The sequence below is a fragment of the Nelumbo lutea genome, chromosome 3, assembly GCF_056320005.1.
Source record: "Nelumbo lutea isolate HS-2025 chromosome 3, American lotus-T2T, whole genome shotgun sequence".
Classification (NCBI taxonomy): domain Eukaryota; kingdom Viridiplantae; phylum Streptophyta; class Magnoliopsida; order Proteales; family Nelumbonaceae; genus Nelumbo; species Nelumbo lutea.
Window position 1 is genome coordinate 59,147,914 of NC_142686.1, and position 72,089 is coordinate 59,220,002.

The following is a 72,089-nucleotide window of genomic DNA, read 5'->3' on the forward strand; positions in this document are numbered from 1 at the left end:
AATTCGACCAATGTGTCGGGACGAGCTATGCTTCGTAGGGTTTAAACCCAAGCTGCTTATGCTTTTGATATTTCATACCTTGCCTTCGCCACTGAAGTGTCTGTCGAGGTCTTTGTTAGCTTGGTGTTTTGGCCTTTGGGCTGAAGGAGTGGCTCGTGGCCCACTCACGGAGTTTGCCCATGCCATAGAGTCGATTGGGTCCTGTTGTGCCGAGGCCATATTAGTCCGGTGTTCTGGCCCTTAGGCTTTGGGAGGGACCTATAGTCCACTCCTGGATTTCTCCCAGGCCTAGGTGGAAGCTGGGGTCTTGTTGTGCCGAGGTCATGTTAGCTCGGTCTTCTGGCCCATAGGCGCTCCTGGATTTCTCCCAGGCCGAAGTGGCAGCTAGGGTCTTCTTGTGCCGAGGTCATGTTAGCTCGGTCTTCTGGCCCTTAGGCTTTGAAGGGACCCGTAGTCCGCTTGATTTTTACAAATAATATTGCCTCAGGTTGACAATATTCCATGCTCGAGGTGCATGTTTCCCTTCGAGGGTCTCGAGCTCATATGTTCCTTCCTCGAGCACTTGTTTCACTCGGTAAGGACCTTCCCAGTTGGACCCGAGCTTGCCAGCACTGGGCTCAGGCACCATAACTTTATGAAGGGCCAGGTTGCCAATGCGGAGGTTTCGCCTCTTGAACCTGGCGTTATAGTACCGAGCTACTCTCTATTGGTAGGCTGCGGTCCTAATGTACGCGAGGTCCCTTACTTCGCCGAGTAGGTCGAGGTTGGTATGCAGCTCATCTTCGTTTGTTTGATCGATGTTTGCTTCTAGGCGCAACGTAGGTACTTCGATATCTGCGGGAATCACTGCTTCAGTGCCGTAGGTGAGATTGAAGGGTGTTTCTCTCGTGGTGGTCTTCTCCGTGGTTCGGTAGGCCCATAGGACAATGGGTAGTTCATCTGCCCACAATCCTTTAGATCGGTCCAGCCGTGCCTTTAGTCCGTAGAGGATGGCTCTGTTTGTGACTTCTTCCTGACCGTTTGCTTGAGGGTGCGCGATTGAAGTAAAGTTCTGTTGGATCCCCATGTCTCAGCACCAATCTTGAAATTTGATGTCCTCGAACTGTTTGCTATTGTCGGAAATCAATACCCGAGGTAGTCCAAAGCGGCATGCGATGTTCTTCCAAAAGAAGTTTTGGACATTTCGGGTTGTGATCGTCCTGAGGGGCTCGATTTCTACCCACTTGGTAAAATTGTCCACTGCCACTACTAAGAACTTGCTTCCACCCATTGCTAGCGGGAATGGCCCGAGTAGATCGATGCCCACTATGCAAAGGGCCATGGGCTGGTGAGATACTTGAGGTCGACAGCGGGTTGGTGGTAAATATTGGCATGTCTCTAACAAGTTCAATGGCGTCTGCCTTCATTGTTGGCCAATAATACCCTTGCCGAAGCGCTTTCTAGGCAAGGGCTCTGCCCCCCAAGTGTCCACCGCACAGACCCTCATGAGTGTCGTGGAGTACGAGCTTGGCCTCGGTAGGTCGCAAGCAATGCAGGTAGGGAAGCATGTAGGATCTCCTATATAGCCGCTCGTCTATCATAACGTATTTAGCTGCCTAGCGCTGCACCATTCTAGCTGCATTGCGGTATGTAGGGAGGGTCCCGTGTAACAAGAAGCTCATGAGTGGGTCAATCCAGCTTGGCTCTACTCGAACGACAAGAGCGACCTCCTCTGCCCCCCCCCCCCCTGAGAATGCTAGGCCGAGACAGGTCCTCTATGTACACAGTTCTCATGGTGATGTCGCTAGTGCTGGCTAACTTGGACAGGGCATCAGCCTCGGCGTTCTCTGACCTAGGGATCCGTCTGATGAAGTGTGATTGGAAGTTGAGCAGGGCCTCTCTAACTTTGGCTAAGTAGGTGACCATGGTCGGCTCGCGAGCTTCATATTCGCCCGTGACCTGGTTGACCACGAGCTGGGAGTCGCTGCAGATAATGATGTGCTTGGCTTTTACTTCTCTGGCTAAGGCTAGTCCGGCTATCAACACCTCGTATTCTGCTTCATTGTTGGATGCCTCGAACTCAAAGCGTAGCGGGTACTCCAGTTTCATGCCGCTTGGACCGTGCAGAACTATTTCGGCACTGCTGCCCTACTGGTTCGAGGAGCCATCTACATGAAGGATCCAGGGCTCCTCATCCCAGCTCACGGTTGGCCGAGCTAGGAGAGGTGCCACACTGGCTACTACTTCACGGGGTTCAGACTCGACCAATCCAAGAGCTTCAGGCTCACCCGAGGTGGGAGCCTCACGCTCAACCAGACTGGGAACTTCGGAGTTGAATGTGCATTTGGCTATGAAATCTGCTAAGGCTTGGGCCTTAATGGCAGTTCGCAGCTTGTACTGGAGGTCGTACTGGCTGAGCACAATGGCCCACTTCGTCAACCGACCGGAGACCTCGGAATTAAGTAATACTTGCCTTAGAGGTTTTTCGATAAGGACGATAACAATATGAGCTTGGAAGTACAGGCGGAGCTTCCAAGCTGCAATTATCAATGCGTATGCTAGCTTTTCCATCTCCGGGTATCTCATTTCTGCTCCATGCAATACTTTACTAACATAATAGATGGGTCGTTGGACTCGATCTACTTCCTTAATTAGTACCAAACTGACCACATCGTCGCTCGCCGAGAGGTAGAGTTCTAAAGCATCGCCCTCGTCGGGCCGGGTTAAGGTCAGCACGCTAGTAAGGTATTCTTTGAGCTCGTCGAATGCGAGCTAGCAATCTTGGGTCCATTCAAACCCTTTGCTCTTTATTGCCTTAAAGAATGACAAATAGCGGTCCACCGATTTAGACATGAAACGGCTTAGGGCGGCTATGTGGCCATTCAACCTCTGAACTTCCTTCAGCTTTTGGAGTGGTTTCATGTCCAATATGGCCTTAACCTTATTTGGGTTGGCTTCAATGCCGCGCCGGTTAACGATGTATCCTAGGAACTTACCCGAGGTTACACCGAACACACACTTGTTTGGATTCAATCTCATATTAAACTTACGCAAAATTTCAAAAACAGAACACAAGTCTTGTATTAATTCATGTGAAAATTGAGTTTTGACGACCATGTCGTCCACATAGCATTCTACTTTTCTGCTGATTAACGGTGCAAATATTTTATTTACAAGCCTCTGAAAGGTTGCCCCTGCATTTTTCAACCCGAAGGGCATAACTTTGTAACAGTATAGGCCAAACTCCGTCATGAAGGCAATCTTTTCTTCGTCTACCGGGTCCATCTTAATCTGGTTATAGCCCGAATAGGCGTCCAAGAAACTTAACAACTCATGCCCTGAGGTTGCGTCCACCAGATAGTCGATTCGGGGGAGAGGGAAGCAGTCTTTCGGGCAAGCCCGGTTTAGGTTGGTGTAGTTGACGCACATGCGCCACTTGCCGTTGGCCTTCTTTACCAGGACGGGGTTGGATACCCAACTCGGGTGTTGGACTTCTCTTATGAAGTCCACTGCGAGGAGCTTCTCGACTTCCTCATCGACTGTTTTCCACCGTTCCGGGGCTAGGTTGAGTTTCTACTGTCTAATGGGCCTAACTACAGGATCAGTGTTCAGCTTGTGAGTTATGAGTTTGGGGTCTATACCGGGCATTTCTGCCGCGGACCATGCAAAAATATCTAAATTTTGAAGTAGAAAACTCACCGGTTCGGATCGTAGGGGCTCCTGGACGGAAGCACCGATCTAGAGCGTCCAAGCTGGGTCTGCTGTCAAGGTCGGTACCGCGACCGTTTCTTCCGTGGGTGCGGCTCGCTCTTCGCCTTGCTCCGTGGGTCGCTCCAGTTCAAGGTCATCGGCTACCTTGGTTTTCCCCTTTAGGGTAGCAATATAGCACTTGCGGGACTCAAGTTGGTTGCCCTGCGCTACTCCCACCCTGAAGTCTGTTGGGAACTTCATAGCCAAATGGTAAGTGGAGACCACTGTCCGTAGGACATGGTTAATCGGTCGACCTACTATGGCATTGTAGGGCGAGGGGGTCGCTACCACCAGGAAATTGTGCTCAAATCTGACCACACAAGGCCATGCACCGACCTCTACAGGTACTGTTATTTTCCCAAGGGGCCGGACTTCTTCTCCGTTGAATCCTACAAAAGGAGTGTCTGCGGACTTCAGGTTGCTTCTCTGCAACTGGAGCTAGTCAAACGCAACTTTGAAAAGTATGTCGGCCGAGCTGCCTGAGTCGACGAGTACGCGCCTGACCTTGAAGTCGTTGATTATTAGCTTTATCACGAGCGCGTCGTCATGGGCGTAATGGACCCCTCGCGCATCGTCTTCTATGAAGAAAATCGACTCTTCTGTTCTTGGCTGCTTTGGGGGGTTCTGCTCGTCCAGGGTGACCTCATGAACCGACTTTCGAGCTGCCGCTGAAGTGCAACCTGCAACGATTGAACCTCTCACTATCATGTGGATGGTCCCCCGAACTGGCCTCTCCTCTGGAGGCTGCCTCTGCGATTGTTCGACCAGCCTGTTGCTGGACTCGAAAGCATCTTTTTCGTGCTCCCCTTGCCAATCTGTTCTATTACTATTATTATTATTATTATTATTATTATTATTATTATTATTATTATTATTATTATTTTGTACAAAGTTTCTCAAATATCCGCGATGGATGAGCTCCTCTATCTCGTCGTGGAGGTTTTTACAACTCTCGGTGCTGTGACTGTGGTCTTTGTGAAAGCTGCAATACAAATCCTTATTTCTATCATTGGGATTCCCCCTCAGACGGGGTGGCCACTTCACATATAGGGCATCCTTGATCGCCATCAAAATTTCGGCCCGCTTCGCATTCAGTGGAGTGTAATCAGCTCAGTCCAGAGTAGGAGCTCGGAACAGCTGACCCGGCTTTGCACCCTGAGCTGTTTTCTTTTCTCTTCGGGTGTCCTCTTGACTGGAAGGTTCTCCTTCTCTCTTTCTTTTTTTGGGTGCACCCTCACCCTTCTAGTTGATCTCCTCTTCGGTGGCTATGAACTTATCCACAAGTTTCAGAAACTCGGTTATGGTCACGGGTTGGTTGACGATCATGTGCCACTTGAACTCCTTGTGCTTCACGCCCTTCTTGGCTGTTGCAAGGCATACGGCGGGATCCAGGCAAGGTATCTGCATACAAGCGTTGTTGAACCGCTTGATATAGCTCCTGATGGACTCTTCCTCCCTTTGTGCTACGTTGAAGATGTTTTCTTCAGTTCGCGGGCACCGCTTGGTGGTGACAAAGTGGGACGTGAAGGCTTGTGCGAACTGCGCCCAACTTCTTATTGACCCGGGCGCCAAGTTCCGGTACCATGTGTGGGCTACTCCCCTAAACATAGTGGAGAAGGCCATGCACATGCACAACTCACTGGCTCGCGCCAGGTGCATCTGTGACTGAAAGTTATCTACATGATCACATACTTATCAAGAGGGGGGAGCTTGAAATCCTTGGGCATCAGGACCGCCAGGAGTTCGAAAGACAGGGGGACAGAACTGAGAGGAGGGGAGCTTTGGCTCCGGTCGAGCCTACCTCTTCTTTGCTCATGAGCTCGGCATCGGTGACAGATCGGCGGGTGACAGATCGGCAAGCTCGGCATCGGTGCCTCTGCTTCTTGACGGGCTCGGCGTTCGTGTTGCTCACCTCCGCGCTATCCATAACGGTTTGCATCAGGGGTAGCCCGGTCTGCTGGTGATGGCTACGGATAGAAGGGGCTTGCTTGGAGTCTGTTGCCAAGATCTTGAACCGGTTCTCGAGAATCAGGGTTCCAAACTTCAATTGTCGAGGCGACGCTGACCTGCCGAGCCGGGGTCCTCCCGACATGTCCGCCCGCGGCAAGATCGGGGTAGCCGGTCTCTCCCGTCTGCCATGGGGGGAGGCTTGGTTTTTTGGGAGATTTTGGGGGACCTCTCCCCAGCCAGAGTGTTCGCTCTAGTGGCGGGACTTGGCTTGCTGCGAGGCCAGGTGCTGAGGTTGGAGCTGAGGCTGTTGAAGCTGAGGTTGGGGCAGCTAGGGGAACTGCTGCTGATACTGGTACTGGGAGACCTGGTGCAGCACATGCTGTTGATAGAGCTGAAGTTGTTAGAACTGTTGCAGTTGGGCCTGTATGGCTCTCATGCACTGCATCAGGTCCTCTAGCTGGTTCGGGCTATTCACTAGGGGCACGACCGAAGGTTCGGTGAACGTCGTTCCGACTGTAGTAGGGAATGAGGCCATGACAGGTGCCATTGTGAGAGGCACATTCAAGCTGGGGATTCCGTCTGCTGAGAGGAGGACGGTGAACTGTCCGATACAAACAGTAGGAATCTGGGGTTGTTCCCTGGAGTTATCCATTTCCGTGCTTCGTCCGACGTTGCTAGGGGAAGCCATGAATGTTGGATTGTTTCAAGGAAGAAGAAGGAATTGAAAGAGTTTAGAAAGAAATGCCTTTTGAAGTGTTTCCCACAGACGGCACCAAATGATGTAGCACGATCCGGGCACTCCTAGCTAACTGCTGACTGGCTCCTTGTTGGCAACAAACGACACCTGAGAAGATGAAATGAAAGATTCTCGGGGATTTACCCAGTGGGAATACTCCGATGCTTAAGTTAGTACTATGTATAGGAAGTAAAGGGAAAAACAAAGGCTAAGAGTGGAGGTCGCGCTTTTTTCCTATACTCGAGAGATCGGGGGTTTCAAGAAGAAGTTTCTCCTCTGCCCTGAGGGCTTTTATAGGGGCGCTCCTTGTGAGACCGGGCATAACCGTCACTGAGCCCCCTGCCACAGCCATTACCTGCCAGGGCTGCATAGGTGGCCTTTGTGACGTACTCCTTGCCCGGGCGAGTGACACGTCCCCAAAGTGATAGGCATGCCTCGGCCTACAGAGAGACGTGGGCACAGACTGATGAAAGGACAAGGACTGCGCCGTCAGTAAGGGATATGGCATAGCCTGATTGGTACGGGCTATCAGATAGAAGCTTCCTATGGAATGCTCGTGCGACTCACTTGCGAGCTACTTTGCAGCGAGCTTGGAATACTTTAGGAGTACCCTTAGTAGAATTAGTCCTCAGGATGACTTGTCTGCTTGGGAGCTTGGGCGAGTTGGTTTTCTTAGCTTGCGAGATGAAGTTGCCTCGGAATATCCCTTTGGGGGTAGCTCGGGGAACCCGGAGCTTGCGTCATGGCGAGCTCCTCCTTTTGCGCGATATGATGTGGCGAGCTGCTTTATGGGCCCGTTACCTAGCTGTATTGGGCCACAATGCTGAGTTGTCGCTTACGTCGGGTTAGTGTCCACGTGTCGTCGTTTCATAGATCGAGTCAAATCATCCTTCATCAAAAACCAAAACTGAACAGAACCGAACTGAGTTAGTTTTTTATTTTATAGTCTTTCCCTAACTAGGTAATCCTTATCCTAGTTTATTCTTTCTAGTTTGTTACTTATTTTTAACATTAAAGAACAATAAAACATTAGTTAAATAGGAATTACTTTTGCCTTGAGAATTGTTTTTGAGTGGGAAATTTTACACCAAATATAGGGCTGCTCACAAACAATGCCAAACTAACCAAACTGACCCTCCATGTTTGGGTCGATTTTGCTTAATGACAGGTTGGATTTTATTTGCTCTTTAAATAACCCAACCAGGTCGGGTCGTTGAAAAAAATCTATTAAACCGACCCAACCCAACCCATGAACAGCCCTACTCAAAACCTTGTTGAATTTTCTATTTCTTTTTTTAATGTTGGGTTTGTTGTAAAAACTTTTCTACTTTTTTTTAATCCCTAAGGTTGTATTTGGTTTGAAGGATAGAGTAGGGAAAGAAAAGGAAAGGTAGGAAACCCTTACAAACCTTGTATAGTTTTCCCTACGTTTCCCTTTCTTTCCCTATCTTTTCCTTCAAACCAAACATGGCCTAAATATTTACAATTCTCAAAGATTTGACCCAAAACCCCAAATGATTCTCATCTAACTACATCATTTAGGTAACAAAATATTCAATCCTATAATATAATTTTAGTATCAAAGCATTTAATTCTATGCCAATTGGTATCAACAGCAGTAACAATCAGTCCTATAAAAATATCTGAAGGGTTAAGCAGTAAGATAAGTAATATGGATTCAAAGGCCAAATCCAAAAATTCACCCCCAAAATGCTCACCCATCTGGACAGGTAGACCTGACAAACCAAACCGATACAATTATAAGGACTGGTATGTATTTGCAGGTTCAACTGAACCCAGTCCGAAATTTTATATAAACTGGGCTTGAATTTTTGTCTCAAGTAAGACTCGGGTAAGACTTCTATTTTTGGATTGAGTCTAGGCATATCCTTTTGATAGTTCAAACCTGATTACAGTGCGGACTGGACTGGACTGGACTCAGATCGAAAAGATCAACCTTGACCTCAGGCCTTAGGCCCAAAACTTGGGGTTGGGCCTGAATTGACCATAAACCCGGCCCAGCCCGACCGGCTAGAACAGTTGGTGTATTTTGTGTCCTGATTACAATTGGGCCGAGGGATTAAGACCCAAATTGATGCAGGACTGACTGTTGAGCTATCGATTTTAATGGGGTCTTATTTGGTCAGACCATATTGTCCGGATTGCAGACCATATAGGTCAGATTCGAAACTGGTTCTGCTCATACTTATCGGGTGGGATCCATGCCTATCCATTGACAACACCACTTTAAAACAAACTTTTGTTCAAATTGACCACATACAGAGGAATCAAAGCCACATCAGTGCAAATCCTGACATGTTTGCCCAGGCCCGTGACTGTGAATGATGATTCAATTAAGTCCCTGAATACTCTTCTACCACACAAGATCCAAAAAAATGAAGTTGGGTTTTTGGCAGATCAGAGCAGGGATACCGGGATGAAATTTGCCAAATGGAGGAGAAACCAGCTGAAACATTTTTTTTTTTTTTTTTTATCAATAAACCAGCTGAAACATCAAATACCCATTTTGTGTAAACAATTGTAATGTCCTCAACGCCCACAGAATCTCCGAAGCACCTCCTTTGGCTGGAGTTTTGGTGTATAGTTGTAGTCAGTTTCCATAAAAATTGAGTTCTGGCATAGGCTACTTGTCAAGATTTCATATTCATGTTCATGCTCGAAGGGTATTAGACGATTACAACTTTCACATTGTACAAAAAAGACGCTAAGTAAAACAAGGAGGAAGAAAGTTCAAGTACATTGACAGCAATTGAGAAAGGCCCAAATACCATGGTTCCTTTCAGTCTCTACTCTTCCATATTGATGATACAGCGCAGACCCTCACCCCTAACCATATACTCAAAGGCCTTGTTGATCTCGGAGAAAGGAACATGATGGGTGATGAATTTGTCCAATTCAAATTCCTGCAGAGAAAAAGTTTTGCAATCCTCCTAAGATTTTTGGCACTTGAAACTCAAGACAAGAAATTTGAGACTGGTAAAAGGAAATATGCAAACATCTCTTCAGTGATTGCATGAACTTACCTTGTTCATGTACTTATTGACAACAGAAGGAAGATCTGTGCGAGGTTTATAATTCCCAAAGAAGGTTCCTTTGAGTGTCCTTTCATTCAAAACATTAATGGGTTTGGTCATAAAAACTGCATCCTTGTTTGGAACTCCAACAAGTACGGCTACACCCCATCCCTACATTGTTTAGTGGGCAAAGTAAATGGCTACTGAATTGATCATAAGAAACAAAATAAACTGAAGAATCAACAGAAAATGAAGTATGAAATTTGCTATTTGATATATAATGATGCATACGTCGTGAACGCATTCGAAAGCAGACATCATGGCATTAATGTTTCCTGTGCACTCGAGACTCCTATCAACCCCACCGTTCGTCATCTCTCGAAGAACCTGTGTGGATCAAGAGAATTGGATATGTAAGAAAAAGAAAACCATATTTAGAGTAGAAAACAGAGCTGTAAACAGGAAATTAGATTGATACCTCATGCACAGGTTTGTTGTGGTCCTTAGGATTCACAAATTCTGTGACACCAAATTTCTTGGCTGGAAAAAAGAAGAAAGAAAAAAATATAGGGCAATGAAGATATTAGAAAAGATAAAACATGTTAAACTAATAAGAACAGGTTTCGCCATTAATAACAGCTTACTAAATATTGCAAGGACTTTGATAAAAAGAATTTGATGAGCTTACCTTCCACATATCTCTTGGGGTTCAAATCAACTCCAATAATTCTTGAGGCTCCAGCAATTCTTGCCCCTTCAGCAGCCTAGACATGAAGGAAAGAAACACAAAATTGAATAAAACTAGAGTAAAAGCTGTGCAAAAGAAATTAGATATTAAGTAATTGAATTGCAGAATTCTTACGGCTAGGCCTACAGCTCCCAAGCCAAATATGGCAACAGAAGATCCCTTCTTTGGTTTAGCCACGTTTAAAGTAGCACCCAAACCTGAAATTTGAGAGAAAAGATATAAATATATACAGACAACTTATGGGCAACATTCTTATAGGCACAAGATCAAGTTTGACTAACCTGTTGAGATGCCACAACTGAGGATACAAACTTTATCCAAAGGTGCCAATGGATTGATCTTTGCAAGACAGCCTGAATGAACAACAGTGTATTCGCTGAAGGTGGATGTTCCAACAAAGTGATTGATTGGGTTTCCATTAATTGAAAACCTTGATTTCCCATCATTAATCATGACTCCTCTGTCTGTGTTTATTCTCAGAAGGTCACACATATTGCTCTCCTCAGATTTGCAGTGACTGCAGTCCCCACACTCCCCTGTGAACACTGGAAGTACATGGTCTCCCTCCTTAAGGTCTGTTACTCCTTCACCAACACTCTCCACAATTCTGCCAACAAGTTTTGTTTATGAGGATTCCCCTATATGTCTCCTAGAAACTCTACTTCATATACTTCACCATCAGACAAATCCAACAACTGTGAAAAATTGAAAATATAAGCAACTTAAGTAACTACTAATCATCGTTAGCTGCACAAATGACTTCAATTCTGACCTTATCCTTTCCAGTTTTTCACTCTATCCTTTCCTAGTATTTCTGTCACACTTAAAACAGTTGTTTGTGAATGCCAAGCAATCTGCTCCATACAGCAATAATGCTGCTGGCCTTACAACTGTTTTATATAAAATTTTTCTTTCAATATAAGTAGTACTTGCCTATCACATGAGATTCTCTATGCACCTCTCCACTTTGCTATCCTGCTCTAATACTAGGGGCAACACCCTCTCCTCAGTCTATAAGGTAAAACTAAGTTGAAGGGAATAAAGGACAAAAAGTAGACGTACAGAATAGCTTACCCAGCTGCTTCATGGCCAAATATGCGAGGAAACAATGGCGTTTGGCCCTGAAAATCCAAAACCCAAATTTCTTAAGGTTAAAAATATAAATGCTTGCAGATGGACAGCCCAGGAAGTAACAAGTATGGTGAAAGCCCCAAAAATTAAAAACCTTGTCAAGCAAATTAAGCTGCCAAGTTTTGTCCTTTTAGCAGGAAAATTTTACCTAAACCAGTGAATAGGGAAAATGTAGATCGATTTACATTGGAGGAAATCTAATATTCATATTAATATAAATTAAAAAAAAAATCAGGTCGAAAGAGATAGAAGCCATAAACTACAATAAATTGCTCGTTCATATTTGATGTGAATAAAAAAAAATATAAAAGAAAGCAACCGATTATTATTAAATCAAAGAAAAATGGTGTCTAACCCTGTTCCCAACTAAATGTTGAAAATAAAGTCGTAACCATTTACTAACCTTAGCTTCCCAGAAGTAAAGATCAGTATGGCAGAGTGAAGTATATTTGATCTTGATCCTGACTTCCATGACCTGTGGTGGAGCCACCTCCACCTGCTCGATCACCAGCGGCTTCCCGGCTTCCCATGCAACCGCAGCTGCACAATCAGAGCAGACATTTATCAGAAAGTTACAAGAAAAAAAAAAAAAAGTATGCAAACATTTTAAAATGATTCGAGAGAAAAGAAAGACCCAGAACAGAAAACAAGGAAAAGAAAGAAACGCAGAAAGAGGAAACGGCAATCGAATCCATATACCCTTGCAGGGGATTACGAGGCCTGCAGTGCTCGACATGGAAACCAACATTGTTCTTGCACAAGATCTAGCAAGCTTTCCTCCGAACGCTTCCACTGAAACAAGTGCCGTGTCTGCGGACGAATAAACTGAACGTGGGGTGGCAAGTTGAGCAGGGGCTGCATTTAAACTCGAGTCTGCTCATAAAGGAGAGAGAAACAGCTGGAGATAAAACTGCCGTCCACGTTGCAGTGCGATTTTCGTCAAAAACAACATACACACAGAAACGTGGTTTGGGTTCGTAGCACACAGAGACCGAAGTAAAGAAGCAAAACCTGTAGGCACGAGGGAGGAGCAGAGTTTAGAAGTGGGAAAGACTTCTCTCGTGTCTCCGTTCAATTGCTTGGATATCCGTTGGATTGGATCCTTTGGGATTACTCCCGAGTCCCTACCGACAGGCGTCCAGATAACACCCGGCTCTCAGATATTTGGCCTGGTGGCTACCGTACTCTCGTTATCGTCATTGTGTGCGTATGTACCATAAGGAGTTCGGCTTCGGTACAGGCACTCTCGATCAGCAGCGTAAGAGCGTGCCACGCGTTCTAAAAACGTATGCATACTTGAAACGTGCGACTTGACAGGCATATGAGCAGCAACCTCGACCTCCAATCTTCACGAGTTCCTTGCCTTAACTGCTTCATCGAGCTGTCGTGCAACATTCTATCTCTACTTCGGAAGCTCATTTTTAAGTCTCAAGCATCTGCTTCGGTAACGTGCCTTAGTGATGAGCTATTTGATGGTAAATTGCCTGATGGTGAATTGTCTATTGGCGAACTGTCTAGTGGCGAGTTCCCTGGTGGCGAACTCCCTACTAGACGGCCTGTGTCTTGGAGAATGGTGAAACTCCCTGGTGCAGTGCAACCCGACTGCCCTCAGCATGAGGTGGTATCATTTCCTTTGCAGGTAATGGGAACTGAGAGACCTACAAGAATTCCATCTTTTCCTACCTATGGAAACTCCATATTTTCCTCATCTTTATACGCGGCGGGAGCTGAGGGACCTGTGAGAATTGAATCAGAGGACTCGGGGGTATTTTCTCGGTAGGGGCTCTCCGACGCTTAAATTAGCACTCTGATTGTAGAGAGCTTTAAAAATAATATTGGAGAAACGAGAGAGCTAGAGAGCAAGGATTACCTCCATTTTTTCCATCCCCCTCCCCTTTTGGGGGTGAGGTCTTTATATACCAGAGTCCTCGCGGGTTAGGTGGGTGAAAAGCCTCCAAACGGCAAGACTTGTCACATCCCGTCAGAACCAGGGTACGATGATGAACTCCTCGAGGTCATTAGGCTAGCACTTGTGTCAGGCGGCCAGGTCGGCGCCTGCCTCAGTCGACAGGTCGGTGTCTAGGCCAGGTTGTCAGGTCGGCACTTGTGTTAATCGGCGGGTCACTGTCTAGGCCAGGTCGTCAGGTCAGTGCCCGTGTTAGTCGGCGGGTCGGTGTCTAGGCTAGGTCGTCAGGCAGGAGATCTTCCTACGATATGCCAAACTACTCATGTACTGAGCTTCTCTACAAGTGACGAGCTGCCTGTGGCAAGCTGCTTATGGCGAGCTGTGGCAAGCTGCCTGTGGCGAGTTGCCTGTGGCGAGCTGCCTATGGCAAACTGATGGCAAGCTTTGATAGCCTGCCTGTGGCGAGCTGCCTATGGCGAGCTGCCTGTGGCGAACTGCCTGTGGCAAGCTACCTATGGTGAGCTGCCTATGGCAAACTGCTTGTGGCAAGCCACTTATGGCGAGCTACCAAGAGGCCATACTTAGTTGGCATGAGGTGCCACGTGTCACAATTCCACCGGAGGATCACAAAATTTTTTTCTTCTCACGCAACGCTTCCTCCCTCTGCCTCCCACTCTCGTCGCGCTTCTTGATTGCCTCATGCGTTAGCACATTCAAGCGATTGAACTAAATCTGAAGCTCGGATTTTGCATTCTCCACAACTTCTCTACCTTTCCGCTCGCGCTCAAGCCCCGAAATGATCTCCCTAAATCTCTCCACGGATATGTATTCTTGAGATGGGTCGTTGAGGACAATCGGAATCGCATCGTCCCCTTCAACATCACTGAGAACTGCGTCGGCGTCTTCATCAACGGTGCTGGCCATTTCACTAAACAAATCAGTACTGGTGGCTGATCAGATCCTCTTCTTTCAAGATGCACTAATGAACCTCGCAGACTGTAGTGGTGCTCGCGATCCTTGTTCGCCATTTCAATTTTCAAATAGTTCCTGGTGCACCTCCATTAAGTCCTGCATTTCATCTCCATCTATACTTATTTTGACCATATCCATCCAAATATGTTTCTGTATAGAACTTTCCAAAGGTACACTCACAAATAGAATGAACAAATAATAAAAAAAAAAATGTACAGGTTAGGTTGAGATGACAACAGGAGCAACCATTCACACAACTGAGGGGTTGACAATGAAACCATTCACACAACTGGAGCAACCATTCACAAATGAAACCATTGTTTGAGGTGACTCCTTAAAAGGATTATCACCATCTACTTCTACAACCATTCACACAACTGAGGGGTTGACGATGACAGTTACCCGAAGAATAAAGCCTCCTATTATTCCCACCTTGGAAAGATCGGTTGTAGAAGTAGATGGTGATAATCCTCTTAAGGAGTCATCTCAAACAATGGTTTCGTCTTTGAGCATCTCGGAAATGGATCAGCAACTTGATCAGCCAAATCAGGTCTCTCCTGCTCATTCCTAATAAACATGGCTTGCCGGGTTCAATCCATACAGTATCAGATTTATTTCAGTGGAAGATTAACAGTTGAAGTTCGAGATTTCCCTGCCTTCTCTCTCCATCTGAAGCTTCAGAATTGTAAGTTGTATTAGAAATGTTTCGTTGAAACAAACAAAAAATGGTATTGTGTTGTGCAAAGCAGTTAATTCCTTGTTGGGAGAGGTTTATTGCTTTTTTTTTTTGATAAGTGAAAATGATTTTATTAAAAAGAGAATATTCACGAAATAGTCTAGTGTCCAAATCAACCAAAGCTCTAGAAGAATCATTTGTGACCTTGACTTAACATCCTTTCGACCTGTTACCAATTATGGAATCAATTTACCAAGCTTCTCCGATGGTATAACTCTGATAGGATCTGAACAAGAACCATGGTGCCATTACAACCATAGCAACAAACTTTTCAAGTGCAAATTTGGCTATGTTGATCGGCATGGCCCGCGTGCTGCCCGTGCAAAGTGCGGGCCGAGCTGGGCTGTATTTTTTTCTTTTGGTGATACTTTGGGGGTTGGATTGGTATGATCATGGCCCAAGCTCGCATGGACCCGTGCAGTGCCACAAGCCGAGTTGATCCACAGTAGAGTTTTGGGCTAGGCCGGGTCACAGATTGGGCTAAGCCATATTTTTAAAAAAATTTAAAAGAATAATAAACTTTTATACTGCGACAAACACCCCTGAACTTTTATATTGCGACAAATACCCCCTCAGTCTCTAAATCAGATGACAAAAGCGTTAACTTACCAAAATGCCCTACTAACCTTTCTCTATTTTCTTTTTTTTGCTATTCTCCCTTAAAACCCAATTGACTGAAAAAATATCCTCATTGATTCTCACCGAAAAATATTTTTGTCATCTCACTGGTGCATTTAAAGGATTATTAATTAGATAATAAACGAAACTGAGATATAAAAAAATAGAGTTCCACAGTTGGTCTCCACTCCCTTTTTTTCATACGATCTCCGAACAGAATTCGGTAGTTCGTTTTGTCACCTCTCACCGGTGCGTTTAAAGGATTATTAGAAATTCTCAATTCTCCCCTCTTCATTAATTGCATGGTGGTCATAGACACAGGATAAAGACCAAATTGGTGTGGCTACTAGTAACGGCTGCTAACCACCGGTACTGAGTAATATGCTCTTCATTCCAAACATCCGACGAGAAGTTTACAAGTGTAAGAGAAAACTGAAAAATGCATATTCTCATAATAAAATCGGAAATCCAGTTATTAAATGATGATAAATGCATACACGTATTCAACTATAAGATTGAACACGACAAACTATTATTTATTATTAGTTTTAATAAAAATTTGGGAACCGAAGATAATAAACAAGGTAAAAATATGAAGTAGCAATAATACACATAGAGTAGAGAAAGACACAACTCCCCCCCTCCTCTCTCTCTCTCTCTCTCTCTCTAGCTGAAATCACAATCTCCTTTTTTTGTTTTCCTAGTTAAAGACTGAGATTCTCTAGTATTCCTTGAATCACAACATATGCCAGAAATCACAATCTCCCCCTTTTTAGTTTTCTCAATTAAAGACTGAAATTCTTTAGAATTGCTTGAATCACAATATGTGGTAATCGCTTATCTATGCAATAAGAGTCTTTCATGAACAAATTAGAGTTTTTGAGGTTTCAGTATGACACGAGCTTAGGACCCTAAGATTCTACTCATTCACATTCACGGTAAGTTGTTAGCCAGGAACTAACAGACTTGATTTTCTTTTCTTTCAGCAGGAGCTTTAAGTTGATTTCAAGGAGAGTGCATTCATATTCAAATTTATCTACTTTTCTTGGAATTCATGTGTGTAGGCCTACAATTGCTCTATCAAGTTCTTCCGCCTGCCATTCCTCATTTAAGAATGGAAGATTATTGACAATACCCTTTTTTAAAATAACTTAGAAAAGGGTAGTTTAGGCATTTAGAAAAATTTAAATAATTAGGTGAATATATTTTTTTTAAATTAACTAACTAAATATTAATAGAGGGGATTCTTTGTCTAATGGCCAAAGTTCGGGGGGTGTTTATCGGAAAAGAAAGTATCATTGACCCCATAGTACAAGGAGATTTTAATTTATCTTTATTTTATATGAATTTTGATATATATAATTGTTTATATATATAATAGTAAAATAATATAATATAATAAAATTATATATATATATATATATATATATATATTATATATGGATTGTTTTGGACTGTGCCGGAACGCGGGCCCGCTTAGTCATGTCATACTGTGCCGACTTCTAAACCTAAAACCACAAGCCCGTCACGATCCATATAATTGTACCATACCCGACACAGCCCATTGTCCGTCGTGGCAAGCCACAGGCCCTCCAAACAACTTCCAGCTTAGACAACAAGCAGCAGCACTAACATCTAGATCCTTCACGATAACCTTCTTCATCCATTACACCACCACGAACAAAACTCACCATGTCAGTGAGATAATGGCTTCTTGACTAACGGATATCATTAATTTATTATTTTACCCTTCTTCTACCGTTAAAATCTTTCTTTTCTATCTTCTTTGTTTAATGCCCGCGTTATTTCCCTTTCTTTCCACGATTCTCTCCTGAAAAACTCCTTCGTAACGACCAACGCCGAGGATGCCCATTTGTTCTACTTGCCTTTCCCCCACGATTCCTCCCGTAACTACAGAGGGATCGTCCGGTTGATTAGGAATCTGCGGACGGACTTCCCCTTTTGGAACCGTACACTCGGGGCTGACCACTTCTACGTCTCTTGTAGCGGGATTGGCATGAACTCCGACAGGAACATCGTCGAAGGTAGGTTCATCCCTCACAAAGATGTCAGCTGTGCTCACCTTAACGACCAACAACTTCACGCGCCGCCCGGCAACGGAACTGCCGAGTACCTGGGCTACTTAAACCTAAACGGCAACGAGGATCAAAATGGGAAGCTTGAATCGATGTTCTCGAACGAATTGCGTGGCGATCCCCAGTTCCTGGTCAAATCCGAGCCGTCTGATCCCGTGTTGTAAGTTCTGCTTGTTTTTCTACGGAGGAAATATTTCAGGAATCGGAGACGCGTTGCAGTTCGGTTGCGTGCCGGTGGTGATTACGGAGCGTCCAATTCTCGGTCTTCCGTTCATGGACGTGCTGAGATGGTCGGAGATCGCTGTGTTTGTGGGGGCAGGAGGAGGGGTTGAGGGGATGAAGAAGTAATTGGATAACACGTGCAAGGGAGATAGATACGAGAATCTAGCGATGGTGGCGACTGGCGAGTCAGCATTTTGTTTGGAATTCGTCCCCGCGGCCGAACAATGCGTTCCACACGGTCATGCATCAGCTGTGGCTGAGACGGTATACGATTAGGGATACGAGATGGGAATCGATTTGAACAGTAAATGTATGTATTTGGATTATGAACAGAGAGATAGATGTTTCCGATAAATGTAAACATATTTCAACTTGGTATCTCTCTCCATTAAAGGTTCTTACTTCTTGGTGTTTGAGCATAATTGAATAAGGCTTAGAGAAATAAAGATGATGTTTGGCATCGATGCAGCACACAGCATCCAGCACACAACAAACAACTCTATTGCAGCAGCAATCTCACCCTACCTAATAAACCCTACAATCATCGCATTTCAGCACACAGCATTCCTTTCAAATGGCATTGCTTTGAATAGCCTAAACGCCTCTGTCGCATCTCTACCCCATTGTCGAGAAAGAAAGTTTTGAAACTATGATCTCTCAACTGATATCGCATGCTCCAGAAGATACAGCAGAAAATGCACTCTGGGTTAAGAGCAAGAAAGATTGAGCTCTTAAGGGAATTTCAGTTTTAAAAAAATGTTTAACAGGCTGATTCACAATCCAGGGGCAGTTTAGTCATGATGTGAATAACTTGGGAGATGTCATGGTGAATTTTAGACGTTTTGAAAAATTCTAATAAATTTAAAAGAATTCATAAAAAATGATGGTGGGTTTTAACAGCAGCTACACTCCCATTGCACAGGTACGGTCTACGAGGGCATTTGGATCATCAGTAATATCCATATGTGTAATCAAACATCACACATAGGCTTGTAACAGTTTTTTTTTGGGTATAATAATATATAATCAGTGGAGTAATTTTGTAATTTTCCTCCATATGCTAATGTCTAAAAGTTGGGGGAAGTTTCAGCCTTTCAGTGGAGGAACTGAACGACCTAATTGCTTTGTCTTTTATTAAACCGCAGGAGACTCAAATAAACAAACAGATCAACAGACAAAGAAGCAGCAGAGAGAGAGAGAGAGAGAGAGAGAAAATGGAGAAGGGCAAGGGAGTCGTAGCACGAAGATGGGCCATCGATTTTACTGATAATTCAACCTCCCCTTCCTCTCGGGATATTCCGGATCCTCTTGGTTATGCTCGAGCTTCTTCAGATCAGGTTTATATATATATATATATTTTTTTTGGTTTTTTTTTTTCAAATTCCATAACAGATTGACACCGCGAGCTTTGTTTTAGGTTCTTATTGCCATTTGTTTCTATCTAGAATCATGAATTTTTTCTTTAAGTTTTATTGATTTTTTGGGTGATTTTCCTGTAGGATGATTCGACTGTTAGTCGCCAAAAGAAGGACGCCGAAGCGAATTGGAAAGCGCAGGTATTTGCGCCTTTGTCCCCCATTAGGGTTACCTTTGATGATAGCTCTCATCTTGTGTAACACTGGCATGAAGTTCTCTGAAATTTCCAATCGTCGGTTCTTTGGGTTAGTGTTTGGAATTGTGATTCAAAACTAATCTACTTGATACACTTATCGATTTTAGATGGTCAATTCCTGAAGTGTTATTTTAGTTTTCGTTTCTTTCTTTTTCTGACTCTATTTTAGAGAATCAAGCAACTCACTATCGTCACTGCTATAGGTTTCTAGTGAGAAGAAGGTTCATAGTCGCATTTAGGGCTAGGAAGCAAGTTTTTACGATTTAATGGGCTGAAATTTTTCGGACATTACATCCGAGATTTTTTTTTTCATAAGTGAGCATTCTTTCCTTCAATTTGTTTAGTTTGATTCTGTTTATCTAGAGCATGCTGTTCAGTTTTCCACTTTAGACGAATTATGATCTCATAATGCTCTTTTGTGACATTTTTTGCTATCTACAAAAATCTGTTTAACATATTCTCATTTTGCACTTCTTTTTCATGAACAGAAAGCTTGGGAAGTGGCCCAATCGCCTTTAAAGAATCTGCTAATGATGGGCTTCATGATGTGGATGGCTGGAAGTGCAGTTCATCTGTTTAGCATTGGCATCACATTTTCAGCTCTTTGGCAACCCATAAACGCCCTCCAAGGGGTTGGAAAGAGTATGCTACAAGACTAGTGTTAGTTTGCTTTAGGTTATTTATTGTTTTACAAAAATGACCATGAAGAGCTTTTTGCAATTTCTGTAATATTATATACATTCTGATAAGTTCTGTTTGTTTAAAAATATTGTGATTAATTAGCATTGTAATTCTTTTAATCGATGCAACTATTGGTTTTTCTGCTTTCAATATTTAGTGTCTAGGAAATTTCTGTATGTTATGTATGAAGTGTATTTTCCTACCAATTGCTATTTCTTGATGCTTTGTTGCTTGTTGGGCATGAAGTGTAGCATCTGGATACTGCAATTTACTATCTTATGCAGATACATCAAGGATTAAGGTACAGAGACAACTTTCTACCAGAAATTGTTGTAGCAGACACTGATCCGATGTTCTTGAAGTGTGCTGACTAAGCACACAGTACTTGTACTTATCAGGAAAAAAAAGAGGAATCTCACCTGGTTAAAATATAATTTGGCATTTTACTGATACTGGAATGTGATCAATGATGCCTTTGTTTTTAATGGCAGGTTTATACTTCCTGGCAGAACATTTTTACAGTTGGTTAATGTTTCTTAATTTAAATTCTAAATCTCGCTTTATTCAATTGGTTAATGTTTTCCCACACTGTTATGATTGTTTCTTTATTCTCTGTTCAACTCAAGAGAGCCTTTTTTTTTTATACAGTAGGATCTCTGAAGGCAGAAACCATCTATTATTGTCTATATAATGTTAAAATGAAAATACTTAGAGATGGAGACTTCCCTGAATTCCTTGCATCTTGTCACCCACAACCAAGTTGTTCCAATAGCTTTTCCAACCGTAGGACATCCTTATTCTTTTATGAGATTCCAGGGATTGGAGGAGTTACATCCAAGCACCCAAAATAGTTTTCCCACTAGGTATTTGTCCCATTCTAGAGTGATTGTTCCTATACAAATTGTTCAAGAACACAAGGGACAAGCCCAGACCATTACGAACACCTGCAGTGTTACAAATCAAGAAATGAGAAGTGCCTTAATAATGTGATCTTGTATTTGAGTTTGCTAAATAGAGGCCTTTGGAGTTTCTCTTATTTTATTTGGGAGGCCCTGACCTTGCCTACTGATTTAAGGTTGGTTCTCTTTCCACAGAAGATCAATGACCTGATCTGTTTATAAAAAATATGGGCATAAGCAATTACTGCGAGCATTCTTTTCCTTGATAGTTTGAGGCTTTTATAGGTTTTTTGTTGTCTGTAGGATTCAGTCTTCCTTCTTTCTCTTACTCATATTCTCCTTTTGTGATTGATCTCTGACTATGTGAGTTGTGACTTCATATTTACTTTCTTTTAATGATGTTTTCCTTATCAATTAAATGAAACCTATCTGCTGGAAGCTAGTGGATGCAACTATCATTTTAGACAAAATTAGATGGTCCAAGTCCCTCTTCTCCCTCCTGGAAGAAGAAGATCTAAGCATTTAACATTTGGAGGAAAATAACTAATTTTTAGTTGGTGGTTACTTACTTTTTTGTTATTATAAGTAACTTGGAATGTTTAAAACATAAATGAATATAGATCTAATTATGCCAGATCATAGAATTTAGAGGAGCTATTTGGTAATTCTTATTTCCATTTTTGCCTTTATGCTATGGAAAATATCTCACATCCAAGTTGAGAGTTAGGAGTTACTCATGTTTAAGTCTATGATATCCAGATACCTGTACATGCCTAGTGCACCGATGTCAAATACGATACTTATCAAATATGATAGAGATACTGCATAGGTACTTCTAGATGTATTTTATTATATCTACACTTTTGAAAATATGTAAAATGGTATGCTTAAACTTCAAAAATCTGCACATGTTAAAAACTTAATTAAATTTGGCAGGACATAAGTCTTTACTAATGTCATTTAGCTTCAAAAACCAGATATAAATGCATGATACAAGCATATTAAATGGGATAGATACCTGTATCTATATGCAGAATTTTAGGAAATGGAGAGTTGTATCCCCATTTCCCATATCCATATCTGATTATAAAAATGCCATTACCTAATGTCAGTCCTAGCTATCTGGTGTCTTGGGAGGGTAGACTGGGTACAGTCTTGCCATTTTTTGCACAAAGTAGCAGCTATCAGATTCAAACCCACTATCCGTGTTCTCATGCATGCCAGCCTGGGATTTTACCATTACACCAAGTAATTTGAAACAAAAAACAGTTGACCTTATGACATTATGTTGCACTTTGTATTCCCCATTTGACATTGTTCCAGGCACATCTGTTGACTATCAATAACAATCACAATATGGAATTCCCACTTGAACTCAACCGATCTGAAACACCAACATTTGCACAGCTAATTTTCATATATTATGAGATTAGTTTTTCCATATGTTATGGCATACTACTTGGAACATGTAGTTGTGCCATGTAAAGTGTTTAAGAATAACATGAGATGAAATATGTATATATTGTTAAAAAATAAATGATGCATATATTCTAGACTTAGTTGAAAGCAGGAGAAATGTAGGTGGTGTTTAGCATGGCTTTTTGTTTGAAAAGTAAAAGGGAAAAAAATTATTAATGAAAGCAAAAACAGGTACAGCTAGATGGGGTGTCAAGGCAACACCTACCCATACACTCAATAGAAAAATAGACTAATTGTTCAAAATACATAACATCAACTGAAATAACTATCAAAGTCACAGGCTTGTCCTTCCCCTAAATCTTCTTTTTTTATCTGAGCAAATTCAGGGTGAACCAGCACCAAGTCAGAAGAGACTTTGCTAATAGCCACCACTAATTTTTTCAAACTCCAGCATTTGTCTTCAAAACAACTCCCATTCCTTTCCTTCCATATGCACCAGCAAACTGCAAAAGGATTGCAGGACCATAGAAGCTTGGCCTTCTTACAACCTTTGAACTTTGGCCATGAAGAAAAGATCTGAGCAGGGGAACCAGGTTGGGGATATCTCACCCTAAACAATGCAGAAAATAGCTTCTACATGAAAATAGTCACCTTGCAATGGATAAAAAGGTGGCACACAGATTCCTCTTGCTCTCTGCATAAGTAGCACACGCTAACAAGACAGAAACCTCTGTTCTTAAGGTGATCATCAGTGAGTACAGTATCCATAGAAATAAGCCAAGCTAAAGCTCAGGGGCACTGGGTTGCCCTAAATGCCCACACTTGGGTCAATCTTGAGATAATTTTTGCACAATGCTATTTATCAAAAAAAAAAAAAATCTTGTACAATGCTGAATACCAAGCAAGGTTCAAATTTTCAATACGATATGCCCCATATTGGGCGTATCATATCGGGCACTTCATGATACACCTATTTACAGGTGTTTCAGAAACTGGCCTCTGTTTAATGCAAAATATAGTTAAAAATAGGCCCAAAAACGAAATTTTGAAAAAAAAAAACTAAAAAAATATAAAAGCGTGCCATTTTAAGTACCGATACACCCCTGCTGATACACAGGGGCGTATTGATATTTTGAACCTTGATACCAAGATTTGACTGTATATTTTCCATTAGATCACTCATTCCACCACAGCTCATTTCTCGAATGGTCTGTAACCTTAATGCCTTCTGATCCCCATGACACTTAAAACATTGGTTGATGGAGACCTCATGCTCAGAGAGTGTACAGCCTTGGACACACCTCCATCAGCTTATCCACCCCACTCCAATCATCTTCCCAAAACCTTATCCTCTCCTCATCTCCAAACAAGAAACAACTGAAGTTTTTAAACTCCTGGTTAAATTTCATAATACCTTTCCACACACAAACTCCATTGGAAGCCCTGACCTCCCTTGATTCCCAACCAAACCTAACCAGTCCATATTTCCCCACCACCACTCTCATCCATAATGATTGACTCTCCCTCTCCAACCCAAACCTCCACAACCATTTCCCAAGAAGAGCTTTATTAAAAAATCTCACTCTTCTAATCCCCAAACCCCCTCCCTATTTTGGTCTGCATACTCTATTCCCATTTCACCAAGTGGAGTTTCTTGTCACCCCCTCCTTCCACTCCTTCCCAAAGAAAGTCCTTCTATAGAAGAGACAAATAGTATGTTGGAAGATTTGACAATACACTTCTAATGAGAATAATTCTCCCTCCCAAAGACAAATATCTTGCTTTCCACCCATCCAATCTTTTTTGCCCCCACCAGCAAACCCAAGTAATAAAAAGGGAGCTCACCAATCTTGCATTCAAAGGCATTTGCACAATCTGTTAACACCTCCCTACTCACCTCCCCCACTCCAATTAGAATACTATTAGACAAATTCACCTTCGAACCAGTTAACAGCTCAAAATTAACTAATACAGCCTCAAATTAAGAACTCGTTCCACTGGAGCACCAAGAAAAACAAGTGTATCATCTGCAAGAGATGCAAGGGCCGTCTACCAACTGAGAAGCCTTCAAATAAACCCAACTGAACTCCTCTCGACAGAAGCAAATTCAACACTTGCATCATTAAGACAAAAAGAAGAGGAGAAATTGGGTCACCTTGTCTTAGACCCCTTAGTGCTTTGAAAAATTCTGAGGAAACCCCATTTAAGAGGACCGAGAAGGAAACCGAGGATACACATGCATACATCCAGCTTCTCCATCTCTTCCCGAAATCCATAAGCCTTTGAACCTCCTCCAAAAAACCTCACTCCACATGATCATAAGCCTTCTCAATGTCTATTTTGCATACCAGCCCTGCCCTCCCATTCTGATTCTTGAATCAATAACTTCACTAGCCACTAGCACACCATCCAGAATTTGCTTTCCCTCTATAAACGTCATCTGAGTCTCCCCACCCCCACCTCATGGATTGCATTCCTTAACCCCTTTCACAGCTCCTTTGTGATCAGCTTATATGGACTGCTAACTAAACTGATGTAAACACCTTAAGCACCATGTGGAATTGTCTTTACCAAACAGGTTTCTAATGTTTTTGGTGTTGTGTTGCTGATTGAGGCAAAAACAGCAAGGCAATTCCAAAAATGGCAGTCATTCCATATACCACTATAATCATTTAAGTTGTATAGAAGAGTGGCATGTCTTTGAGATGAAATAAGGCATTGTATTTGGCATGGCCAAATTTCAGAAAATAGAGTATCATTGTCACTGTGGTTCATGTGTAGAATTGTTTGTGTGTGTGTGTGTTTGCGCTCTTCACTCATTTAACTAAAATATGCTTTTAAATTTGATAGGATGATGCAAGCACAATTACATTGCTCCCAGGTGCAGCTTGCTGCAAACCCCTCTCTCCTACCCACAGACACTTAAAAGACAAAATAAAGAAAAGAAGCTAAAAATAAGAAAGAGAAGACATAAGGGATTTTATGCTGCTTTTTCTTTCTGTTTCTTGTATTAAAATATCTAGCATTTGCATTTTCTTTTACTTCAGAGATTGCTTAGACTAAGTAATATCCAATTCTGATTTAATCATGTCCAATGCCACTTGTGCAGTTTTTGAGCCTTACAAGGATTCAAAAGTAGATATTCTTGCACCCAAGTTACTTTTTATTGCCTTGAACCTGGTAGGTCTAGCATTGGGTGTCTGGAAGGTAAGAGGCACTTGTTTGACATCATATTGATGCAATGACACCTTTTCTTGCACTACCAACCATTAAGTAATCAGGTATTCCTGGTTATTCATTTGTGTTTATTTTCTTATGACAGCTCAATACATTGGGTCTTCTTCCAACACATGCATCAGATTGGGTATCGTCCTTACCCCCTGCTCAGGTGCAGTATACTTTCCAAATTGGATGAATTTAGATTCAGTGTCCTTTATCTTTACCCTTTTCTAAAGTATATAGCTTGCTCTTTGTTTCTGGAAACAAATGTGCAGCGTAGGTAGCTGTTTTGAACAATACTCATAACTGAATAAGCCGAAGGCCAATTAGGTTTATAATCCCACTGCAGTCATTTCTGAGCCCATTGTGTAAACTTCCACTTAAAATTGAAGGGTCACACTTCTGAGATTTAAGGGGGTGGGGTGGTAATAAAAAAGATAAGAAGAGAACAAGTAGGGAGCAAATTGCTGCTTAGGTACATTGTACTGGAGTAAATAGTTGACAGAAGTGTGATCCTTTTGCTCCAGCAAGTGTCTAATTAACACAAAGTGAGCAAAATCCAACATGTATAACAAGGGTCAAGTCATAGTGTGGCATCTAATGGGGTTTAAAGATAAATAGTTGACAGTGGGTACAAAATTTGGGTGAGAACAATGTGGAAAAAAAAAACAAGCTGACAAAAAATCGTAATTTGATTTGGGATGTCTGATTTCTTCTTTCTTATTTCTTACCATAAAAATTTCTATATGGTAAGTTTACTAGGGATCTCTATCCCTGATGTCTCTTTGATAAAATGCATTTTGGTCTTTATTTTATTTGAAGAAAATGATGTATTTCAATGGGCATTTTGAGAAAGGCATTAGATGACAAGTTTGGAAGGTTTAGCAGGAAAATGCAGTAGGCTCCAAGTATCTTTATTAATTTTGATTTTGGATTTTCATTTTTTAATGTTTAAAACTTGAAAAAAAAAAGTTGTTTTTAAAATCCTGCTTTACCCTATATTTTAGGGTAAATTATAGACTGCCACCCTGTACTTTGGGGGTAGTGATTCCCCTGAACTTTCAAATTCCAGCACATTGCACCTGCCTTATTTATGGGCTTGACTGTTAAGGTAAAATTACTAAAATTCCCATTTAAAGTTTGACAGTCTGAGAGAAGAAAGTACAAAAATAACAAAAAATAGGCATGTTAAAGCATGGTATCTCTTGTTTTTAATTTTTTAAGTTGTTTTATTTTTTTGCAATTTTTTGTGTTTTCTGTATTTCCTTTTTCCCGTTTTCCTATTTTTTGTTGTATTTTCTGCAGTTTTATATTTTTCTGTATTTTGTTGTATTTTTCTCTTGGCCTTCATTTTTTGTTGTATTTCCTGTATTTTCTGCAATTTCTTATTATTTCTTTATTTTCGTTTTTTGTTTATTTTATCAATTTTCGGTGAGATGGTTTCATAAAATGATATAAGGGTAGTTTGGGTTTTTGAAATGTTTAAACATGCACATAAGAATCTTTTCTGAAGTTAAACTTATGGAATGCTAACGGCAAGGTTCAAAGTATCGGTAAGTATCGGCCCGTATTGGTCAATATGTATCATGCCGATGGCTTACCAATATGCCCCTCCAGGGGTTGTATCGGGTCAGCCACCGGTTCAGAGGGTAGCCGGGCCTTAAATCAATCCCTCTGAACCAGTTTCGAAAAAAATAAATGAAACTTAAAAAAAAAAATTACTGATACAGGCCAATACACCCTACTGATGTCGATATTTAGAACCTTGGCTAACGGCAGCGCTAAAGTGCTAGAATCTGAAAGTTTAGGATCGGTCTTTGTCACAAATGAAAGTTTGGGGGGACAATGTCACTACCCCCAAATTACAGGGGGTAATTTGTAATTGACCTTTTATTTTATTTCAAAGAAACTATTTTTCTGTTGGACCGTTAATGAAAAGCAACAGTACTTAATGGGAGCATCTATCAGTTACTGATCAGAGAATAAAAAGGAAGTCTGAATAGTTATGGTTTTTGACTTGTCTGTTAAAGGCTTAAAGGAAACATATTTGTTTAAAACTGATATTAAATTTCTGGTTAGATAGATGAGAAACAACTTACATACATGAAGGCGACCAGATTGGATTATACTTGTGTTGATGTGCCAAAGTGCAATGTTTATGCATAAAATGATTGGACTCCTGACAAATGCTCTCATGTTGACTCTATTGGGTACACTCAGGATGGAAAAGTGTAACCACTTAAAATGTAATTAAGTTGTCAATTCACCTCGACTTTTGTGGACAAATTTCAGACATGGTTTGAATATAACTCCAGTTGGATTTGCAAACCTGTCCAAGTAGCCGTCTTGTTTTCTCGGGAAGAAGCAACCCTTGTAATATTGGCTTTTGTTGCAAAGTTGGCAAACTTGTAAACACTTGTGAAGCCACTTAACATCCAACATCCAAGTGTTTCTGTGTTTTCAGGAGATTGAATATGCTGGCGGGGGCATTCCACTCCATTAATGCGTTGATTGGTTTGGTTGTGCAACATAGTCAGTTTCTATAACCAGGTGATGTACAAGGGATTACTGGAGGGAACTTGCTCTCTTGGAGACGGAGACTATATTTTATCTGTGGTTCTCCAGGCAATATATGCCGCATGGTTCGACTGTTTCTCTTACATGGATGGTGGATCAGGCGATTCAATTATCTGGGCCTAGGAAGAGAACTAAGACACGTTGATGGCTGCCCTTTTTACCTTGACAACATTTGTATTTTTGGTAAACTGTTGGGAAGTGCGTTAATATACTGCGACATGTTACCTGTTACAAAGATTCTTTTTGTTGATCAAATTCCATATTTGAATTGTGCTAATGTGCTTTATAAAAACAGGTTATTCATCTCTAGATAAGGGAGCAAATAATTTCCGGAGATTTACAATCTGAACCACAACAGAACAAGGTTTACAATCATTTTGTTGTATCATATCGTATTTTTGAATAATTAATTCATATGGGAACAGTCAGAGATGGGGTGTTTCTTAATTTTTTCACTGTATCGTCCTGTATCAGTAATATATTAGTTGAAAGTTTATCGGTGCTGTATCGACTGATACACTACCGTATTGATGGATACACTGAATTCTTAAAGGACGGAAACGAGAGGGGGAAAGAAGACTTCTAACCCTTGAAGGAAGTTTGCACTTTTTACTTCCAAAATCCTATAAAACAACAAACCCAGTCCCAAATTGGGAGATTTACAAAAAAAAAAAAAAGAAAAAAAAAAACGTCTCAATCATCAAGGTTTGTGAAGATTTTTGAAGATTAAGAAAATACTGTCAAAATAGGTATTCTTTTCAATTTTTCTTATAATATATATTGTATTTTTCTTTTCTTTTGTTTTTTTTTTTTGTTTGAACGCTTAAGAATGGTTAACCTATCTTGAATTACATTTCTTGTGTTGAAAATCATAGATTTTTTTGGTGTTATGAATAGATTTATGGATTTTTTAAGAAAATTGGAGAAAATATAAAATAACCAAAAAAGAAATATTTGTTTATTTTTTCATAAAAATTAAGAATGTTGTAGATTTATGGATGATTTATCATATCCTTAGAAAAATTGAGATTTATTTTTCAATATTTTATTTTGATCTTCTGTAATTATTAGAATTAAAATATAAATAATAATTATTTATATTTTTTTGTTATCTACCCGTAAAGATTGAGTATGTTGTAGATCAATGGATGATTTATCATATCCATGTAACAAATGAAATTTCTTCTTCATTATTTTCTTTTTACTTTTTTGTAATTTTGGAATTAAATAATAAAAAATAATTATTTATATTTTCTTGTGATTGTTAAGGATTGAGTATGTCGTAGATATGTGGATGATTTATCATATTCATAGAGTAATTGGAGTTTCTTCTTCAATATTTATTTATCCATTTTTGGAATTTTTGGAATTAAAAAAATAGATAGTAATTATTTCAATAAAATAATTATTAATTATATGTTCACTTAGAAGTTGTGCCAATGTATATTTTATGGTTGAATAGGACAATTAAATATAGGTTTTTAATGAAATTTGAAAACTAGATAAAATTACAGAAAAAATAAATTAATATATTCTATATGATATTATGATACAATTATGATTTTTTTAATTAAGAAGTGGAAATTGATATATCCATAAACCTATACAATTTTATGTAAAAAATAATTTTTGAATTTTTATTTACTTTCTAAAATAAAAATAAATAGAAAATAACTATTTAAATACCAAAAGAATTATCACTTACATTCTTTTGAATGATTTCTATTTTAAGGAGATAATTAAATTCTTTCATTGTAGTCTCTTAGGAAGTAAGAAATATGAAATAAAATGTGAAATGTTAAGTGTAGACATGATAGTTAAATACTTGGAGAAATTTGAATATGTTCTTATATGTTTATATATTTTTCTTCATAAAACCTACTATAATATGTGATTTTTATGTGTATAAAACTTATTGAAGGCTTATATTTAGTATTGATGTATTTTTATAATATATTGAAGTATCTATAATATATAGTGTTTTCATGCATATTTTAGTTTTTCTTTTGAATACTCATGTGTATCCAACACATATCTTATTAAAATTGTCTTTCCAAAACACTTTATGTTTCTGATACTTTAAACCTTGGTCGCTTGTGAATAAAGTGGTAAAAGGATTTTATAAATGGTCATTGACAAAGAAAGATCTTAGTTTTTTGAATATTCATACGTATCCAAGGCATATATTATTCTCTGACAAAGACAGATCAAAGATCATGAAAGCTATATCCATCTATTTTCTCAATGGAAATGTTTAACAAGCTACGACAAAGATAATAGAATGTAAACATGAACATACTGGTCAGAAGTCATTTTGTTATTATAAGAAGGATTAAAATAGGTTTTCTAGCTGATAAGAGAATTTTTTCGGCCATAATAACAAAAAACAAAAACAAAATCAGCCCATTTCAGATCCCTTCTCTCTCGCCTACAATCATCTTCTTCTCTCTTGCTTGCGATCATCTTCTTCTCTCTTAATTCTCTTCTCTTCTTCTCTTTAATCGCTTAAAGTCTCCCTGCATCTCTTGTTCTCTGCTCGTTTGAGTGGAGTCTATTTTCACATCTACATCTTTTGGAAGGGAAGGAATCTCCCTACACCTTTGCATCTTTCGGTTCTTTACTCACTTATTTGAGTGGAGGAGTCTCTTTCACTATTGTCTCTCTTGTTCTGCTCACCTCTATCTCTCCCGTTCCATTCTTCAGATCTTGTATTCTCTAGTAAGATGTCTCTGTTTTTCTCACAAGTAGGGCTAATCATATAGTTTGTTTTTTTAGTTCTTCAAGAACACCAAATCCTTTCACTTATTTATTTGAAATCGTTCACAACTTTCTGGGTGTTTTGACAAAACTATTGGGAGGAATAATGAATAAATTGCTTTGGAGGGGGAGAGGGTTGGTTACTGCTCATAGTTTAGGCAGCCCAAAATGATGGCAGTGCATAAATTTAAGATGGTGAAAAGAATTTTTTGATAGGAGCGCGATTGAAATTAGGATACATTAAAAGTTGTGATAGGATAACCATCAACGTTGCCAATGTTGATTGGGAGAGGAAGTTAGTAGTTGTTACTGAACAACCACTAAGGGATTGGAGGAGAATTGCAAATGGTGTGATAAAAGGCTTAATGTTAAAATCCACCACAATATTAGCCCCTTTCGATAAGTGTAATGCTCTCTTGGAGTGGTAGGTTAGGAGGCTGGGGTTGATGCATCATGTTTTCAAATAGAGTCTGATAATATTACTATATTTAGGTGGAGCCCTTTGTCTAATTCCAAAATTCTGCATGTGCAATTGTCCCTTAGGTGTCTTCTCAATTATAAATTTAGGTTGTTGACAACAGGGATGTGAAGAATGCAAGAGGAGATGCTTGAGTGCTTGTCTAGGGAGAGGTTGAAAAGTCTAGGGAAGGAGGGTGTTAAGGTAGAATTCCGCAATTGGGAGCTGTTAGACAGTCTTTTATGCCCTTAGCTTCAATCGGATTGATGTACTTTTGTTATTTAGTGAAAATAAATTAAAGTGCATGTTTGATTCATGTTGTTTGGTATAATTATGTGTAAGACCCTAAAACTAGACATTTAAAGAAACTTGTGTTAGTTTTAAATATTCACAGCCATTGGATAAGTCTAGGGAGATTTATCCTGCCAAGGCTGATACTGGTGTGCCACCAAGTGTTGGGATGGCTTGTTTCGGCCATCAGGGTAAGACCCAAGGCACATGCAGTATGGGATTGCTTGAACCCTTGAACCGGACCAGATTTCCAGTATTGCCCTAGACCTTGGAGACAGATGGGCAAAACTGAAAAGTTACACCTGACCCCTACACTCGATTATGACACATCACTAGGTGTCGGATCGGGCTGTCTTTGATGTGTCAATCAGTGAGATCCTTAGTGGGGGTCAAAACCTGGACATGTTGTGGCAGTCTGAGAATTCATCTGAGTGAGTGGTCATAGTGACAGGATCAGCCCCTTTGTCGGACAATGGTAATGATCGGGAATGCACTCTCTCTGATGGAAAACAAACTGCCGGCAGTTGATTTCAATCGTTGGAATTTTGTTTTGCAAAATTAAGATATATATATATATATATATATATATATATATATATATATATATATATATATATATATGTACGGTTTCAAAAGATTTGCAAAAGGTTTTAATTCCCAGGATCCATGTGAGTAGAGAGTGCGGCACTGTTCCTTGCAGCCGAGGGAGAGGTCTTCTCTTGTCGGGCAGTGCTTGATCATTAAGGGTTAAGAGGTTAAGTGTAAGACCATTTAGGATAATACCTGATGGGTTAATCTTGCACCTACCCACAGTCCCTGGGTTTTTATAAGATGGCTTGGCCCAAGGACCACTTAATGTAAGTGTTGGGCCCATAGGTTTCATGTGATGGGCTCAAGGGGGTCACTGAGTCTTTCAGTGAATTCAGCTGGGCCTTGTAATAAAGGCTGGGCCGAACCCATGTGACTGGTGTGTAGATCAATGCTTGGGTCCCATGCCATACAAAGAAGCCCAACTGGGCAGCAGGTTGGAAACTAGTTAAACACTGAACACTTAATGGGCCAAAAGCCCATTTCGAACTGGGCTGATATGAACACCAGTTCATAGGGCGAATCTGAGATTAGTGTTAGTAAAAGGATTGGGTCTTTGACCTTATCCACTCTAAGAGACCAAATTCAAATTAGATTTGAATCTGGTAACCTCCTGATAAGATCAGGAGTTAACTAACTTAATCTGCAGATAGGATTAAGATTAACATCTATCCAAATACTGATTTGGATTGGGATAACTCCCAAAAGATTGGGAGGTTTCTTAATCAAGAAGAAAGAGGAGAAAACCCTAGCAGAAATATCAGATTTCGAACTAAGGGGTTTGAGTAAGCAAGAAATACATCCTGCAATCTGAGATTCGATAGCGCAGCACCAAGTCAACAGGCCAGCTCGATGGGCCAACCCAAGGCACCTCACATAGGAAGATGGCTGAGATGGGGCGAGCTTGAGCAACTGATAAAGCGAGCTCGCCCAAACCATTTCACGCGCCCCGCTCTAGTGGGCACCGTTATCGCGACCGTGGAGCAGCTCGCCGAACAGCGCGCCACAAGTCCAGCAAGCGACCTATAACCACTGCGCGAATCTAGTAACTGACACATTAACACGCCTTATATTGTGGAAATAGTTTCGACAAAGGCTGATAGACGTTGCCCAAGGCACCTGAACCCCAGGTAAACTATAAATGGACTCTGAATCCACCCAAAAAGGTATGCACACTGATATACTCTAGCTCCCTCATAGGTTCTTAAGAGATTTAATACTGACTTAAGCATCAGAGTGTTCTCCCCGGGTAAAACTACCTGGGCACTCTCACCCTTCTCCCTTTGTAGCTCGCTCCAGCTCCTACACACAGACATCAACTCGACACTGCCAGATTGGAACCTTGTTTGAGCCAAGTCATAAGACATGAGGGAGTGGCAAGATTGCACATCATCAAGTTCTAAACCCTAAATCTCAAGATGTAGGGGCCAAATGACAATTTTTCTCCTTGTACTTAGGTTACTAACTTGGGTGATGTACACTTAGACATTGGTGGCCAGATTGATGAGAGATTAGTCTAATTTGGCCACATATGGATTTGGTAACTTTTACTAGTTTCCAAAAATCGAGAAAGGTTCTCAACCCTAAATCATAAGATGTAGGGGAAAGTAACCATTCTCTATTTATACTTTGGTTACTAACTCGAAAGATGTATATTTGGACACCAATGCCAGATAAATTATAGTTTATAGACTAATTTGGCCACATAAGGGTGTGGTAGCTTTTCTTGGTTTTCAGAAACTGAGAATGGCTCTTTAACCTAAATCATAGGATGTAGAGGCAAGTGACAATTTCTCTCTTTATGCTTGGGTTACTAACCCAGGTAATGCGTGGATGACCAAATTCATTATAGTTTATAGTTTAATTTGGCAACAATGAAGCATATGGGTTCGGTAACTTTTCTTGGTTTTCGAAGACCAAGAAAGGTTCTCAAATCTAAATCACAAGATGTAAGGGCCAAGTGACCATTCTCTGTTTATACTTTCGTTACAACGTGAAAGATGTATATTAGGACACCGGTGGCTATATTGATTAAATTTTAGACTAATATGGCCACATATGGGTTCGGTAACTTTTATTGGTTTTTAGAACCCAAAAAAGGTTCTAACTTGTACTTGGGTTACTAACTCAAGTGGTGTACACTTGGGCACCGGTGGCTAAATTGATAAAAGATTAATCTACTTTGGCCACATATGGATTTGATAACTTTTCCCAGTTTCTAGAAACTAAGAAAGGTTCCCAATTGAGATTTTGAGAACTCCTACTCCTGAAAGTCCTAGATTGCCCAAGCTGCAACCATGAATATTCAATTTGTCTTGCATATCTTGTGGCGGGAACCAATATATAGGATGCACTACTAGTAAATGAAGACGATGCTACCTGTTGCCAATTCCTTTGGAAATCATCAATTTCAAGTGTTTGAATTCTTAAAATGGTTTGATCCAATGCATAACCTTCATCTAGATATGACTTGTTTAATTTCAACTACAAGACAAACCAAAAATAATAAAAAACTTTAACAATCCACTAACAACATAAAGATTCTTAAAGGAAAAAACATCTGCATATGGATTTATTGAACTTATAGTCATAAGAGTGATTGATTGCAAACTAGAGAATAATTTCGATGTTCAAGTCATAAAATTGCATGCCCAAAACAGTTAATTTCTGTTGACACCTTGCTTAGCTAATGTGTCAACCAACCCATTTACTGATTTCGAACCCATCTTATCTTTAGATTTCAGTCTTTGCAAATGATTTCTATGATAAATTGAACTTGTGAAATGTTGGATGTTTCCTATAAGGGCCTCGTGTATCAGCTCCATTATTATTCTATATTTTCTCTCTTTCTGTTGTAGAAAACTCTAGAACTATAGAAATTGGGTCCTAAGCTTATTCAAGGGACAGAGCAGATTCCATGGTCTTTTTTTTTTTCCTTCAATTTTTAATTTGTAAGTCATTAGCTTTACTAGGTCATCTCGTATCATCTAACCAAATTAAATTAATAGAAAAAGTGTCTAGTTTCAACAAGCATTTCATCAATTGTATATGGCATTGAAGGAAAATTCAAGTTAAACATTGTTAAATCAAAGTAAAATTTAAAATAGCCATATAATGAAAATGTATAAAAAAATCTTGGAATTTCTTTCATTATCACTTGACCCCATATAGTTAAGATAGGGTTTGGATGATGATGACACGTGTAGGCATTAAAATTTTCATGGGCTCCTAAATGGACCTTATTCCCATAAACTCAAATTTGTTTGTGGGCCTTAGTATGAGTCCTATTTGGGCCATACTCCACACTCTCAAATATGTGCATGGGCCTAACATTTGGGCTTTGCTGTTGTAAATTCATTAGCATAAAGAAATGGTCCATGTGGGATCCACTATGAAGTCAAGTTTAAATTCAAATGTAAATTACAAATCTTATTGATTTATCCAACTAAACCATCTCAAACCCTAAAAATGGAAATCTAGTCAATAATTAAAGAGAGAATAATTGATTAAAAATCATTATCTATATAAATGGTAAATTACCAACTCTCTTCTTTATGAAATGTAACTAGAGCTAATCAAATATCTAGTTAATCAAAGCACAACTTCCCATATATGGAAATTAGTCAATGATTAAAGAGGGAATAATGGATGGCAAATTACTCTCTCCAATAATGGCAATAATCACAACCTTTCACTCTCTAAAAAGGGTAAGAAGAGCTAACCAAATCCTTAATCAAGGGGGCTAAGAGATGAGATCAAGAGATTTATAAATAAGGGTTCCCATCAAGAGGGAAGTGGCTTTGGGAGGGAGAAACTAAGTGAGAAAGCTCCTGGGAAATGCATCCACAACTTTCTAAAGAACAAAGCTCCGTCACTCTCGGAGTTCTTGTAGAATCATTCTTTTGATCAAGCTTTTAAAGCCCAATTCGAGGAAGCAATTTTTGTCATTTTCTAAAGTATGGGAGCATGTTATCTTACTCGACTTCAACTCAACCCAAATCCTTAAGTTGCAAGAAGTACATTACCAAAGAGTTTGTGTCCCATTTATTTCAAATATAAAAAAATAATTTATTTGAATTTATCTTCATTTTTCTTGTATTTGGATTTGTACACGAATTTTGTATCGATAAATTTAATGTTGCTATGAACGGCATAAGTGCAACCCAATTCACATCAATACTTCTTTTTTGCAAATTGTCCATAGTCAAATATCTATTGAGTAGGGATGACAATTCCTACCCTTCCCGACAGGTACCCATTCCGGGGAGGATTTTTTTTGCTTGAAAAATGGATTTTAGGGCAGGAATGGGTTTTGGCTTTTGGAGTTTTACAACCAGTATAGGTATGGGTAGGGTATGGTATTAAGCTAAACCCAATGCCCCCCAACCCACAAGTTGTTAGTAGGCTTATGAACTTATGTATTAGCTATTGAATTTAATAATATTTTTTTGATACAACAGGAAACAATTAAAAAAGACGAGTAGTGTTACACATCCTCTCTGATACTCTTGAATTCTCTCTCTATGATATGGCACCTCCATGTAGTGTTGTTACACATCCCACTCATTACTTCAGTCGTGATCTTCGAGTTTCCTTTGATAATTACTTGTGGATAACCTAACTCTACTAGTTTATGGGCATCTAGATTTTCCCTAATTTCAGTTACCATAATATTTTGAACTTTATGTGAAGGATAATTTGTTTTTTATATGTTTTAATCAAATAATTGAAATTTTTTATATTTGAACATGTTATTTTACTTGTTTATTACTTATATATAATAGAAAATAAAAGGAAATTAGATGCAAATTGTGGACCCAACCCACCAACATGACCCATTCCACCCCCAAATGCAGGGAGAGTAGGATTGGGAAGGGTTTTTCATTTTCATGTGCAAGGAGAGTGAATTTTGAATATCCAATCCAATAATGGTCAAGGCTTTAAAGGGTTAAAGGTGTAGTTAGGGTGTAATGGCCCAAAAATGTGGGACATAAACCTTAAGGTGCTGTGATGCATAAGACTCGAAGCTTAAGAACAAAATTAATTAACGTTTATGAATTGATTAAAATAATATATAATATACTAAGTTAGAATGATAGAACTTGTAAATATCCATGAAATAAAATTTTATGAAGAATAAGTTTCATCGTTTAAGTATTAAATAAAATAATAACTAATCAACTAACAATTATAAACATTTTACATTCCATGTTTCAAAAAGTTGTCACATAATTCAAATGACCAATTTAGAAGCAAGGAAACATATGAAGAATCATCAATGGGTCATTAATGGGTTGGTGGGTTAGATGGGTTGGGTTAAGCTCAACCCAAACCCAATCGACCAATTTAAACAAAATTAAATGGGTAGGATTCAACCCAAATTCACCTTAACCCAATCCAACCCGCCCAACCCATTAGTCTTTTATTCATTAAATTAGATGTATAAAATTGTAGAAAAATATAACACAAATTACAAAAAAATATAAAAAATGATGAAAACAATGAAAAATGCAGAAAAGAAACATAAATTACAGTAAAATATAAAATCAAAGAAAAGTAATAATAATTATTGCAAAGAATATAACAAAAATTATAAAAAAACATAGAAAATGAAGAAAAATAACAGAAATTACAGAAAATATAGAAGCACATTGAAAAAAAAAAAAACAGAAACTACAGAAAAACAATAAAGTTATAAAAATACAAAAATGCTGAAAATAGCATAAATTACAGGAAGATATAAAAATATGGAAATTAATAAAAATCGCAGAGATCAAACAAACTCAGTCATGATAATTACGCAGTCCAGAGCAGAAAAATGAAAACGCGCCGAAAGGACACTCGTGTCATATGATAGTTGCCTAGTTGGTGCTTTACCTTCGAATCCACCAAAATCTCCAAAAACAAAACTCATTGCTCGTTCTGTGAGCCCATTCTAAGTGTACATGGATATCATAGCAGTCCAAAAAACAATATTTTGACATTCATGGGAACAACACATCAACAATTTGAATGACTCCGTAACCTGCAATCAAAGCATTTCAATTTCATGTTGAAATATCTTTTACATGCATATTATCAAACAGTTTATGAGCATCACCTCGTTCACCACATTTTAGATGCATATCAATCAATGAAATCCTGTCAACATACAAATCATATTCCAATCGAATTCTTAAACTCTTTATAATTTCCAGTTAGAAGTCATGGTAACTCTGCAGACGACTTAAGAACGAAGGAGAAGGTGAAGTAATCGGGTCTTGTGAGTTCATTATAAAGTAATTTTTGAGAGTTCTTCCATGGTACCCAAATCTAAGGTGGGTACTCTTTCATGGGTTCTATGAAACTCAATTTCCACGACGTTGATGTTGGGAGTTACCTGGTAAGGTGGCGAGAGTGAACCGGAAAGGAACTGGTACATAGGAAATCAAATCCATGGAAATCAACTAAAGAAGCTAAGCGAAAAACTGTGAACTCTATAATAAATTACAAAAACTAATCAAAACAAAAAAGGCAGAATTCTGTAGATATCATATTCAACTTCAGATTTTAGTCTATCTATTTATCCATCTATCTATATATATATATTCAATCTCAGATTAAGGTTGGAGGGAGGCGAACAAAGGAGGCCATCGTTGCTTGGTTTGAAGCAATCAACCATAAGAAGAAAGGAAATCAAATCTGCGCCCCACATGCATATCTCAGCATGCATTGGGAACATCTCCCAAAATTGTCAGAAAAACTCCGAATATTAATAGTAAATGGGTTACTCGTTGGATAACCGTGACACAATCTGCAATTGACCCGGGACTATATGAACACAACCCATGAACCCAACCCGCTAATTAATGGGTGGGTTAGCGGGTTGGGCTGAAAAATTGCCACCTACCCATTCCCAAGTGTATCCTGATTTACATTATTATTAACTTTGCATGTATATTATGTTTTACTCCTATTTATTTTAAAACCTTTGTTCCTAAGGTATATGACCTACCCCACTTCACTATATTTTCTTAATTTTCTTATAATTTTTATCATATTTTATATTTAAAATGATAAATCTGATAGATAATAAATAAGATAATATTAGTTAAAATATTTAATTTATTAACATATAAATAATTTAGTATTTTCCTATCATTTTATTAAGGTCATATTATCAAATTTAAATTTTAAACTATTATTTAAATAAACAAATATAGTATTCACTTTTCAGTGCAATAACGTCCATCAGATCTGGACCGATAGACCTGACTATTAAAAAGGACGGTTCGGGGTCTGATTTTGTTACAAATAATAATTGGTTCAAGACTGGTTGTACCAAGATCCAACCCATTAACAGCCCTATAACTCATATTCAAACTACAAACAACACGAACACGTTAAGAAAAGTGTGTTTATACCAGTGATGATGTTCATCTTTCATGATGCGACGATAAAGACCTTCCATTACACGTCTTTAATTCGTACAAAGAAAAGGTAAATTTCTAGGCATGGAAGCTGGATCCTGTGAACGAGTGCAGAGTTTAACTGTGAGAGAGTGAAATCAACCACCACTTCGGGTGGACATTTCACAAGGCAAAGCAAGATTGATTCTCACTCTTTCAAGTGCTCATTGGCTCCGGACTATTTAACGAGAGAGTGTCGAGCAACGAGTTCTGGGGTTCCAACTCCTCGTGCCATAGTGGAAGGGTGTCCCCTGGGTAGAAGTTCCTTGTCACTCCCTCTGAGTTTATCTGCAGAAACACCAGCGCGCACATGGGACATAAGCATCAGGTAACAAAATCAGGATAACTAGGCATACACAAATGGTGGAAAATTAATGGGTATTTGGTTTTTGTGTGCCCGCTGTGTTTTGGGGCGCACAGAGAAAAACCCTCCATGTTTTGAAGGGGAAAGAAATACCTCCAACAATGCAAGTTAGAAGCGCCCTCATTATAATGAAATACCCAAGAATTTATGCATGAGTAGGATAAATAATTGAATGGATGGTTCTGCCATTTTAAGTTGGATTTGTATTTATTATGAAAAACTTCTCGTGGGGCTTATCTTGCCAATATGCAGTGAAAAGATAACATGAAACTCACAATGACAGTTCGCACAACACCTCCACTTGCACCATCTCGAGCAATGGCAAGAGAGACGGCTTTCACCACTAACTTCTACAAAATAGAAAACCAAAAAACTTTTAGAATTGGTGCTCAAATAAAATATCAAGCATGTGAACACCATTTGGTGCTCAAAAGCAACTTAGAAAACATGATCAAACCAAATACAGCTAATCAAATTGTTAGCACAGTATGTAAAATTCCTAGAAAATATAATTTATTTTTTTCTAGGTGGACTACCTTTAACCATAAGTGATCTGTTTCAAGTTGAACGGGCTAGAAGGGCTAGGAATAGACCAAAAAGGACATGGGTCGGAATAGTAGTAGGAAAAGATTTAAGCACTCATAATCTAACAATTGGCATGGCTTTAAACAGAACAGAATGGAAAATTCATGTAGCCAACCCATATAGTTGGAATAAGGCTTGGATGATGATGAAACTACCTTAACAGTGGGCCTTTTTAAGATGCAGCATCCTGAAATTAGTCATGCGGTGAGGAACCAAATCAATGACAAGCCATTTCTCAAGACTAGCCAGGTCAAAAAGTGGAGCAGGTATGGTTAATCAAAAGTTGCCATTGTCATTTCTCACCAACCATCAACTCTCCTTTTGAACTCTCTTATTCCAACCCTCCTCCCTTTATTAATCACCACCAATCATGCCATCAAGTGTTGACCTGCAGACACCAATTCTTCTCTCTTTATATATTTATGATTGGTGGTGATTAATTGACCTGCAGACACCAATTCTTCTCTCTCTTTATATATATATATATTCAAGTGACTTTACCTGCCGACACCAATTCTGCAGACACTTGACCTGCAGACACCAAATCAAGTGATTGCAGGTCAACACTTGACCTGCAGACACCAATTCTTCTCTCTTTTACTTTAAATTATGTTTGTATTATCTTCTTTCCTATTATTTTTAAATGGGAACCAGGTTTAGCTATAGAATTCTTTGATTATGATCATGATGCCCAGATATGGACACAGACATGGATACAGACATAGAAAATGGGAATACAAGTGACCATTTCCTAAAATTCCAAACATGGATATGGGTTGAGTCTGGATCTGCTAACCACAACACATTGATGGCCACGTTCACCTAGCCACACATTGGGAATATCGGTGATATAAAGTACAAGAGATGTTCCCAATGTGTGGCTGGGTGGATGTGACCAGCAATGTGTTGTGGACAGCAGATCCAAATTGCATGTATCCCATATAATATGTTTATATCATGCTTTTATATATAGTTTTTGAAGTTGAATGCCAATTCTCAATACCAACTTCTTGCCAATTCTGATTAATTTTCTGGATGTACAGATCTTTTTTTATCAATTACTATGAAATTTTATTAAATAAGTACAATGAGGCATAGAAAATGGGAGAGATAAGCTGTCTTAGTTCTCCCCTTTTAAACTCCTCAAATAAGTTACAGTTGAGCCCAATATTACTTGATCTCTACACACCACTTATTTGGCCAGTACATCAGTAAAGGAATTAGCAGTTGTTTTAATCCATTGCAGTCTTACTTCCATATCTTGTGTCAGCCATTTGAATCTCTTCATTTCATTGTTATAAATCCACAAACCAGCTTCTTCCTTTTGCAACCACTCCACCACCAGCTTGGAGTCTCCCACAAACCAGCTTCTTCCTTAGCCCTCTGCATCCCTTCCATTAAAGCCATAATCTCAGCGCTTACGGAGTCACCTACACCAATTGGACCTGAAAAAAGAGCAATTATTTTCCCCTCCTCATTTCTGAAAACACCTCCAAGGCCTGAATGCCTGAAGGCAATCACTCCACCACCAGCTTGGAGTCTCCCACAAACCAGCTTCTTCCTTAGCCCTCTGCACCCCTTCCATTAAAGCCATAATCTCAGCGCTTACGAAGTCACCTACACCAATTGGACCTGAAAAAAGAGCAATTATTTTCCCCTCCTCATTTCTGAAAACACCTCCAAGGCCTGATTGCCTGAAGGACCCGGGCTCCCTGTGCTGCTACCATCAAAGTTCAGTTTGATAAAACCATTAACTGGTGGAGACCAATTGGGGTTTGTGACAGACTTAAAAGGTGCTGAACCTGCTACTTCCTTCCAGCTTTTAAACAAAACAGCTATTGGATGTACAGATTTTTTTTTATAATACAATTTGTAACAATTTACTTATCTGTTCATCTAGGCATCCATCCATCTGAATGAGTTGTTCAGCCTATAAGCCAAGGCCACTGCCTCTTTAATATGATACCCATGGAGCCATGGGAAATCTGAGTTGGTTGAGAACCACCAAATCATTACTTTGCAACCACCTTTCAACTAGCAAAGAATTCCTGCCCAAAGAGATCCAATTTTAAACTTAGAAGCAGTGATAAGATCTCACATCTTAATGCATTTCTTGCCCTAATTGGTCCTGAGTGTCTCAAAGGAATGTCTCCTGAGGTATCTCCAAAAACACCACTCGCACCTGAAGGACTTGGGTTACCAATAGAGCAGCCATCAAGTTGTAGCTTTATTCCTGTTTTCACCTATCCTTCTATCGTTTATCTTTTATGTGGTATGTGGAACAACTCTCAATTATAACTAGATCAATGATCATATTGGGAGTTTATGTCCCAATATTCAGCATCTAAACATACAAGGACTAAATATATGTTGTTTTCATTTTGTTAATGCAGATGAACTTGTCATTTCAGTTACTCTCTCTCAAAAAAGGGCTAAATATATGTTGTTTTCCTTTGAACTTGTCATTTAAAAAGGAAAGTAAGTATTTTTCTAGTTGGATAACTAGTACTAAAAAGTATACAGAGTCAATAAAGGCATCAAATAATACTACCAACTAATCCATAAAACAAGACATAAATAAATGAAAGGAATAACAATGGAAACTTTTTTCAAACATCAAAGACTATATATCTACATACCTCAGCTTCATCTTTAGACATTCCTTCCCTCCAAGCTTGGTCAAAGAACCCATACAAGTAACTGGAACCAGATCCTGTTAAACACAAACTAGTCTTTAGGACCTTAGCAATTTCTTTTGTTCTAAAATAAAAATGTTTATTAAAAGAAAAGAGAGATTACAACAGTGACAAGAAATCACCTGAGAGAAGAATAGAAAAACTAATTACCCAAACAAAACCAACACCACCCCTTCACAGCACCACCAAAACCACAAAAACAAATATAATCCACAATGAGAACCCCCCCCCAAAAAAAAGGTACCAAAATCAGATATGACCAACCACCAAACTAGCACACTTTCAACCCCACCAACCCCAACCAATACATGAACTCATCACAAATGACCGCTGGAAGACACCAATGCACCACTCGAAACCAAACAGATTAATCGGCTCCTACAACGAATGTCACCATCTCTTTAAATCTCTTCCCGACTTCTTTGGCTTTCTTCACCTTCTTGTTAGGCTCAATCCCAAATAATCCTCTTAACCTAGCAAAGACCTTAGAAACCTGGAAACTTTGATAACTTTTGTTATTCGAAACAGAATACAATGAGAATACAAAGAGAGAAAATTAAAAACAAGCCCAAAATACAGACTCCCTATGCACTCCTTGCTTGGCCAACCCATCCGCAAATGAGTTGGCACTCCTTTTCACCCAGCTGTACTGAATCTCAATGTCCCTACACAGCCATAAGAATTGTTTCTTTTCATTGTTAAAGTTCCACAAACCACTGTCCTCTTTCTTCAACCAGCGAATCACCTTCCAGGATCAAACTGCTGATATTTAATTCCTTTGCTCTTCGAATTCCTTTAAGCGCTGCAAGGATCTCAGCCCTAAGAGTCACCTTCTCCAATAGGGCCAGAGAATAAAGCAATAACAATCCCTTCCTCATTCCTGAAAACTCCTCCAATCCCAGAGGGCCCTGGATTCCTTACACTGTTGTCATCAAAATTCAGCTTAACAAATCCTGAGGGGGGAGGGGACCAAGACTGGCAAAGAGTCCTCTTGCCTCTAGCAGTGGAAGCAATCTCTTACAAATTTCTTAGCATGTCATCCACAAGAAAGTCTGCAAACAACTCCAAAGATTTTAGCCAGTGGACAGCCCTTAAAAGGATTAAGTCTAACAGTTCTTCCAAGGTTCTTTCCTTGTCTAAAAAAATACATGAGTTTCTTTCTTCCCACAATGACCAGCATACCACTGCCCTAATACTCCTCCATAGTCTTCCCTCGCTTCTTAGGCCAACTGAAAAAATGAGAGAACAAACCTTGGACACTCTCCGGAGGGTTCCAGTAACACCCAAAGCGGGAGAAAACCCACTCCCATATGATTTTAGCAGCCTTACAAGAGACCATGAGGTGGTAGTTGGATTCCCCATCAGCTTTACAAAGAGCACATCTATTAGGAAGTAGACAATAGTTGGGTCTCTTTCTCTGAAGTAAATCGAAAGTGTTGATTCTTTCTAGGAAATTTTCCCAACCAAAAAAACCAACCCGACTCCAAATTTATTTAACCGGAAAGGACAACCCAACGGGGATAGGAGGTTTAGTTAAGGTTTCAAAGAATGAAGCACAAGACAAAGTACCAGAGCTAGAAGGGGTCCAAAATTTGGTGTCTTCCTTAGCAGGATTTGGGAAGACATTCTCAAGGGAGGCTAACAAAGTTACCAAGCTGTCCATGTCTGTATCCCTAATTGCCCTATGCAGGCCTAGGTTTCACCCAAAGCCAGAAGTGGAGTCTGAAGGAACCGAGAAAGAAGATATGGGTTCATTTTTCAAATCTGATAGAGCATACAAGGAAGGAAACTGGTCCTTCAGAGGAGAATCCCCGACCCAATTACGTTCCCAGAATTTTATTCAATTACCAGAGTTTCGACCATACCTGATCCAAGGGGAGAAAACTGGAAGTAGATTGTAAATGGATTTCCAATGAGAAGTAGCTAAGGCCCTTGCCAAGATTCCAGGGTTTCCAATGAAAACTTTCATTCATTAATTCATAATGATAAATAGTAACAAGCACCCCAACAAGGAAGTGCTAAAATCCACAATTACGTTGCCCAAAAAACTCAGCCCTAGTTGACCCCTTTTAGCTAAGCCATCAGCCAGGCCATCATTAATTTATCCTCTAACCCAATTAAATTTGACATCAATCTCCCTTACCAAGTATATTGCTTTCCTGCATCCATCCAATTACCATTTTTGAATCCCCTTCTACTTCAATCTGATGGAGACCCAATTGATTTGCCAATTTCAATCCTTGTAGGAGATTCATCACCTTTGCTCTTTGTTACGAAATTATAGGCTGTAAATATGTAGTATTAGCCCAACTAGGAATAGCTTGATTATAGGAATTATTCTTTCTTTGATTTTCTTCCTATTTTAGTATCTACAAGGCTGTATGATTTTCTTCCTTTTTTGTATTTGCAAGGCTGTATGATTTTCTTCTTTTTTTGTATCTGTAAGGTTGTATGATTTTCCTCCTTTTTAGTATCTACAAGGTTGTATATATATGTACTACTTTCTCAATAGAAAGACATCAATTTCTTCTAATTCTTGTTCTATCACATGGTATCAGAGCTGGAGACACCAATTCCAATCTGAAACTAATTTCTGGTTTTCTTCCCTCTGCTGCCCAAGTGAGCAGCTTTGAATTCTTTACGTTGCCCAAGTGAGCAGCAGCTGCGGTCTCTAGGTCACCCATTCCGAGTGACATCTGCATCTCACCGCCCCTACCAGTGGAAGCGGAATCCCAGATCGGCCTACCCACCTTCACCCATCTCTTCTTCACTTCGATCGGGAGAGGGCTTTCAAGTCTACAACAGGTCGGAGCGTAACACAGCAGCCTCGGTGTTACTCCTGTGGTGTTTGTTTGCCCATCAGGAAAGTCTTTCTTCTCTGTTCTTTTTATACAGTTGATATTTCGGTGCCGCCAGTTATGGTTTCTTACTGTTTGGGTGTTGCATCTGCTGCCGATTCTGTTTTATTGGCTTTGCTGGTTGTTAAAAGTTTATTTTCCTGTGTTTCTGATGGCGGTTGAACAAAAGAATTTGGCTATGCCTGGTGTTATCCCCATTCTGTCTAAGATCACTAAACAAAAACTAAACGGAACTAATTATTTAGACTGGAGTAAGACTGTTCGTTTGTATTTACGGAGTATCTCTAAGGACAATCATCTAACTAAGGACCCTCCTACTGGTGAGACCCGCACTGAATGGCTAAGGATTGACGCTCAATTGTTTTTGCAAATCCGCAATTCTATTGAGAATGAGTACGTCGGTCATGTCTCTCACTGTGAGTTTGTAAAAGAACTAATGGAATATTTGGCTTTTCTGTTCTCTGGTAAAGAAAATATTTCCTGTATTTTTTATGTTTGCAAGACATTTTATCGGGGTGAACAACAGGACCAGTCTCTTCATACCTATTTCATGAATTTCAAGCGCACTTATGAAGAATTGAACGCCTTGTTACCTTTCAGTACTGATATCAAAGTTCAGCAAACTCAACGTGAACAGATGGCTATTATGAGTTTTCTGGCTGGCCTTATCCTCAATTTGATGGTGCTAAGTCACAGATTTTGTCTAATCCTGAGATTACCTCTTTAAAAGAGGTCTTTACTAGGGTCCTTCGTACAGATACTAGTTCCCATACCTCACCTGTACAACAACCTAGTGCACTTGTCAATCAGAATAGTGGATCAACTGGCCGGTCTCGTTCTCGAAATAGTAGCAGGGGTGGCAGTAATAGTGGTTGGAATGCTGGAACTCAGGCCACATGGGGAGTAGTTTGCTACTATTGTCATGAACCAGGACACACTAAAAGGACTTGCCAAAAATTGCTAAAGAAAAACCAGAAGTCTTCTGAGTCTCAATCAGCTCATGTTGTAACTACGAGTGATGCTCCTCATCCATCGTCAAGTCAGACCATTACAATTTCTGCAGATGAGTATGCAAAATTTACCCAGTATCAAGAGGCATTAAAGAACTCCTCTCAATCCATCACTGCCCTTGCTGAGTCAAGTAAAACCAATACATGTCTTCTTTCTTCTTCCTCTCAGTGGGTCATTGATTCTGGTGCAACAGATCATATGACAGGTAATCCTAGTCTCTTTTCCACTTTCCAATCACACACTTTTCCTTCTTCAGTCACCTTAGCAGATGGTTCTATTTTTTCTGTCCTTGGTTCTGGCACTATCAATCCCACACCAACACTTTCTTTGTCATCTATATTGAGTTTACCAAAATTTTCTTTTAATTTGGTATCTGTTAGCAAACTCACTCGTACTCTTAACTGTTGTATCTCATTCTTTCCTAATCATTGTCTGTTTCAGGGTCTTATGACGAAGAGAATTAATGGTAAAGGACGATAATCAAAAGGTCTGTACATTTTGGATACCCAGGAACCTCAGACCATTGCCTATTCCAGTACTTTATCTCCTTTTGAAGCTCATTGTCGGTTGGGGCATCCATCTTTACCTTTGTTAAAGAAGTTATCTCCTCAGTTTCATGATGTATCTTCTTTAGATTGTGAGTCTTGTCAGTTTGCAAAACATCATCGTCTATTATCTGTTTCTCGAGTTAATAAAAGGGCTAGTCATGCTTTTGAGTTAGTACATTCAGATGTTTGGGGACCTTGTCCTATTATGTCTAAGATTGGATTTCGATATTTTGTTACCTTTGTGGATGATTTTCCTCGTATGACTTGGCTTTATTTAATGAAATCTTGTTCTGAGTTGCTTTCACATTTTAAAACCTTTTGTGCTGAAATAAAAAACAGTTTGATGTGTTTGTACAAACATTGCGAAGTGATAATGCCAAAGAATATTTCTCTAATTCCTTCCAGACTTACATGACTCAGAATGGAATTCTCCATCAATCATCTTGTGTTGATACTCCATCTCAAAATGGAGTGGCTGAGAGAAAAAATAGACATCTTCTTGAAATTGCCAGGGCTCTTTTATTTCAAACACATGTTCCTAAACAGTTTTGGGCTAATGTTGTTTCTACAGCGTGTTTTTTGATTAATCGCATGCCTTCCACTATTCTAAACGATCAGATCCCTTATAAGATTTTGTTTCCTAATAAATTTGTGTTTCCTGTTGAACCTCGTATCTTTGGATGTTCTTGTTTTGTTCGTGATGTTCGTTCGCAGGTTTCCAAATTGGAAACCAAGTCATTAAAATGTGTCTTCTTGGGATACTCTCGTCTCCAAAAAGGGTACATGTGTTTTTCTACTCTCTTGAACAGGTACCTTGTGTCAGTTGATGTTACATTCCATGAACATCTTCCTTTCTTTACTGCTCCATCTACACCTGTGTGTCCACAAGAGGATGATGATCTACTAGTGTATCATGTCACCGGTCCAGACGGTAGTGTTGTTCCAATACCCCCACCACCACCTTCTCAACCAAAACTACCTATTACTCAAGTCTATTCTCGACGACCTAATCCTCCTGTGACAAGTCCGGCACCGGTCTCTTCTTCGTCATCAGATCTAATGCCCAGTGATATTGATTTACCTATTGCTCTTCGGAAAAGTAAACATCAATGTACTTATCCAATTTCCTCTTATGTTACTTATGATTGTTTGTCCTCTATTTCTTGTTCGTTTGTTGCCTCTCTTGATTCTGTAGGGATTCCCAAAACTGTTCACCATGCTTTATCCCATCTTGGGCGGCGTGATGCCATGCTTGAGGAAATGAATGCCTTGACTGAGAATGGTACTTGGGATCTGATCGATTTACCTACTGGTAAGAAAGCGGTTGGATGCAAGTGGGTCTTTGCAGTCAAATTTAATTCTGATGGATCAGTGGCTCGCCTAGTGGCCAAAGGCTATGCACAGACATATGGAGTGGACTATTCTGATACTTTCTCCCATGTAGCAAAATTGACTTTAGTTCGATTATTTATTCCTCTTGCAGCTACATATGATTGGCCACTTTACCAGCTTGATATTAAAAATGCTTTCCTACATGGAGTTCTTCAGGAGGAGGTTTATATGGAGCAACCACCTGGGTTTGTTGCTCAGGGGGAGTCTAGGAAAGTTTGTCATCTTCGAAAATCGTTGTATGGACTAAAACAGAGTCCTCGAGCTTGGTTTGGAAAATTCAGTCAAGCAGTAGAGAGGTTTGGAATGAGGAAGTGCAAATCTGACCATACTGCTTTCTATAAGCAGTCCACGTTTGGCATCATTCTATTTGTTGTATATGTAGACGATATTGTTATCACTGGGAGTGACACGAAGGGAATCTCATCCTTGAAATCCTTCTTGCAGAGCCAGTTCAATACTAAAGATTTGGGGCACCTAAATTACTTCTTGGGGATTGAGGTAGCAAGGAGTAAAAGAGGCAGTTTCCTTTCTCAGAGGAAGTATGTTTTGGACCTGTTAACAGAAACTGGGAAACTGAGAATCAAACCATGCAATACTCCAATGCTTCCTAACCAACAAGTCACAAAGGATGGAGATGCTTTTGATGATCCTGAACGATATAGAAGATTAGTTGGAAAGTTGAACTATCTCACAGTGACTCGTCCAGACATTGCTTACTCAATTAGTATTGTAGGTCAATTTATGTCCTCACCTACAGTGCATCATTGGGCAAACTTAGAACAAATCTTGTGTTACTTGAAAGGAGCTCCTAGACGGGGGATACTGTATCGGAATCATGGTCACAGTAACATTGAGTGTTTTTCTGATGCGGACTGAGCAAGTTCCAAGATTGATCAAAGGTCCACTACTGGTTATTGTGTTTTCGTTGGTGGTAATCTAGTTTCGTGGAAGAGTAAGAAGCAAAATGTGGTGTTGCGATCTAGTGCAAAATCTGAGTATAGAGCAATGGCACAAGCTTCGTGTGAGGTTATGTGGGTTTCTCAACTCTTACTGAGGTCGGTCTTAAAGTCTTAGTTCCAGCGAAGCTATGGTGCGATAATCAAGCTATGATTCATATTGCTTCGAATCCAGTTTTTCATGAACGAACTAAACATATCGAAATAGACTATCATTTCGTTCGTGAGAAAATTCAACAAAACTTGATCTCTACAGCATATGTGAAGATTGGAGAGCGGTTAGGAGATATCTTTACAAAAGCTCTTAATGGAGCTCGGATTTCTTATATTTGTAACAAGCTGGGCATGATTGACATCTATGCTCCATCTTGAGGGGAAGTGTTACGAAATTATAGGTTGTAAATATGTAGTATTAGCCCAATTAGGAATAACTTGATTATAGGAAATATTCTTTCTTTGACTTTCTTCCTATTTTAGTATCTACAAGGCTGTATGACTTTCTTCCTTTTTTGTATTTGTTGTATGATTTTCTTCCTTTTTTGTATCTGCAAGGCTGTATGATTTTCTTCCTTTTTAGTATCTACAAGGTTGTATATATATATGTACTACTTTCTCAATAGAAAGACATCAATTTCTTCTAATTCTTGTTCTATCACACTCTTAATGATTCTCCCACCCCTATTGGCCTCAAATAGAGGGCTAAGGGTCTTCCTCCTTTGTCTTGTAGGACTCCTATCCTGGATGGCCCTGGGTTCCCAAGTGAGCTACCATCAAAGTTTAGCTTAATTCTTTGTCGTCTTGAAGGTGCCCAATCTTCTTGTGCTAGAGGCTTGTACCTTGAAGAATTTTCTACTATGTTCCAACCCCTGATTACATCATCAACTGAAAATTCATTAAATAAATCATTGACTTTAATCCAATGTCCCCTCCATGCACGGGGAACACATCTCTCGTGCCTGTCATGGGGAGATACTCCTAGTGCATGATGAGCTGTGGGGTGTGCTCCATTGGCAGCTGATCCAGTCCCTTCCCAAACTACCCATAATACTGCTTCTTTTTACAGCTATCCATAGCAATCTCCTTTTCTTTGGTTGTTTAAAGTAGTTTGCTTCAAAGAGTCCTGCCACATTAGGAGGGGCCCTGCAACCAAAGAGATGAAAACCACTCCCAAAAATAGAGACAAAGAAGCAAGTGATTAGTAGGTGTTCAGCAGTCTCACCACAACCAAAGCAGATGACGCAGGTATAAGGTGATAGGCACCAATTTGGCCTTCTTTTTTGAAGCACACGACAAGTATTGATCCTTTCCTTTTGTGAGCCACTTCCCAACAAAAAGCCCTCACTTTTGGAGGCATTTGACTACACCAAACCTCTTTGGCTGGAAAAGACCCTACCAAACCCAAGGAACGCAATAGTACATTAAAGAATGAAGAGTAAGAAAAAGAAATCAACCAAATTCTACTATCCTCACAAGAAATATCAAGAAAGATCAAGTTCAAAAGAGAAGAAAGTTCATCAATTTCCTCCATTTCAAACTCCCTCAACTTCAAATCCCAAGAATTTTCATTACCTCAGATATCAGAAATATTTTCCCTTATTCAAAGAGATGGAGTAAATGGATGGGAATCTATTCTTGAGAACCAAATCCCCAAACCGCACATTTTCCCAAAAAAGGACTTTATTAACAAAACAAGCATCAAACCTGAAAAAAAAAAAAGGAGATAAGAGAGAGTACCATGTATTTCTTTCCAGGGAAAAGAACGATTCACTCTAGGGTTGAGACGGAGACCAGCATCCCAGCTGTTTGTTGCCCTTCCATGAATGCCCGCAATCAATTTAAGCCACAAGCTATCCTGCTCTAGTGGCCATCTACACATCCACTTGGCCAATAATGCTAAGTTCCTTTTCTAATATTTCCAATGCCGAGTCCCCCTTGCTCTTTGCTTCTAGAGACCACCTCTCAATTCACCAAGTGATCTTTCTTTGTCTCTCTTGGCTTTCAAAGGAAACCTATCATGATTTTTTCTAATTTCCTAGCAACCGACCAACCCCCATTGGAACACTAAAGGTAAACAAGTAATAGATTGGCAAATTATCTAGTGCAGATTTGATCAACATAATCCTTCCTCCTGGAAAGATATAATTCCTTCTAGAGACCACCTCCCTTTTTTTTTTTGATGAATAGACCACCTCCTAATTCACCATGTGATCTTTTTTTCTAATTTCCTAGAAACCCCTGTTGGAATACTAAAGGTAGACAAGTAATAGATTGGCAAATTAGCTAGCATAGATTTGATCGATGTAATCCTTCATCCTAGTCCTAGAGAGATATAGTAGAAGCCACTTCCCAATTCACCAAGTGATCATTCTTTGTCTCTCCTAGCTCCCAAAGGAAATCAGATTTTTTCTAGTTTCCTAGTAACCCCCATAGGAATACTAAAGATAGAAAAGTAATAAATTGGCAAATTAGCTAGTGTAGATTTGATCAACATAATCCTTCCTCCTAGAGGACTATTTCCTTTTCCACCCTACTAGCTTTTTTACAAATCTTTGTAGGACTAGTTACCAAAAACTCTCAAGGTCTGACTTACCCCTTGCAACAGGACCTGTTGATTCCTACAACACAACTTTCAAAATTATTTGTGAGGTTAGTCATCTCTCTCCCCCTCTCCCCTTCAAATCATCTGCAAACTGCAAATGGGCAACCACTCCCCATCTCTTCCCACTTTCCAAACTCTTAATAGATTGCTCAAACCAGCCCCATGGATATGCCACTAAAACATCTACTACTAGCATGAAAATAAAGGGAGAAATAGGATCCCATTGACCAAGATGGAATACCGGCAAGTTGAAATGCAACCTTTGATCCATTTAAACTACCTGTCACCAAAACCTCTTCACCTTAAGACTTCCAAAATAAATTCTAGTCCACCAAATCATAGGCCTTTTCTGGATCAATTTTACAAATCACCCCTTTCTCTCCTCTTCTTTTCCTAGAGTCTACACATTCATTTGCAATGAGGATCTGGTCAATGGTTTTCCTTCCAAACACAAAACTCCTTGGTTGAGAGTTTTTTTTTTATGATTGATTGGGAGAGATTATTTTTTTTCGCAAGGCCAAAACCTTATCTATGACTTTAGGCATGCTGCTGCCCACCAAGCTTTTAGGTCTAAAATCCTTTGGGTGCAAAGCATCCTTTTTTGGAATTAGTGCAATAAAAGTGGCATTTGCACCTGAGTTTATTTTGCCTCAAAAAAATCATCAAAAAGCTCCATAAGTTCATCTCTTAAAATACCCCAACAATCTTCGTAGAAGGCTATTGGCAAACCATTTAACAATTGTGCTTTTTGAATCTTCTAACTGCTATTCTAATAAGACCATCACTTATCCTTTCAAACCCCAAAATGGTGTCAATAAAAATGCAAAGAAATTGTATAGCCCTTCTTTTATATATTAGTAAATTAATACAACAGAAAAAATAAGACTTTGAAACAGATACTCCATCATCCCAAGAGAAGATAACATGGGTGTAGTGCTAACCAATTTTAACAAGAGTGATACTCGGGTGGTTCAACCAAAAAAGATTTTGGAAGTCCATAATGCCTGTTGAGTGGCCCGGTTTGTTTTGTTGAGTAGCCCGGTTTATCTTTAGTTTGCTTTTATTTAATTAGGAAGTTGTTGGGCCTTAGGCCCATTAGTTTGTATTTTTTAAAGTTGTGACTATTCAGTTTTAGTAGCCGCCCTACTAAGGGCATCTTTGTAATATCTCATCTTTAAGTTAAATATAAATATAATGAGGGGCTGGTGGCTAGGGTTAAGTTTCTCATAATCCTAGTTGACCTCCTACTCTTTTCTTCTCCTTCCCTCTCTACTGCTTAAATCTTCATCTTCCTCCTCTTTCTTTCACAAGAAGCTTGATTGAATCAGCAAATACTGATCTCTACTATGCCAAATCGAAAGATGTAAAACTTAATAAAAATAACAAGGCTATTTTTAGGATAACAAGTTCTATCTTAAGAAAACTCTAAATTTGGATGTCAGCTCTAATCATGTAGATTTGTCTAGTACATCTAAAGTCAAAAAAAAATCAAACTCATCTAAAAAAATATATGTTTTGTTCAATGTTCTCATTTTTGCAATTTTCTTCACAAAAAAAGAAATCCAACAAAAATCTCCATTTCTTGCAAGAGGCTTCAACACAAGATAGGCCCACACAACAAGGGCAAAATAGAACTTCAGAAGATAAATAGTAGTGCAGGGGGAGCAGAAGACGTCTCCATTAGCAGAATCTATAAATCTATAATAAATTGTGAAACTAATCAAAGCAAACGACATATACTCCCAATTCCTTATCTTTAGAAGGAAAAAAGGAAAAAAAAATAGCAGAAAGAGTTTATCAATCTACATAGAATCTGTAAAAAAGAGGTCCCAATGACAGACCTCCAATTGCAAAAGGTTGCTCCAGAATTGTCCCACCAAGAGGCACTCCATATATTTTGCCTCCTTCATATTTGTCCCATCCACCAACAATCAGGCCAGTTTGTAGCATGTTCTGCCAAGTTCAGTATACAGCAATAAGGCAAATATTAAGTGCATAACACAAAGTATGCATAACCATCAGTATAACATTCAGAAAATAAATAGAAAATGACTGCATGTGTGAAGCTCCCTTGTATTTTTTCTTTATGAGTAAACAAAAAATTAATTAGCAGGATAGGAACATATAAAATGTATAAAAAAATAGATAGGTAAAGGAGAGAACTTCAATGAAATGATAAGAACTGCAAATTATATATTTCCACCAACTTGGTATAGTCAGACCACATACATGCAACTCCTTTTGCTATCAACTGGCTTGAGATGTATAAATTCAGCTGTTCCAAATTTTCATGCACAACCTCCCACAAATACTGCATTTAAGACTTATTTAATTTCAGGTAATGATGAGGGTCTATTTGTAATTCTGGCTATTTGTATGTGACCTGTCCAACAAGCCAACTGGTACATGTAGCTTGTTCAATAAGCCAACTGATATATGGTTTGTTTGATAAACCATCTGGTACAGGCTTATTTAAGCCATTGTTGATATTTTGTTATGGTGAGAGAAGCACACTGGCTGGGGTGTACAGGAATTATGGGTTATTTCCCTAAATCTGTTATATGCTTCAAATTTTAATAGTGGATTTATACTCTGCTCTCTCTTCTATGGAACATAGATGCAGGCCTTAAGCTGAACCACATAAATCTGGTTCCCATTTTGTTTCTTATTGTGGTTTCTTATTTATGTTTCGAATTATCATTTCATCATTTGATTAAGATTTTATGGCTTTTGCATGCGCTCTATAGACCTGGCTGTCTTGATCAGCTCATTATGGGTGCTGATTAACCTCTCCTGCATTAGTGCCATTTTCTAATATGTGATATTTACACCAAATTTATAAGATACAAATAAAAATGACAGATCAAACCTTATTATTATACGACAAAAGCCTGATTAGGTTTGCAGCAACTTTGACAGTTGCAGGCTGTCCCAACTGTATCCTGCAACAAAAGGTAGTGTCTTGGTTAGCTCAGGGTCATTTAATCAAAAGATTAGGAATGGGATCTCTGACTGACATCCCAAAAGTTAAAATTACATTCCAGCCTTTCCCTAGTCCCTGATCTGTCAACGTAACTGAAATATGCAATCTAGACCTTTCATAAGTGAGGCAAGAATCTATGGGAGATCATGCTATCCACTTAGGTTGTTGAGTGGAAAGGAACAAATGTACAGAATAAATAGTGCCTACTTGTGAATTATGTGATGCACTTGTATCTACTTCACAATGTGCTCTCCATGCTGAGGAGCTTAGAGCAAGGTTTCAATTTAGACTCAAGACCAGGTTCTATCCAAACTTGAAGCTTAAGTTTTTGGTGTTTTCATAATATATATATATATAAGAAAAAAGAACATAAACACCAAAAGAAGCCTGAAACTGAAGCTTTTAGAAACGTTTACTTGTTTGAGTTTTTGCCATTTAACCAAAAATCACATTTGAACACATTTCTCATCATTTTTTTTTTTCTATTTTACTCCACATTTTCCCCTCCCTATCTTTATTCTTTTTTTTTTTTTAATTTCTGTGCATAACAAAAAATTGTATTTAGATAAAAGAATGAGTTCAAGAATGCAAAGATTGATACATATACATCCAGAAAAAGAAAGAGCTAACCCTACGAAAGAATTACAAAAAAGCACCACTTCTAGGGATGATCATAGGCCAGGCTTAACAACTACATAAGGGCTATAGACTGGACCAGGCCTATAACTTTTTTTTGGTCAATAACCAGCAATTTACTAAGTACAAGTTGTGAAGTACACTTATGTACATGTTTTAAAAGACGCGGGAGGCATATGCCTGGAGGCACGCCTCAGGTGAGGCACCCCCAAAATACCCTGAGGCTTATGCTAGAGGCCCACACACCTCATGTGCATAAGGCATGCTAGAGGTGCACACCTCATATGCCTCCTTGTGCTCAAGAGGCTTACACCTCTTATGTTCTGAACTACACCTCACACCTCCAGGCAGTGGAATGCCTGACGTCATGCCCCCGCATTTTAAAACATTGGTACTACAAACACCCTTTTGAAGATGAATCTTATCTCTACTTCTCATTTTTTTTTGTCTCCAATAATCAACATTTTCACATTCATCTTTTTCGCTTTTTGAGCACCTTCTATTACCACCACAATTCAGCTCTTAAAGAGTCCCCTACCCCAGTCAGTTCCGAGAATAGTGCAAGTGCAGGAACATGACCTTCCTCATGTCTGAAGACTCCCCTCACTCCTGAATTCCTTGGATTTCCCCAACTACTTCCATCAAAGTTTAGTTTTTAGGAAGCCTACTCAGGTGGCGCACAGCTCCTGTAGACTGCAGTTTTTTAGATGATGTGCTTGCCACTTCTCTCCAATTTCTAATAATATCATTTATTGAAAATGATAATGTTTTCAGCCAATGAGCCACTGTAACAATAATGCACTCGATTATTGCCTCTTTACCCCTTTCTTTTTCCTTGAAGATTCTTGTGTTCCTTCCTTCCTATACCATCCAAATGATTGATGCTCTGGTGCTTCTCCACATAATTCCTCCACCCTTCTTTGGCCAGTTTGTAAGAGTGAATAAGCCAAGATATATTAGAAGGATATTCCAACTGCACTCAAATAAGAAACCAATCCCAAATACAAGAAACAAATGAGACAGGAGTTAGTAAGTTTCATATTATATTATGTCACATAATATGTGTACAAAATTTATTTTATACATTATATAACATAAAATATTATATATAACATGTATTATAAGTTTCGTATATATTTTTTTGAGAAGAGGTAAAGTAAAATATAAATATAACAAAAAGTAACATATATAATATATATTATACATGTGCATATTATGTTATTTTATGTTATATTTTATATTTATATTTAACTATTATATATGAAACTTTACCTATCTTCCCATGTCTTCCTTATTTTCAACCAAATCAATGCAATTTTATTCTATAAAAACAAAAGGCCACGGAATTCCAAAAATTCCATTGGCAGAACTCAGATGTACAATGGATGGAGATTTTCTACAGCACCTCATCAAGGTTTTGGTCCTTCTAAGGAAATCAAGCTAAAGTTCACAGTTTTTTTCTTGGGAACCATGGCTTGGTGGATATAAGATGGGAGTTCTGCAACAAGAATGCAAAAAATAGGTTTTAGTTACTAGTGTTGCACAGAGAATTTGGTTTTAGCAATAAATTGGATTACTATTAGAATTGCTCATTGGGAGTTTGGGACTGCATTAGAGAGAAGTTGAGAGACTTCACTACTGATGATATTGATTCTTCTTTTTTTTATAACTTACAGGTGATCATATCTACCCTAATCTTCCTCTTCCGAAGAGAACTCTTTCTTTTTTATTGTTACTGCACAATTTTATTTATTCAAATAAAAGAATGCTCATTGCAACATGTCTAGCATCCCATAATGTGCACTGGAGAACTACTAACCCTTTACACGTTCCAATACATTACACTGATGCACAGAAAAATTGCTCCCCATCAACCCCTTGTTTGGCTAATGTATCAGCAAAGCTTCAAGATACAAGTAATGGCATTTGGAGGCATATTTGCGGGTGATGACGGATTGGATGAGTGAGGTGGAAGAATTTGGCGAAGAAGAAAAAGCTTCAAGACCAAAGACTCCAACCCACAACCAGACCCAACCCAAAAGCACAAAACCGTACTATGAGGCCATATTGGTCTGAGGCAAGAATGAGCAGGGAAGCCTGCAGAGAACCTGCAGGGATTTTCAGAGCTACAAGCTTGTTAAAACAGCTCTCCCCGTAAACGCCAAACGCACATCCAGCCCATGGTTTCTTCGCTAATAAACAGTGAAGGCAACGCCACCACCGTCGAACGCTATCAGACCTCTGCACTTTGCCAATCCAAAACACAAACCCTATTTGTAGGTTAATTTATAAAACCAAAAAAAACTAGCTTATGAGGGGTAGAAAGATGTAGGCTTCCTATTTTTTTATTTCATCACCTAGGCGAGGCCTAGGCACTTGGGCACCCCATGGTCACCTAGCCTCGCCTAGGCACCTTGAAAACCATGTTTATAACAACTTCAATCTTCCAAAGTTTCTCAAAGGAAAATTCAATGAATGCTATTCAATGCCTTTCCTTTTTCCTTTTGTCTTTTTTTCATTTCATTTTTCTTTTTTTGTAAATAAGGAGGCCCTTGAGATATCAGTCTTGGCAATGGTGAAACATTTCTCTTTTGTATATGGTAGTGAACAAAACAGAATGGCGAAATAGGATTCATGTGACCGACCCCATATAGTTGGAACAAGGCTTAGAGATGATGATGATAATGAGGCATATAGTCCTCTTTCTGTATATTTTTGTAAATCAATCTTCCCCTTCTTTAGTAAAATTTGATTGTTATCCATAAAGATAAGTAATAAAAAAAAAATCAACCTTCCAATCCCCCCAATGGACCAACCAAGACAATGAGAGGAAATCACACACACAAACTGAAACAGTGTGAATGTGAATAGACATTCATACTACTAGTGCAATAAGACAAAACCATGCCCAACTGGATAGGCTTCACCGTATGTTCTTAACCAGGAAAATATTAGGATTACAAGAGGATAAAAGAAGATGATACAAGAAAAGCGGCCAAAGGTTGGCCAATTCACGGTATGTCTAAAAAGGGGAAGATATGCTGGTCTTCAATTCCAGCTGCAGTTTTGTGGGCCATCTGGCTAGAAAGAAATTGCAGAATATTTGAACAGAATATGACTTCAGAAGCAGTAGTAATCAATGCAGCAGTAGGTTTTTTAAGAGCTGGTTGTCTGTCCATAATGTATTCAGAAATAAAAACTTTTCTTCTTCTTTTTTGAGAGTGGACTTTTTTGGAGGTTCCTAATGGCTGTTATGTACAGCCACTCATTGTACAAAGAACCTTATTTTGATATTAGTACAGACTACAGAATACTAAACTTTACCTTTCTCAAAAAAAAAAAAAAAAAGAAAAGAAAAGAAAAGCGGCCAAAGGGAGATCTGGACTTGACCTAAGAGATCTGCCCACCCAAATAAGCATAAATAAAGAAGATATGGCTCTCAGGGGCAGAACCCCATATACAAATTGATCTAGTCTACCCTCTTACAGTTTGATATTATTTACCCAGATACAATGAGGACACAGCTAGACATAGTGTCAGATATAGAATTTATACTAAAAATTGAAATATCCTACATGATATGGCACCTCTATATAGGTATCCAAGTATCATAAATGATATCCAAGCCAGATTTAGTAACATTAAAAAATATGTGACAAGAAACAAAAAAAAATCACCCACGTGTGTTGCTGAAGAAAGTAGCGCACATAATCAGAGACAATTTGAGAATCTGCAGCCTGCAAATGATAAATGAAAACAAACCAGTACGAATTGGTAAGAGCGAGTGCATGATTTCTTGAGTTGTCAAAGAATGTTATAACTCATTGACTCCAACATATGGGATATGTGATGCATAAAATAGGATTATATAATAAGCAAGAACTAGAAGACCACAGGGACAATAACAATATCTCTTTCCTAAATGCAACATGCATGCTTAGAGAATAAACAAGTAAAAGGGAAAACAGCATTCTTCCAATGCTTTGAAGTAAGGTAATTCCAATTTCAACCTAGGTTTCAAATTCCTCAAAAGAAAATTTTTACAGAAATTTCTCCAGAATTTTTTGGTCCAAATCTAAGAATATGAGAAAACTTCTACATGTATGATTAGGCTACAAGGTATTCAAGAAGATGTGGTTGCAGTTGAAAGAAAGGATGAGAGAAGTTATTCATTTGGACACTCATTTAATGCAGTGGACTGTATCCAATTCATTGGCATGCCCTCCTGTTTGCTGTGACATGGTAGCGAGAGTTAGGGGAGGACTGGATGGGTTAACAGAGGACATTTGGCATACAGAAGAGAGGCAAATAGGTCCATTTACTTGTTATAATTTTATGTATAAATGAAACTTTTGTTCCTACAATTTGTGCAACAGACTTCTCTCAATTAATTGAGGATAATCCTAGGTGTGAATATTCTTGTCAGTAGACCTTATCTACCACTTTGTGAACAAATAATTTCAAAAGATAAGAAAAGCGAGCAAGTTCCAATATAATTATATCCAGCATAAAGCAATCAGATGGAAAAGTTGCTCGATGAGCAATTAAGCTTTCAGAATCATAGTTTTAAATAAAGTTCTGGTTTCAAAATGGGTTAAGAACAGAAAAAAAGAAAAAAAAAAAGTTTTTTACAAAATCTTTGGTAGAACCTTGCTATTTTGGTTCAGAGTCCAGACCCAACAAAGTTAAATCCCAAAAATAACATAACCATGTTTCTAGCACAATAATCCCTCATCCTGCTTATTCTCTGTTCTTTTCCATTCTCTGTTGTTTCAAGGTGATGCTAGGGAGTGATATGGCCCTTTATGGAGTGAAATGGTGAAATAGGATCCATGTAGCCAACCCCAAATGGTGGATATCTAGGAAAAAGGTTTTGTTGAGTTGGAGCGGATGTGATAAAAACATTCAAGTGGGGAAAAAACTAAATAATCCACTTTCAACAATTTTGCTTCCTGGCTTAACTATTTAGGTTTTTTATAGTCATCATACTAAATCTCATAAAGCACTTCTTGTTCATATTTACATCAAGCATTTATATTATACAGCAGCTAGGACATCTTTTCAGATAAAGATGAACAAGAAGATGACAATACACCTTCAATCTAGATTCTAGAGACACTAAACTGAACGCCAATAAATCCCAAGAATGGTAATCAAGACAGAACAACCATTCAAAGATGTATTTTCAATGTGAGGGCACTAAAACTGTACTAATATCCATCAAGTGTGGTAAGCGAACTGTTATGGTCCCAAAGATTAAACAGCTTCGCTTGACCTTGACGCATTCCAACAACATTTGAGTCTTTTGGTGTATTGGTCAAGTACATAAGACAGATATGGAAAATTAATAAAGAAAATAATGCAACTTTTAATAGTAGAAGTAAATTTCCAAGGGCCTTAGGAAGCAGAAGCTATGAAATGTCTCAACACTCGTAAGCCAATGTATATGATCAACTTAAGGGCACTGAAACCCCATAGTGCTAAGAATTTTCGACCACCAAGTATCATGATCAGAACTACTGATCAAAAAAGTATTATGATCAGAACAGGGAAAAGTAATAAACTTCTGTCGATCATCAACATAAATAATTAGGAGCATTAACCAATGTGGGGTGTCAGAAAGATACTTACTGATCCAGAGCGGCACAAGTAGACATTATCCGTCAGCTGCGTGATTTTGTCCGATGCCCGGTTAGCAACATACATCCCTAACAATGCAACAACAACATTGAAATCATTCCAAAACAAGATAATCATATTTGATTCAAAAGACTGCTCCCCCCCCCCTTCTAAAATTCCTTAGCAGTAATGTAATGAAAATTCTCACGCAGCATAAAGAATAAAACAAGGAACAACAACAATCTAGTACAAGAATAAGCAAATCAATACAAGCAGCAATGTTTGAAATTGACAAACGAATTTTCACAGCCAAAAAAAATACTAAAAAAACACTTAAAAATACCCCCAAGTCGGAAATTTAAGGAACAATAAAAAAGTAAATGGCTGAATATGCAGAGAGAGAGAGAGAGAGATACCAGTGCTGGTTCTGGAATCAGCGCCGAGGACGACACCTCCGTCATAGGTGACTCCTATAATGGTGGTTCCCATCGAATGAGGAGCATCTAGATTAAGATCCATTACAGCAGCAGTTGTAGCGAAAGAACCCTAGAAATCAAACGAACTTGAAGTAATTCTAACCAACAATATTAAACCCTCCAGCACCAACACAAAAAAGAAAGGAGAAAGCTAGAAAGGCAGAAACGAGAGTGATGCGAGCTTAGAATTATTTGACCGTGAAACAAGAGAAAGGAATCCTACTACTACTATTCTAGTCCCTAGAGAGAGAGACGGAAATTCGGCTTCCTGCCCAAGTCACCTTCGATGTCGTTGGAGCGATCACAACCGTCCAACTGAGAGACTTATCTCAACTAATAGGATGTAGGAACGTAGCATGTAGGATGAGAAATCGGATGTGGTGCCCGTTTCATTTTGGTATCCGTACTGATTAGACCTGGTCGGGTAACCAGATAGCCCGATGGGCTGTTCCGGCCTGGCTATTATAAGTCGGACTTGGTTATAATTTTAAGTCCGTGAATTTGGGCTCGGGCCTAAAGTACCGGGCTCAATATTTTTTTTGGTTCAGGCTCAAATTTTCTCAAAAAAGATCAGCTCGAGCCCAAGTCCGACTTAATACTATATATTAAATAATAAAAATATTTTATTTAATAAAAATATATATATACAATATTTTTTCTTGTTCTTTTCCTTTTTTCAAGTAATAATGAGATGTTTATTATTTTTGAATTTTGAAGGTTTTTAATATAAATAAAACATTTTTATTAAATAAAAAAGAAAAAAAATTGTTTTCAAATTTCTGACCAGACTTGAACTCAAGCCTGAATGTATTCTATTGATAAAAACTCGGCCTAACCCATATGAACAAGTCTAATATTGATTCGTTTCATTTTGTCACATATTATCTGTTAATACATGCCAAAAGTATCCGTTCCCAATCGCCAGTTGGTAGGATCGCTGGGCTCTGGCTAATTGTAGCGAAGACATGGGATCGAATCCCATTGCCATCAAGGATGGGAGGGTTATTGGAGTTTGTAATGTGGTCCAATCACTATAGCAGTCGGCCATATACCTAGGCCATGATGGGTTTGGGTTTTCAGGCCGACGGGCTGATCATGGCTCAGGACGATAAAGTGGGTTGTGCATAGCGGCCCAACACCCCCCTGCATAAACAGACACATGTATTATGTATACATACATATAATAATTATATATAATAATATATTAATATATATAAACTTTTATTTTAATTTTATTATTATTTTAACTTTTTCTTTTTTTCAAATTTCTAAAAAAAAATCATGCCACCCACAGCCCAATCCAACCCGGCACGGCCCACCCAAGCTCATGACATAGGCCATGTCAGGTTCCCTTTAGGGGTTATGAGCTAGGTAGGCATGGCTGCTACAGTGCGAGGCAGACTGCAAAAGTGGGTTGTGTCAGCATGGCATGGCCCACATTACACCTCTAAGGGTTATGGATTTGGGGGATGGGCTACCCATAAGGTGCAAATCAACTAGATCATGGTCCAACTCAAATTCAAATCTGATCCCATTTTGTCACATTTCGATATCTCTTGTCGAATTTTCGGATCAATTCATATAAAAAAGATAACATCAATTTAAAAATCGGATCGAATTTGAATTACTCCCATTTGATATGAAAGAATCCAATACAATTTATATTGAACTCTTGTAATTTGATTTTTTTTTTTTGTATTATATGTATGTATATGATAAAAACGGTTAAAAATGCTTGTATTTTTTTGTTTTTCTTTGTATAGACCATTTTGTTTCTTTTTTTATTAATAATTTGTTAAATTTTAACCTATGGATAATTAAATCAAATCGAATCAAATCAAACTCAAATATCTTACATCCTTAGCAAATTTAAATTTGAATTTGATCTTTGTTAGATCCATCGGATCATTGGATTGGATCGGATATAAGATTTACATTATCACATCAAATTTGGATATACCCCTATCAAAATTTGATTCAATCCATTTGTATCCCTACTACCCTGTTGTGTAGGCCTATATCATGTTGTGTAGGTGCGTAGCCTTGTGAAACAAAGAAGAAGAAGAAGAAAGAATTGGGTTGTTTTAATAGGGTTATAATTGGGTCGGATTTAGATTTAACCAACTCTACTTCATTTATTTAAAAAATAAATAAATCTAAGAAATAAAAAATAATTACTTTTTAACATGAAATTCAATATATATTTTAATTTTGTATAATTATATAAATTTTATACACTAAATCAAGACACACACAAATATATATATATATATATATATATATATATATATATATATATATTATAAAATAATTGAAATTGAATTTTAATTGGATCAAATAGTGTTCAATTTGGATCTTATCCAATTATTAATCACATGCAAATAATAAAATCCAAATCCAATATGATTATGTAAATGGATCATTATCAAACCAAATGTTGGACCGGATTTCATACTCTTGAGTTTGTTGACAACCCTTTTGAGTGTGATCATGGATTGAGCTAAGCAGCTATCGCCTATGATAAGTATTATAGCCCAGGTGGGGTCAACCTGGCCCAACCCCAAGCTTGACCCCAAAATAAGCCCAGGCTTGGGTCCATACACCAGGTTAGACCAAATTTTGGGTCTATCATCTTAAATATATTATAATTAGGGCAATTTCCTTAAACTATCCCTATGTTTGTGAAATTGGCTAAATGTATCATTACTATTTACATATTGTCTTAAATTACCCTTAAGTTTTCTAACAATTGTCACACACCTCCCTTGCCATTAGTCGACCATCATAAACCCTTTACATGTGACACTACATGACTGATAATTTTGTCTATAATTTCTAAAATGCCCTTTTCATTTCATTTTAGTTCATTTCATTTAGGGCTCGGCCAGCATTAGACTATTTATTGCTTTAGGGCTCAGTCACCAACGACCTCTCACATGTATCTGAGTCGTTATTTGCCAGCGCTGACATCATCAGAGTTTATCCATTTTGTAAACACTTGGAAGCAGCAATGAGTTTCAGCCCTATGGTGTGGGGGAAGGAGAAAACCCATCAACTCTTACTACTAGTTGCTAACACAAAATTAAAGAGAAAAAAGAGAGAGCCGACATCCACAGCGAAGTATGATAGCAAACTAGCTCCGATGCGTTGGAGAGTTTTATGTTTTTGTTGTATGTTTTCTTCCCATCTTGGTTGACTTGGACCCGCTCGCTGATGTTCATCGTATGTTGCATAGTCTTCCACCACATGATCTTAAACCTCACCACCATTGTCAAATCCCCTTGGAATTGTTGGATTTTAATCCCATAAGAGATTAAATCCAATGGGTTTAATTGATCAACTACATGAGAAATTACACCTGCACACTTGATTGAAAAATTAACTTTTCTCTTACAAAACCCAGTTTTGAAATTGTCCCACATTGAAAAATTATAAGCTTTATTTTTAGTATTTTAATAGGAGCTGATTTACAATCCTTATAAAATAGTGGAGGAGAGTATGGGATTTGATACCGCGCAACGCGTGCACATCCGTGTATGTGGTGCAATGAGGCGCACTTTGCTCACACTTCGTGCGCACCCGTGTGGCTCGCGAAGGGCGGCTTTGGTTTTGGTGCGATGCTGACCGTTGATCATTGTCGATGAGATCAACGGTCATGATTCGATTAGGTGTGATCAAGAGGCACAGTTCAAAGTTAACAGTCATTAACTGTTAACTATTTTTTAAATAGTCACAATTTCACAATATTTGAAATTGTAACTGTTCAATGTGCCTTCTCTGAACCAGCACCTACCTTTTCTTCATACCTCTTCATAAACTATTTAAGGAGCATGAATCAGACTTTAAAAACACACATTTTCGAAATCCACTTTCTCTCTCTTTCTCTCTCTCTCTCTCTCTCTCTCTCTCTCAGACTGGTGTGTTACAGTCTCACTGAAGGTTTCTCTGAAGATTCTTCAACTTTGCTAGTTGTAGATTCTCGCCCAAGGCTCTATTGTATCCTGGGAACGAATTTATCTATAATCCAACAACAAACTCAATGAAACTAAGTGGGGGCAAATAACATTCTAAAGACAGTGTCTTCAGAAGAACCTCATAACTTCTCCTCCAAAGTTACAATGACCCCATTTTCCAATAATTTTAAAACGTTATTCTGCAATGGAGGCGGAAGCAAGCATGACTTCGATCAAGATGATGAACCAAGATCTTATTCGACTAGACCAGTTCGATGGAGCAAACTTTAGCCGATGACAAGACAAGATGATCTTCTTTCTAACCACATTAAAACTATACTATCTGCTGGACCCGAATCTACAATCACTTCCTGAACCCACCGACAAAGACTCAAAAAAAAAAGGAAAGAGAAAAACGAGAAGATGACTCACTTTTGTGTCAATGACACATACTGAATGCCTTATTAAACCGACTTTACAACTTTCTACAAAGAATTTACATCTCCAAAAGAAATCTGGAAAGCCCTGGAATTCAAATACAAGGTGCAAGAAGCAGATACGAATAAGTATCTTATTGCAGAATACTTTGACTTCACCATGAACGACCATAAACCCATACTGGAGCAAGTTCATGAACTACAGGTAATAGTCAACAAAATTTGATCCCTTGACATCATCATTCCTAAATATTTCCAAGTGGGAGTAATCATTGCCAAACTTCCACCCTCTTGGAAGGATTACAGGAAGAAGCTTCTATACAAGGCTGAAGAACTTACATTGGAGCAAATTCAACAACACCTTCATATTGAAGAAAAGTCTCGGATTAGAAACAGTAGGGATAAAACCATGGCTCGTATGCTGAACTCTAAGGTCTATTTTGTGGAAAACAAATCGAAAATGACTAACCCTGCATTACAAGTAAAGAAGAATGATGAAAACTTCGAGAAGAACAATAATAAAAAAGGGTCCTGCTATGTTTGTGGAAAGAAGGGGCATTATGCCCGAGTCTGCCGACATCGAAAAGGCGGAACCAAGTCTGCAAATATGGTAGAAGACAATCTAGTGGACATGATTACTGAAGTCAACATGGAAGAATCGTCTTATGGATGCTGGTTTGATTCAGGCGCCACAGTCCATGTTTGCAAGGACAAGTCCTTGTTCAAGACATGTGAAGAAATGACTGATGGCCAGGAGGTACAGATGAGAAACCAAACATTTGCCAAAGTTGTTGGAAGAGGCAGCGTAGAGTTGAACTTCACCTTCGGAAAGACACTGACTCTCATGAATGTTCTTCATGTTCCTAACATTAGAAAGAACTTAGTCTCACTAAATCTTGTCTGTAAGAGGGGATTCAAAGTTGTTTTTGAATCCGACAAATTAATCATATCCAAGAATGAGATGTTTGTTGGAAAGGGATATGGTTGTAATGGTATGTTTAAATTAAGTATTAACGAAGGAAAAATTTCTACTTATATTGTTGATTTTCTCTTTATGACATGATAGATTAACACACTTGAATTTTAAATCCATAAAGAACACGAGCAAACTTGGTATAATTGCTTATAGTGAACATAGAAGTGGTGCCACTTCTCATGAGAGTTTGGGTTTGCTCTCGGGATTGTTTATGAAACCAGGAAAGAAGCACATGGCCATAACAGTGCTGAGCAAAGCTTGAAACTCTTGCAGAGACTGAACATTTTTGTGTGTATAGATGTCTCCAGTCTATCTCGAGAGTAATTGGTTTAATGTTTTACCACCAATAACTTTGACAAGACTTTGAGATATCTATACTAACAAAAAGTTTAAGTTGATAAACATCTTTTGTATGCATAACTGTGTCATAATAGTTTTGATTGAGAGAGAACTATGTAATTAATCAATCAATGTGAGGGATTATTGGATTTTAATCTCATAAGAGATTAAATCCAATGGGTTTGATTGGTCAATTACATGAGAAATTGCACTTGCACACTTGATTGAAAAATTAGCTTTTCTCTTACAAAACCCAATTTTGAAATTGTTCCACATTGAAAAATTATAAAATTTGTTTTTAGTATTTTAATAGGAGCTGATTTACACTTCTTAGAAATAGTAGAGGAGAGTATGGAGGTTTGATACCGCACAATGTGTGCGCATGTGTGTGTGTGTGCGTGCGTGTATATGACGCAATGAGGCGCTTTAGAGGCACATTTTTCTCGGCCTTATTCGAAGGTTGAGACATTCTTCTCAGCCTTATTCCAAGGAACTCCTTACATTAAGTCTGATTTCTTTGTTTTAGACAAAGTTACACCTTCGAGAACAATGGCTGGTGGGTCGGAAGGATAACCCCTCTCTCTCTCTCTTCCCATTTGTTTCTTTACTTCCCCTATTTCTATCACCGCCTTAAACTTGGCAGCAGTCCTTATCCCCGTTTCTGTTTTTTTTTTTTTCTTCCCCTCCCTCTCTTTCCTTCGATCTAATATATGGTTGGGGTTGTAATGTCGGAATTTGGTTGACAAACTCTAATGCGAAACACATTCTGAGAAGTTCCGGCAGTGTTCTGGTAGGACTCCACGTCTGGGGGTAGGGGAACACCACCATCTTCACCATCTCCACCTCCGTCTTCTCTCTCTCTCTCTCTCCCTCGCTCCTTCATCCCTTTCATTCTCTCTCCCCTGTTTCGTCACCGTCCAGTGGAACCCTCCACCGACCTCTCTCACTCCAGCGCACCCAAAGCCAAGCTCTGAATTCCTCCACCATCTGTCGCCTCCTCAAACTCTTCCAGCAGATCCCGCCTCACCTCACCCTGACTGGAGTCGCCGAGTTGGGGGTTTTAAAAGGGCTATCTTCAGTTTCCAGCTTCACCCATCCAATGTTCTCAAACAATAAATCATACGGTTTTGGGCTTCAAACCCAATTTCCGCACCACATAGTGAGGGCCCTCGCCGTCCGTAACAGGTCAAAGATCATTTATTCAACCAGCTACTGTGTATATAACAATCAAGATCAAGCTATCCATTCCACGCAAGTCGCCATTGTTGATGAACAAAGTGCAACGCACCCCGCACAACCCAATCTCTCTCTCTCTCCCCCCGCTGGTAGGTTTTTGGTGACTGATACACTGGTGTCGGTTACGCATGCCATTGAGGTCAGATTGATCGTTTCTTCGAAGACAACATCGTCATGGTTTTCCAATAAAGGTTTCTAATGCCTCGTCCATTTTAATAGAAGGGTAAAAAAGTAATTTAAATAATAAGTTCGAATTGAATCAATCTTAATGGAAGGGTAGAAATGCAATTTTAACTTTTTCATCCAAATTTAAGGATGATGACAATTGTCAAAAAAAACTTTAGGATAGTTTAAGACTATATATCAATTTGGCAAACAGTAGGAATATTTAATATACATTTTTATTTTATATATGTTTTTTTGAAGCTTATATGATAAATGCCGTAATTTTTAAAATAAAAAAAAAATCGTATATGACAGTTTTTATGCGTATGCAATAATGCAATATCTAAGGATGAGACGAGTCAAGCCTGAACCGGACCTGAAGTGTTGGACCAAGTTCTGACCCACTAAATTATGGTTCTGAATACTGATACTGGCATAAGCCGGACCGGGCTAAAGATGATCACCTAGATCGTTTAATATGAAAAGATCAACTGGATCACGGGTCAAACAGTCTGAACAATCCTTAACAATGTCAGTTACGTACTATAAAATAATGACAATAACGTAGGTCGTGGTTGGGTGGTTACTAGTTAATGCATTGTTCGGGTATAGTAAAAATGTCAAATGCCTCGTCCTTTTCCCCGGGATGGGCGGAGTCAGAATCATATATTAATTTGATAGAAAGCAATAGGAGATGAGGAGAAAGCAATAAACAGAACAAAAGTTGAAACCAAACACAGCAGCAGGAGAGGAGGAGAGTGAATACAGTTTTAAACATGAGAGTACGAGACCCACCTTCTACTATGGCAATCCACAAACAAATATCAAGGGGGTTTTCAAAAAATTTGGGGGAGTCGAGTTAACTCTGCCATTGGTAGTAGGTGTGTGTTAATTGGTTTAACAGCAACGAAGAATGCCTCCTTTTATCTATATGAAGAATGACCCCCGTATTAAGTATGGGACCATTAATCTGAATTGTTTCAAAATTTTAAATTATTTATATTAGATATTTAGGTTAGATTTTTTATTTAATTTAAGATACTTACCATGTTTTATCTAGAGGATAATCCCATACTAAGTAAGCGGCAAATACATTATCATTTAATTTGAAATTTAGGCTGAGTTTGAAGGGAGTGTAAATGCAAATATGTAGAGTGCAAAACTTTATATTTTGTATGTATTTATGTTGTACATATTTGAATTTATACTGCTTCCAGGCTCAGTTTGGAAAGAGTATAAATACAAATATCCACTGTGCAAAAATATACAAAATACAAGGTTTTGCACTCTATATATTTGTATTCGTACTCCTTCCAAATTGAGCCTTAACTATAAAAATTAAATTAGAAAAATTGTTGCATCTTTGTAGTTGACAAACTATTCTGACCTACTTTGTTTGAAAACCACTATTAATTTATGTTATTTTTAATATGAATTAAGAGATTAAATGAGGTCTTATTTGTAAACAGTAACCCACTTTAATTGATATTTACTATTTATTTGATCAATTTATTTTTAAAAGCTAAATCTATTTACTATTTAGTTTAATTGGTATTTACTATTTATTTAATAAACTATTTCATCTAAAAGAATGAAAGTCACACCAATGTTTGTCTTAATTGTTTAGTTATTTTTATCCATTTAATATATTAATTATTTTTAAGTTACTTTTGATCCATTTGTATTAATCGTTACTTTGAAATGGTTGTGTTTGAATAAAATTCAATTACTACCATAACATTTGAAGTGACCACTTTTTAGAGATTAAGATGCTATGTGTGTGAATTTTAAGAGAGTGGAGTTATCACTTTTTTATAAATGAATAGACTGTTTTTAAGAGTAAGAGTTTAACCTCTTCTAAGATTCTATCTATTGAAATTTTACAATGCCACATGTCTGAAGAGTGGGAGGTTGTTGTGTGAAGAGTGGACTGTGTGATGCATGGAGTAGTGTTAAAAGATGCTCATGCTCTATAGGGGTGTGATTACATTTGGCTCCACCTAATTGATTACCACTTTTATGACACGAGTTGATTGGCTACAAGTTTTTTTGGATATAGTGTCTTTCTGATATCATACCCTTTTTTAATTATTCAACTAAAAAAAAAACCAAAAAATCTTAATGGGTTGGAAAGCAATAGGAGGAGAAGAGAGAGAATAAGCTGATATGGACAACTATGTTTTATACTCTAAAGATTTATGGAATAAAACTTCAAAATATATCCTAGGCATATGGGAGGAGTGTTGACCCATCTTCACAAGGGTTTCAATTAATGTAATCATGTAGGACAAGAAATAACTTATGACTCATCCCTACCATTAGTTGTTTTTCTTATTCTGCAATTCTTTATGTAGAATCTGTTTTCTAACATTTCTCATCTTTACTCTTACAAGGCAACCTTTGCATGCCTTGAATTAATTAATTTTATTTTCC

The 72,089-nt window shown here is 38.7% G+C and overlaps 3 protein-coding genes across 4 annotated transcripts; 1 reads left to right on the forward strand and 2 right to left on the reverse strand.

The window, feature by feature from the left end:
* Positions 1-9,030: 9,030 nt before the first annotated feature.
* Positions 9,031-12,518, reverse strand: LOC148865189 (alcohol dehydrogenase-like). Its single transcript, XM_088978570.1, has 10 exons — positions 12,029-12,518; positions 11,733-11,869; positions 11,273-11,319; positions 10,480-10,805; positions 10,313-10,395; positions 10,139-10,214; positions 9,929-9,990; positions 9,742-9,837; positions 9,460-9,621; positions 9,031-9,339 (listed from the first exon to the last, which is right to left on the reverse strand). The coding sequence occupies exons 1-10, from the start codon at positions 12,075-12,077 to the stop codon at positions 9,223-9,225; spliced, it is 1,155 nt and encodes a 384-aa protein (XP_088834696.1). The 5' UTR covers positions 12,078-12,518; the 3' UTR covers positions 9,031-9,222.
* A 6,408-nt stretch (positions 12,519-18,926) lies between these two features.
* On the forward strand, positions 18,927-28,563 carry LOC148865190 (uncharacterized). Its single transcript, XM_088978571.1, has 6 exons — positions 18,927-19,216; positions 19,379-19,435; positions 19,980-20,133; positions 25,600-25,697; positions 25,813-25,878; positions 28,174-28,563. The coding sequence occupies exons 1-6, from the start codon at positions 19,094-19,096 to the stop codon at positions 28,210-28,212; spliced, it is 537 nt and encodes a 178-aa protein (XP_088834697.1). The 5' UTR covers positions 18,927-19,093; the 3' UTR covers positions 28,213-28,563.
* An 11,025-nt stretch (positions 28,564-39,588) lies between these two features.
* Positions 39,589-62,893, reverse strand: LOC148865191 (proteasome subunit beta type-6-like). 2 transcript variants are annotated; one of them, XM_088981625.1, is made up of 9 exons: positions 62,491-62,859; positions 62,087-62,163; positions 60,137-60,192; positions 55,706-55,778; positions 54,678-54,789; positions 43,416-43,489; positions 40,467-40,541; positions 39,980-40,115; positions 39,589-39,886 (listed from the first exon to the last, which is right to left on the reverse strand). In XM_088981625.1, the coding sequence occupies exons 1-8, from the start codon at positions 62,591-62,593 to the stop codon at positions 39,984-39,986; spliced, it is 702 nt and encodes a 233-aa protein (XP_088837751.1). In that variant the 5' UTR covers positions 62,594-62,859; the 3' UTR covers positions 39,589-39,886; positions 39,980-39,983. The 2 variants fall into 2 exon arrangements, with proteins under 2 accessions (XP_088837751.1, XP_088837750.1); XM_088981624.1 differs by having other exon boundaries at positions 39,589-40,115; positions 62,491-62,893.
* Between the last annotated feature and the right edge of the window lie 9,196 nt (positions 62,894-72,089).

What these genes read in the sequence shown, in the direction of transcription:
- LOC148865189 (XM_088978570.1), bottom strand. Translation starts at nt 12,077, where the DNA reads ATGTTGGTTTCCATGTCGAGCACTGCAGGCCTCGTAATCCCCTGCAAG. An exon ending in ACAACAAACCTGTGCATGAG is followed by an intron (nt 9,838 to 9,928) that starts GTATCAATCTAA and finishes TGATCCACACAG; the next exon opens with GTTCTTCGAGAGATGACGAA. An exon ending in TCAATAAGTACATGAACAAG is followed by an intron (nt 9,340 to 9,459) that starts GTAAGTTCATGC and finishes TTTTCTCTGCAG; the next exon opens with GAATTTGAATTGGACAAATT.
- LOC148865190 (XM_088978571.1), top strand. Translation starts at nt 19,094, where the DNA reads ATGGAGAAGGGCAAGGGAGTCGTAGCACGAAGATGGGCCATCGATTTT. An exon ending in CTCGAGCTTCTTCAGATCAG is followed by an intron (nt 19,217 to 19,378) that starts GTTTATATATAT and finishes ATTTTCCTGTAG; the next exon opens with GATGATTCGACTGTTAGTCG. An exon ending in TAGCATTGGGTGTCTGGAAG is followed by an intron (nt 25,698 to 25,812) that starts GTAAGAGGCACT and finishes TTCTTATGACAG; the next exon opens with CTCAATACATTGGGTCTTCT.
- LOC148865191 (XM_088981624.1), bottom strand. Translation starts at nt 62,593, where the DNA reads ATGGATCTTAATCTAGATGCTCCTCATTCGATGGGAACCACCATTATA. An exon ending in ACTTGTGCCGCTCTGGATCA is followed by an intron (nt 60,193 to 62,086) that starts GTAAGTATCTTT and finishes TATCATTTGCAG; the next exon opens with GCTGCAGATTCTCAAATTGT. An exon ending in TTTTGTCGTATAATAATAAG is followed by an intron (nt 54,790 to 55,705) that starts GTTTGATCTGTC and finishes TGAACTTGGCAG; the next exon opens with AACATGCTACAAACTGGCCT.